The following is a 72089-nucleotide window of genomic DNA, read 5'->3' on the forward strand; positions in this document are numbered from 1 at the left end:
TAAGTCAGACAGAGAAAGACAAATACTCTATGTTAGCACTTATATGTGGAATCTGAAAAAATAACAAATTACTGAATATAACAACAAAAATAAGAAGTCTCACAGATATAGAGAACAAACTAGTGGTTACTAGTGGAGAGAAGGAAGAGGGAAGTGACAAGATAGGGGTAAGGGAATAAGAGGTACAAACTATTAGGTATAAAATAAGCTACAAGGGTATATTGTACAACACAGGGAATATAGCCAATATTTTATAAAACTGTAAATGGAGTATAACCTTTAAAAATGGTTAAAAACAAACAAACAAAAAGTAACCAGTAAAATAAATAAATAGATATTTGTTTTAGAAATTTGTTTTAGAAATTTGTTTTATCAAATCAGAAGAAAAGAGAACAAAAGTAGAAAGATGAACAAAAGACCTACAAAAACAAATCCAAAGCAATTAACAAAATGGTGATAAGAACACACATATCAATAGTTAAATGTAAATGGACTAAATGCTTCAACCAAAAGACATACACAGGTTGACTGGATACAAAAACAAGACCTGTATATATGTTGCCTACAAGAGAATGACTTCAGATCTAGAGACACACACAGAATGAAAGTGAGGGGTTGGAAAAAGTTATTCGTGCAAATGGAAATCAAAAGAAGGCCAGAGTAGCAATATTTATATCAAACAAAATAGACTTTAAAATACAGACTGTTACAAGACACAAAGAAGGACACTACATAATGAGTAAAGGATCAACCCAAGAAAAAAATATAACAATTGTAAATATGCATGCAACATAGGAGCACCCCCATATATAAGGCAAATGTTAACAGACATAAAGGAGAAATCGACAGTAACACAATAATAGTTGGGTATTTCATCACTCCACTTACATCAATGGACAGGTCATCCAGACAGAAAATCAATAAGGAAACACAGGCCTGAATTCAAACTTTAAACCAGATGGACTTAATTGATATTTATAGAGCATTCCATCTGGAAGCAGCAGAATACACATCCTTTTCAAGTGCACATGGAACATTCTCACAGATAGACCACATGCTGGACCACTAAGCAAGCCTCAGGAAATTTAAGAAAATTGAAGTCATATCAAACATCTTTTCCGACCTTAACACTATGAGGCTAGAAACCAACTACAAGAAAAAAAACTGCAAAAAACACAAACACGTGGAGGCTAAACAGTATGCTACTAAACAACCAATGGATCACTGAAGAAATCAAAGAAGAACTCAAAAAATACCTAGAGACAAATGAAACAAAAACAAGACAATCCAAAACCTATGGGATGCAGCAAAAGCAGTTCTGAGAGGGAAGTTTATAGAGATACAAGCTTACCTCAGGAAACTAGAAAAATCTCAAATAAACAACCTAAACTTACACCTAAAGCAACTAGAGAAAAAACAAACAAAACCCATAGTTAGCAGAAGAAAAGAAATCATAAAGATCAGAGATATAATAAATGAAATAGAGACTAAGACAACAATAGAAAAGATCAATGAAACTAAAACCTGGCTCTTTAAAAAGATAAACAAAATTGATAAACCATAGGGCAGACACATCAAGAAAAAAAGGGAGAGGGTCCAGATGAATAAAATCAGAAATGAAAAAGGAGAAGGGACAACCGACACCATGGAAATACAAGGGATTGTAAGACTACTATGAGCAACTATACACCAGTAAAAAGGACAACCAAGAAGAAATGGACAAATTCTTAGAAAGGTACAATCTCTTAAGGCTGAAACAGGAAGATAGAAAATATGAACAGACCAATTGCCAGTACTGAAATTGAATCAGTAATTTAGAAACTCCCAACAAACAAAAGTCCAGGACCAGACGGCTTCACAGGTGAATTCTACCAAACATTTAGAGAAGAGTTAAAACCTGTCCTTCTGAAAATATTCCAAAAAAAAAAAAAAAATACACATGAAGGAACACATCTGAACTCATTCCATGAGGCCCCCATCACCTCGATACCAAAACTAGACAAAGATAAAACACAAAATAGAAAATTCCAGGCCAACTGATACAAAAATCCTCAACAAATTACTAGCAAATCAAATCCAACAATACATTAAAAGGATCACCCACCATGATCCAGTGGGATTTATCCCAGGGGTGCAAGGATTTTTCAATATCTGAAAATTAATACACCACATTAACAAATTGAAAGATAAAAACAATTTGATCATCTAGATAGATGCAGAAAAAGGTTTTGATAAAATTCAACATCCATTTATGATATGAACTCCAGAAAATGGGCATAGAGGGAACATACCTCAACGTAATAAAGGTCATATATGACAAACCCACAGCTAACATCATACTCAGGGATGAAAAGCTGAAAGCATTCCCTCTAAGATAAGGAACAAGACAAAGATGTCCACCCTCGTCACTTTTATTCAACATAGATCTGGAAGTCCTAGCTACAGTAATCGGAGAGGAAGAACAAATAAAAGGAATTCATATTGGAAAGGAAGAAGTAAAACTATCATGGTTAGAGCAAAAAACTTTACAGTTTGCATGGAAACACAGAAGACCACAAATAGCCAAAGCGATCTTGAGAAAGGAAAACAGACATGGAGGAATCAGGCTCCCTGACTTCAGACTATAATACAAAGGTACAGTAATCAAAATGGTATGGTACTGGCACAAAACCAGGAATATAGATCAGTGGAACAGGATAGAAATCCTAGAGATAAATCCATGCACCAATGGACACCTAATCAATGACGAAGGAGGCAAGAATATACAATGGAGAAAAGACAGTCTCTTCAATAAGCAGTACTGGGAAAACTGGACAGCTAAATGTAAAAGAATGAAATTAGAACATTCTCTAATACCATATACAAAAACAAACTCAAAATGGATTAAAAACCTAACTGTAAGCCTGGGTACTATAAAACTCTTAAAGGAAAACATAGGCAGAACACTCTTTGACATAAATCGCAGCAAGATCTTTCATGATCCGTCCCCTGGGGAAATAAAAATCAAAACATAAATAAACAAAGGAGACCTAATTAAACCTAAAAGCCTTTATACAGCAAAGGAAACCACAAACAAAAGAAAACCACAGCCCACAGAATGGGAGAAAATATTTGCAAATGAAGCAACTGACAATGGATTAATTTTCAAAATATGCAAACAGCTCATGCAGCTCAATATCAAAAAAAACAACAACCCAATCAAAAAATGGATGGAAGATCTAAATAGACATTTTTCCAAAGAAGACAAACAGATGGCTTAAAAAGCACATGATAAGTTACTCAATATCGCTAATTACTAGAGAAATGCAAATAAAAACTACAATGCGGTATCACCTCACACTGTTTAAAACAGCTATCATCAAAATGTCTACAAATGGGGCTTCCCTGGTGGCGCAGTGGTTGAGAGTCCGCCTGCCAATGCAGGGGACATGGGTTCATGCCCCGGTCTGGTAAGATCCCACATGCCGTGAAGCGGCTGGGCCCGTGAGCCATGGCTGCTGAGCCTGCACGTCCGGAGCCTGTGCTCCGCAACGGGAGAGGCCACACAGTGAGGCTCGCATACCCGCCCCCCCAAAAAAAATGTCTACAAATGATAAATGCTGAGGAGGGTGTGGAGAAAAGGGAACCCTCCTAAACTGTTGTTTGGAATGTAAACTGGTACAGCCACTATGGAGGACAGTATGGAGGTTCTTTTAAAAACTGAAAACAGAGGTACCATATCATCCAGCAATCCCACTCCTGGGCATATATCTGGAGAAAACCATAATTCGAAAACGTACATGCACCCCAGTTTCATTGCAGCACTATTTGCAATAGCCACGATGTGGAAGCAACCTAAATGTCCATCGACATCGACGATGTGGAAGCAACCTAAATGTCCATTCTTTATCACAAATAATGTGATAAAGAAGATGTGGTACATATATACAATGGACTATTACTCAGCCATGAAAAAGAACGAAATAATGCCATTTGCAGCAACATGGGTGGACCTAGAGATTGTCATACTGAGTGAAGTAATTCAGACAGTGAAGGGCAAATATCATATGATATCACAATGGTACAAATGAACTATTTACAAATTAGAAACAGAGTCACAGATGTAGAGAACAAACTTATGGTTACCAGTGGGGGAAAGAAGGGGAGGGATAAATTGGGAGATTGGGATTGATATATACACACTACTATATATGAAATATTGAATAGATAACTAATAAGGACCTACTGTATAGCATAGGGAACTCTACTTAATACTCTATAATGGCCTATATGGGAAAAGAACCTAAAATTGAGTGGATATATGTATATATATAACAGATTTACTTTGCTGTACACCTGAAACTAACACAACATTGTAAATCAACTATACTCCAATAAAAATTCAAAAAAAACAAAGGAGGGTGGGGAGACAGGCAAATTAGTAGGTAGGTGTGTAGATAATCCTTAATTCCCCGTTCCCCCAGCCTTCATTGTTCATTCCATTTCATGTCTCCTCCAAGCTTTATGCTAAATGTTTAGTATTTTCGGAAGGCATTGTGAATGTGAGCAAATTGAGGATTCAGGGAGGGGAAGGGGAATAATTGGTTGTGAAGTGATACTGTAAGCAGAACTGTGAAGAAAATTTAAATGTATTTATTTCTTTAAAAAAAAAACTTTAAAGATATGAAGAAAAAAAGTGTCACTGTTTGTAGATGACATGATACTATGCATAGAAAATTCTGAAGATGCCACCAGAAAACTATTGCTATTAGAGCTCATCAATGAATTTGGTAAAGTTGCAGGATACAAAATTAATATACAGAAATCTGTGCATTTCTATATGCTAAAAACAAACTATCAGAAAGAGAAATTAAGGAAAGAATTCCATTTACCATTGCATCAAAAATATAAAATACCTAGGAATAAACCTACCTAATGAGGCAGAAGTTTCTGTATTCTGAAAACTATAAGATGCTGATGAACGAAATTGAGGATGACACAAACAAATGGAAAGATATACCATGTTCTTGGATTGAAAGAATCAATATTGTTAAATATACTACCCAAAGGCAATGTACAGATTCAATGCAATCCCTATCAAATTACCAATGGCGTTTCTTACAGAACTAGAACAAAAAAATTTTTAATCTGTATGGAGACACAAAAGACCCTGAATAGCCAAAACAATTTTGAGAAAGAAGAATGGAGCTGGAGGAATCACGTTTCCTGACTTCAGACTATACAACAAAGCTACAGTAATCAAGGCATTATGTTACTGGCAGAAAAACAGGTACATAGATCAATGGAACAGGATAGAAATCCCAGAAATAAACCCACACACCTATGCTCTATTAATCTATGACAAAGGAGGCAAGTATATACAATGGAGAAAAGACAGTGTCTTCAATAAATGAGCTGGGAAAACTGGACAGCTATGAGTAAAAGAATGAAATTGAAATATTCTCTAATACCATATAAAAAAATAAACTCAAAATGGATTCAAAAGCTAAGAAAGACCGGATACTATAAAACTTCTATAGGAAAACATAGGCAGAACAGTGTTTGATACAAATTGCAGCAATACCTTTTTGTATCTGTCTCCTAGAGTGATGGAAATAAAAACAAATATAAACAAATGGGACCTAATTAAATGTAAAATCTTTTGCCCAGCAAAGGAAACCATAAACAAAATGAAAAGACAACCTACAGAATGGGAGAAACTATTTGCAAATGATGTGACCAACAAGGCATTAATTTCCAAAATATACAAAGAGCTACACAGCTCAATATAAACTAAACTAGACTCTATGACTCATTTTCCCTAACTATAAACCCCTTTAAAGAGAGAATACATGTGAAGTACTTAATAGTGTCTAGTATTTAGTTAGTGTCCAGCAATTGTAGTAGTTGTTACATTTTATAGCTGGGAATTATGGAAATGGAAGGAATTCAGAAAGGACATAACATGGGTCTATTTTGTTTTATGTTTTTTGTCTTTGATTCTCAAATCATGAAGTTTTCGAGAAACCAAATAATTTGATATAGAAGAACATGCTATTTGAACAGGCAGAACATGACTCTGAAGTAGAACACAATAGAGTGGAAATAACCTAGAGGAGGAGCTGGCAGACTTCTGATGTGGTCTCAGATTAGCTACTGATTAGTTATTAGATAAGCCACAAATAACTCTGGACATGCTTTCTCTTTTGGAAAATGGAGATTAAAAGATAACATCTTGAGAACAGAAATAAAAGGATACACACTATAAATAAAAACATGATAATAAAATAGTCTTTTAATTGATCTTTTCATGAAGTTAAAAGTTATTTTGAAAAATGATTTATCACTAGGATCCCCCTATCTACCTTATTAACTATGGTTTAAATATGTATTTTCATATCTTGTACTTGCATATATATGTATGGTGTAATGTGTTAAATAGTATAAAGACAGTGTTGTATGCTTGTGAATGCGGGATAAGTTAAAATTTGAGGCACTGCTTATTTCTGGATCTTGTGAAATGCATTTTCCCCAAAAAGTCTTGTCAGGAACCACTACTCTTGTCTTTAAAAATTTAAATAAGTTGAGTAACCAAAGGCAAGTTCCAACTTAGGTTCCTATTTACATTTGTATTATTGTTACTGCATATTGATCACAGCCACTATTACTCCCAATAAACAATGTGAATAGGAAAAAGAACCGAGAACAAACTTTTCTCACAGACAATACAGGCTGTGGTGTTTAGCAGAAGGCATTCCATGGAAACTGGTGAAGAAGTGAAGTAAAAGCAATGGGAAATGTAGTATAGAAAAGCTTATATAAAATAGATAACTAATAAGGACCCACTGTGTAGCACAGCAAACTTTACCTAGTACTCTGTAATGGCCTATATGGGAAAAGAATCTAGAAAAGAGTGGATGTATGTATATGTATAACTGTCTCACTTTGCTGTACACCTGAAACTAATACAACATTGTATATCAACTATGCGCCAATAAAAAGTTTTAAAAAACCTTTCAGACAGCTGCTAACCAATGATAGATTCATTGACTAAGGCTACTGTTCAGAGGAATTATATGACCGTTGTCCATCCTACAACCTGAAATCTAAATTTGTTTGGGAATAAACTGTGAATTCAAGGTCTTTGCTAGGTGCTGGGGGCAAAAGAAAGACATGATCCCTGCCGTTGAGGAGCTTACAATAGAGCCCAACAAATGTTAGAAGAAAGACAGTGTTTTGTGGGGACACTTTTGTTATCCCTCTACTTCACTAAAATCTTTTCAAACGTTTTGGCATCTTTAAAACAATCTCCTTGCAAGTAGTGCAAGGAGACATTTTTTAAATGAGTTGAGGAAAGAGAACTGGCCAGTGATTTTTGGAGTTTGGAGCTCCCAACTCCAAAAATCTGTGAGATTCTTATAAAAGGAACTCAAGAATACACATCCATTTTGAGTGATGTTATAGCATGGGGTTTAAATGTAGGCTAACTGGGTTTAAATTCCAGCTCTGCCACTTACTAATTCTGCAAACTTGGAAAGATATTTAACATCATTTTGCCTCAGTTTCCTCATCTAAAAAATGTGAGGAATACCAGTAGACTTCCTACTTAGGGTTATCATAATAGTCCAATAGATTAATGTAAATGAAGCCCTTAGATCAGTGCTTAGCACAGAACAGTCTTCAAAACTTATTTTTTAAATGAGTTGAGGAAAGAGAACTGGCCAGTGATTCTTGGAGTTTGGAGCTCCCAACTACAAAAATCTCTGAAATTCTTATAAAAGGAAATAAAGAATGCACATACATAAGCACAACCAAGAGGTTATAAAAAGTCACAATAATTTCTCAAACTGAGAAAACAGTATGATCAATCTTTACTATTAAAATGAAATTTATGCATATGTTTTTCTGTTGATACATGATGTAAAAAAGGCTAGATCAATTTTCACTAAATATTAAGGGTGTATTTGGGATGGGTAGTTAAAATATAGGCTATTTGGCATAAATAAAACTCATTCTGCAGGGGACTCAAAGAAACAGGTGGTCATCCTACAAAAGTGCTAAAATTGTTATTCAACAAGAAGCCTCTGACTGTTAAACAGGAGAGATAAACCAAAAGTGATTTTTAAAAATGAGCTCCAAATAGATAGTCACCAGGGCACATATTCCAAATTATAAGAATAGATTTGCAACTGATCTGATTCTTTCATGGGCAACTCCATGTATAGGTGTACTGGAATGAAGAACAGAATGAGATATATACATATATGTGTGTGTGTGTATGTTTTAAATTCTACACTTTCTTCCTTTTCTTTTTTTAAAATTTATTTATTTTATTATTTATTTTATTTTTGGCTTTGTTGGGTCTTCGTTGCTGCATGCGGGCTTTTCTCTAGTTGCAGAGAGCAGGGGTTACTCTTCATTGCGGTGCGTAAGCCTCTCATTGCAGTGGCTTCTCTTGTTGTGCAGCATGGGCTCTAGGCACACGGGCTTCAGTAGTTGTGGCTCGCGGGCTCTAGAGTGCAGGCTCAGTAGTTGTGGTGCATGGGCTTAGTTGCTCCGCGGCATGTGGGAGCTTCCCGGACCAGGGCTCGAATCTGTGTCCCCTGCATTGGCAGGTGGATTCTTAACCACTGAGCCACCAGGGAAGCCCCAGAATGATATTTTAAAAAATATATTTTTTAATGATTCTTCTAATAACCATTGACCTATAGTATTTCATAGGCTATTCTAGTAGAAACCAAACCTCCCACCATAAATAAAAATGGCAACCTAACCACAGCTGATGCTGGTTGGAATGCCAGAAACCATTTGACTTCTCAAGATTTGACCAAACTGATCTTTGAAACTAAAATTTTCCATCCCTACCTCTTGCTATAATGATTACCATTTAAAAATAGCTTGTGTTCTAACACTTCCTATTTTTCCCAGTTATAACAAAATCAAAATCTAAAGGAAATTAATTGAAACAATTCTACAGGAAACAAATGGGCTTTCCATTCAATGTAAATTTTTTAGAAACATGAAATTTGCTGGTGAAAAGTTTTCAGTGTTATTTTACAAACCATTATAACTTACCTGATGGATGATGAAAATTGCAAGCAATATTATCACAGAGGAAAAAACAGAATGAGTTTTCTTTTGTCAGTTTTCAGGTCAATTCATCAAATATAATTTTGTCAGACTAAGTGCCAGGTAATGTGCTACGTGCTGAAGATAAAAAGGTAAAAGGTAATAGCAATACTGAATGATATCTAAATAGAACATGTATAGGTGTAAAACTCATACGAAAAAGGAAAAGATCTGTTCTAACATTGTCAAGGAAGAGTTGGTTTTAAAGGGGAATAAGAGTGTGTCGTAAGGACAAGGAGGAAGCAGTACCTGTGCAAAGGAAGAAGAAACAGCATGTGCAAAGGCAAAAATGGAGACTGAAAACAGCATTGATACAGTTAAGTGCAACTGTTGGTATATAATAAAGGTTATAACGTGTTCACTGGGTTATTTTTTTCTTAACTAAACTGTGTCTGGAAGAAAGAAAAAGTGATTTTTTTCTTTCCCTTTGGTTAAATAATAAGCAATGAAATAGAAAGATTTTTGTTAACAATTATATTCTTATTGTGGCCAGGCACAGTCTAGAACAGCATTGTCTAATAGAAATATAATGCCAACCACATATATGTTTAAATTTCCTATTAGTCTCATTTTAAAAAGTAAAAAATTCACAGGTAAAATTAATTTTAATAATATATTTTCCTTGATCCAATTATGCAAAATATTATAATTTCAACTTATCAATATAATCAATATGAAAATGATCAATGAGGCATTTTACATTTTTATATTAAATCTTTGAAATCCTGTATATACTTTACACTTACAGCACATCTCAATTCACATGTTAATTTTATCAGAAATATTCAATCTGTACTTAGATTTCAAAAAATTTATAGTTGAAAAAGTAGATTCACAAAGCTCAAGTTTCCCAAACATATATAGACATTATGTAGTAACTGAATTGAATATCAGTTTTTAAATTTAAAATTAAACACAACTAAAATTCAGTTATTCAGTTGTCGTAGCCACATTTCAAGGGCTCATCAGGCTTGTTCAAGTGGCTACTGCAGTTGAACAACCCAGTTCTAGAATAAATGTTAGGTCAAATCTCTAGTCTGAAATTACTATTACAAAAATCAAATCAGTAAGCAGACTATCAGGTTGGTAATGAGGTACTAATATTAGGCATTTTGGATTACCTTTCACCTCTCCCTTGTTGGTCCATGTCTACCCAGACAAAATACAGATGAGAAAAAATAGTGAGGGTATCTGGAAAAGATCTTGCAATCAACAAGGAGAATGAGGTTAATTGGAGGAAGCTTAAGAGTTCATGATATAAAAGCAGAACGTTCCTAATACTTACTGACTTACTAGGCCTTAACCCTGTTACTGAAGTAAATAAATAGATTCAAGTAGTAGACAGATTCTGAAAGGGTCAGAGAGAAAGAGTCTGGTCATAATAAGGATGGATAGTTCTCTTGCCTTCTCACTACACTCACCCAAAAAACATCCACTATAAACGAAACCCCAAAACATAAAATACAAGTTCTTATATTTTTCCAAAAGCAAAAAATTTTTTTTGTTCTACTTTGGCAAAGTTATAGACATGCTTCTTTCACAAAGTCATAGGTAAAAATATGAAAGACTAAACTAATTGTTACATTTCAAAGAGGATTATTTCATAAGTACTTCTATTTTATGGAAGAGAGTTCCTCCAGGAATATTGAGCAAGTATTCACGATTCACCTAGAATATTCCATTATTTATTTACCAAATCTTTTTTGAGCGACTATTATATTTTAGGCACTGCGCTAGGCAAAGAAATTTCAGCAGTGAACAAGAAACACCTGCCCGCACAGAATGTGTGGTAAGAGCTGTCAGAGGAAAGGTACTATGATAGGAGCATGCTGGAGTAGGTTGCCAGATTTAGCAAATGAAAATACAGGATGTCAGATATTAAATGGGACATAGTTATACTAAAAATTATTTGTTATTTATCTGAACTTCAAACTTAGTTGAGTATCCTGTCTTTTATCTGGCAAACCTACATTAGAGGGACAACTTGGAAGTGGAGGTAGTGTGAATGGAGAGAAAGGAAGGCTTCCTTCAGAAAGCAACTTTAAAAACAAATTCTGGGCATAGCAGGGAATAGGCAGGGAGAAATCATTCCAGGTGGAAACAATGCAATGCAAACTAAGTCCCAAGGCCACTGTCAAATCTAGGAACTGACAGAAGGGAAGTAATTGGAGTAAGGAAGAAGGAAAACGAAAGAGGAGGAATGTTGATGAAAGATATGCCTGAGAGAAAAACAGAAGAAACTCTTTTAAAGAGTTTATACTTTATCATAAGATGAGTGCGGTTCCACTAAAGAACTTTAAGCAGCCTGTCTTGGCTACAGTGTGAACAATGGACTACAGTCGTACTGGCAGGATAACTGACAGACCAGTAAGAATGCTACTGATGTAATTCAGGATTTCAATAGAGGCCTGAACAAAGGCAATGGAAAGACGGACCCATTAGTAACACCGTAACCTGAGATGGCAGCGAAAGAGGCAACTGCAAAGGGGATAGAGAAGAGGACTGAGAGGAAAACCAGGAGAAGCATTATGTAAATCAAATGAAGAAAGGTCAACAAATCAAATATTTTTTGAGGAGGTAAGATAAGGACAGAGATGTGATGCCTAGATTTAGCCGTAAGACAATCACCAGTGAGCTTTGCCAGGGGCAGTCTCAGAGGAATGATTTTGAGGCCAAACTAGGTCACAGTTGTCTGAGCAGAAGGTGATGCTGCACTAGGAACCAGCTGGGGCAACGCAAGGATCCCACTTCCTCTTTGCCCTTTTAACAGGTAAGGGTCAGGATAGGAGTAGAGTTTGGGGACGGAGCAACCTGTGTCCCAATCTTGCTGAACAGGCTGCGGGCTGATTGCTAGGGGCCAATCCTTTCCTAGAGCTCTTGATTGACAGAGCCGTGCGCCAAAGACTGAGCTTGAACGGGAGGCCATGACTCACAAGGGGGCGGAATTCCAGGGCACTAACCCGGAACGGTTTGGGACTCGCGTTCCTTTGTGAGGAACACCTAGGGCGGGCCCTCTGCCAGAATGGCAGTATCCTCCGGGCCAATGGACGAACCTCGTTAAACGAGCGGCAGCCGCGCCAGCCAATGGCTTAGCGGCAGGAGGCGGGCGAAGTCAGTGGGCGGGGAATTAATGAAGCGTCTTTTTGCCACCCCACCCCCACACACCCCAGAGGCGAGCGTGGGGAGGTTCCGCCAGCGTCGTAGGTGAGCTGTTGCGTTGTGGAGGAGGTTGCTAGGGAAGTGGAGGCTCCGCGGCCGGTGGTTGCTACCGAGGCAGCGTCAGGTAGCTGCGCCCCCGCTGCCGGCTCTGGACCTGGCCCTGCGGCGTAGCAGACTACGACGTTCAGGAGAAATACCAGTCGCAGCTGCCGCCTGACCTGGGAGGGTAGGGAGGGCCCAAGCCGCTGAAACAAGGCTGCGAAGGTTTTTCGGCCGCCCAGTCGCGACTCTAATTTAATATGTGGAGCGGGGACTCTTCCAGTTTGCCCCACATCCTACCAGGTGCAGCCATTGCTCTGTGGCAGAGTCATGGGCGCGCCCCCTACTACTGACTGACCTCCCAGGAATTCAGCCTTCCTGGATTCTCCCAAGGGGAGCTGCTCCAAAGGAAGAGGTGGGGAGTGAGAGGTATTTTATTAATATGATAACCGGCGACACTTAAGTAAACTTTAATCATTTACCTATCACAGCTTATAGAGAAGAGCGTCCTATTCGGCAGGAAGGTTAATTTCCTCTAAGAATATGGTGGCGACTGTGGGGTGCGGGGTTGGTGGGAGGTGGGGAGCACACTTCCAAGAGGATTGGGGTGGGGGTTGGGGGAAGTTTGTAGATTTTGTGATGTTTTTCTTCTTGAACAGCCTAATGAGTTTACCAAAAAAAAAATTTTGGACCCAGAATTTACTGCCTGATTTAACTCAGACCTCTTCTGTCTTATCATGCAATATTTAGGAACTTCATTCTTAAGTATTAGTCCTTGAAAAAAATTGCCCAGGTATAATATGCCATTGGTGGTACACCATCTTCACAAGGATTACCTAAGTGAACTACTTATACCTATTTCCAACCAGGAAAGAATTATTGTGAAATGGGATTTCAGGAAAATGGCTGTTCTCTGTGATTGGGCATGGAAGAACTAAGAATTTTTAGAGGTTGCAACTACTAAATTCCCTTTTGTAAAGATAGGGAAGAAAACCAATATGAAAGGGATAGTGTTTGACATCTAAAATGGCATCTTTTCATATTTTGTGAGGTGTTTAGCCCCAGCACCAAGAATATGTGCCTGCTACATAGTAGGAGTTTGATAAATATTTGAGTAAATTATTGGGTAATGGATGATGAAAATCTAAGCTGTTACATGAGTACCAAAATGTAAAGGAGAAGAGAGAAAAAAGAAATTCCTGGAAACATAGCTTAGTTTCTTTTCATGCAAGCATAGCTACCAAATTTCAACTGGTTTGCTTTGATTTGGGTACTGTCTTAACATTAATCAGATGTCAAAGATTTTCACACACTTAAGCCATGACTGACTGGAAATCTAAGATACATATTGTTGTCAATTTCAGTGAGCTAAAAAATGTGTGTTAAAGTGCATTTTGTTGAGTTCCCTGATAGTCTAGTGGTTAGGGTTCCGCGCTTTTACTGCTGTGACCCAAGATTCCCTGGTCAGGGAACTCCGCAAGCCGTGCCTCCCGGCCAAACATTTAAAAAAATTAAAAAATAAAGTGCACTTTGTCAATGAAATAGTTCATCAGTTTAGCATAGAACAGTCAGGGACAAAGGGATACCACTTTTGTAGGATAGAGATATGGAGTTACAAATTGTTGGGGGGTGGAAACAGGATATGCACATAAAAGCAACTGCTGCCAAAATTTTAAGAGTGTATTGACTCAAGCATAGTTTTAGAAGGATTGTTATTTTTATCATTACAAAATTGATCTCAGACTCTAAGAGCAGCAAAATCTGATTATGGGTTTCTGCCTAAATTAGGATTCTCTTGACAACTGCAGTCATTGTTTATTATTATACACTTGTATTTTGCATGTTATAGTTTGTATATTATTACAGTAACATTGCCTCCATATAAAAGGTATGTTGCTTGAATTTCAAAAATATGTGAATTTTCACTGATATATTTACCTCTTATAGTAAGTTTTTTAGCAAAGAATAAGTTCTTACAAGCCAACATTAAAGATTTGCTGACATTTGGCCCCAGCCTAGCTATCCAACTTTGATTCCTGATACTTCTGCCATTTATTACTGCCCCTCATTATTATATTTGTTTTTTAAGACCCAAATCAAGTGCTAATTCCTTTTCACAACCTCCCTTGATCCCACCAAAGATTTCTCCTTCTGAACACCCAGGGTATTTTGTTAATAACTTCTCTTGTTGCACTTTTCTTACATTCACATTATTTATTGAGTAAAGAAATATTCACTTACTATGTCTAGACTATACTAGGAAATGGATAATAGCTGGTATTTGTTAAGGGCTTATTATATCCTACATATTATAAGCTTCTTGACTGGATTATCTCATTTAATCCTCAAAACATCGTGAGTATTATTCTATTTTTCCCATTTATAAATTAGGAAATAAGTTTAAAAGGTTAAGTAATTTGCTTAAGATCACAGAGCTTCTAAGTGGTGGAATTAATATATAAGCCTAGGTAGTCCGTATTCAAACTTGACATTTACAGTCTCCATTAAAATTTTTTCATGTAAATTTTATGCGTATATGTTTTACTAAATTATAAATTATTTGATAGAAATAATATATTCATCTTTGATCCCTTATTGCGCCTAATGTAAAGTAAGTGATTATAATATAGCCTGATAGTGGAAGCATGTAGCAGGGACATTAGATTTAGATTAATGGAACAATGAAGGTGCTGAGGATGAATAGTCACTGGACAGATAAAAGAGCAAAGACCGTGGGAATTGGGAGCATGTGCCAAAGGAATACATGTATGATAGTCCTAAGGTAGGGGTCATGAAAGCTAGAACTGGGCTGTCCAATACAGTAGCCAATAGGCATATATTGCTATTGAGCACTTGAAGTATGGCTAGTCCAAAATACTCACTGGATTTTGAAGACTTAGTAGAAAAAAAGAATGTAAAATGTCTCGATTGTTTTTATATTGTTTAAATATTGAAGTAATAATATTTTGGTATATTAGTTTAAATAAAATATATCGTAATTAATTTTTACCTGTTTTTCTTTACTTTTTTTAATGTGGCTACTAGAGGATTTAAAATTGTATATGTGACTGTCATATTTGTATGGGACAGCACTGGTCTAGAATTTAGAGGAATTTCAGAATGACATACTGTGTGTGCCCATACTGACGTGTATTGGAGAGGGTGGGTTGGGAAAGTATGTTTGGGGTTAGTATTGGAGGTGATAAAATTGGCAAAGGTAGATACGAATATATATAGGTAGGACTCAGGGTTTGTAATAGGGAGAGAGAGAGAAAGACTAGGGAGAGTAAATTTACCTCCGAAATGTGTACAAAGCCTTTGAAAGGTTTTAAGCACTCAATACATATTTGTTGAATGAAGCATTGTGTCTTAATCGCTCAGTCTTAATGGATGTTTCCAATGTATACTCCTAGTTCAATGCTAATTCTAATAAAGATATGGGTAGCTGTCTAAAGACTTAAAAGAAAGTTTGGTTCTCTAACGAGAGCAGTCCATTTCTACTTAAGTCTAAATTGACTTAGCTTGTATTCCTTTGATGTATTCCCAACACATAGGAGTGTGAATTGGTTCTTACAATTAGACATATTTTTCTTCCACCTAACATGACTTTCTCCTGGGCATATTTTTCCAAAAAGAGTCCAGCTTTGTCTGTTGTTGCAAGTCTTGTGGCAGATGAAGCCTTAATGATCTCTGAAGGGAAATTTCTTAGCAGCTACAACATTTGCACTCCATCTAGCCTCTCAGTACACATTTGAGCAAGTCGACTTTTAACACTGATTCTCTAGCGGGGTGCTTCTCAATCCTGGCTGCAAATGAGAATCACCTGGAGATTTTTTTAACTTTATTGAAGAATAATTGGTAAATATAATTGTATATGTTTAAAATATACAGCATGATGATCGATATACATAATACATTATGGAATGATTACCAAGATAGAGATAATTAACACATCCATCATCTCACATAGTTAACTCTGTGTGTGTGTATGTGTTGAGAATGCTTAATATCTGCTAGAGCACTTTTTAAACTCCCAATGCCTAGCAGTATTTTAAGATTGTTTTAATTGCTCAGAGATAGGGACTGGTTATAAGTATTTTTTAAAAGCTCCCTAGGTGATTTTGATGTGCTGTAGATCTGTACTAATATATGCTATTGAGTTCTTAGAATGTGTTTAGTACAAAATGAGATGTGCTCTAATTGTAAAATATACACTGGATTCAAAGACTTAGTAGCACAACAAGAATGGAAACTCCCTCATTAATCATTTTTACATCGACCATATATTGGAAAGATAATATATTGAACTTACGGGGTTAAATATGTTAAAATTAATTCTACAATTTTTTTGGTTTTGTTTCATTTTTGCTTTTCTGAGGCCACTAGAAGATTTTAAATTACATGTGTGGATCCCTATTTCTGTTGGTGTAGTCCAAGGACCGGCAACGTCGGCATCATTTGGGAATCTGTCAGAAATGTAGAATCACTGGTCCCACTCCAGACCTACTGAATCAGAATCTCATTTTAATAAGCGCTCCAGATGATTCAAATACGTAAGGTTTGAGAGACAACATCTTTAGAATTTTTTCAATTTCATAATTTTTCTTCTTTTTTGTTGATTATTTTTCATTGTAGAGGGTGGTAAGTTTTTACATTCATGATTTCCTCTTTGTCTCTTCATTTGTCCTTTAGAATCATTCATATACATCTCATTTTTCTGTTTTCAATTTTCCTTTCATTTTCTTATAATTTAACATCTTCAACAGTCACTGCTTTTTTTTTTTTTTTTTTTTTTTTTTTTTGGTGGTACGCAGGCCTCTCACTGTTGTGGCCTCTCGCGTTGCGGAGCACGGGCTCCGGATGCTCAGGCTCAGTGGCCATGGCTCATGGGCCCAGCCGCTCTGCGGCATGTGGGATCTTCCTGGACCGGGGCATGAACCCGTGTCCCCTGCATCGGCAGGCAGACTCTCAACCACTGCGCCACCAGGGAAGCCCAGTCACTGCTTTTTAAATTAATGAATGGAATTAATATGCATTCATGTAATATGTGTAATATATAATGTTTCATAAATACATCTGTACTTTTATATTCATATGATTTTCTGGAAAACATCTCAAGAAATTATTAATATCAATTACACTGGTGGTGGAGAGAGATTTTCACTTAATTTTGTTGCTTTATTTAGGTTCTCTAACCATACCTATGTATTTTACTGTTTTTTTTTTTTTTTAAGTCAACAGAGATTTGTGGGTATTGGGTTTATGGAACTTTAAAAAGTGTATTTTTCTGTAATAAAAATTCCTCATAAATATATTTTTAATATAATGTTAATCACCTCAAAGTAAAATGAAACAGATGTGCTCTAGGCAAACAAACAGCTCTGTGATTGAGACAAACGACTGTATACATGATCCCTAGAACTGGTGGTTGGTGGTGGACAGAGTGAGTGAACCTGTTGTAGAGCATAGCATGTTCTGTCTATAAATGTTCCTAAGTTGAAAACTGAGCTTCTGTGAGTATGTACACACACATAGACATATGTACACATTCCTTTTCTGGTTTTGTTGGCTTGCATTAACATAGTAAAATGTTGTGCTAAGCCATATTCATACTTTAATTGGGCATGATATTCCATTATGTAGCTGTAGTATAGCTTATTCATCTAATCCCTTATTGATGAATATTTATATTTTTATCATGCTTCTACCTTTTAAATATGACAGTGCTTTTTAAATGGTTCAAGAAGCTATTTAAATGGTCTGAAACATTCTGTATCTTTTGGAAACAAAAAGTCTTCCTTAATGCATTGTAAGTAATTTGATATGGAATTTGATGTAACTTTAGCAATCTGTTCTATTTTTAAGGACATCTAACCTGCTGATTTCATTTTTTAAATATGTCTTTGATAACCTGCTCATCATTGGTTCATACTGCCTAAGTAGTAACATAGCCTATTTATTTAAAATTTCCTTTCAGAATTTTGTATAACTTGTTAACTGTTATATTCTTTGGCATAGTTATAGGGTAGGTAGTTTATCTAAAGTCTTCACTTAATCTCACAAACTGCTTCTTGCCTATATTGACTTGAGCTGCCTTTTCCTTTTAAACATAACGCTTTGCCCATAGCAGTTTCAGTTTTGCTAGCTGACCTTACTTGAGTTATTTTCCATTTCATTTTCTGCTCTCTTTCCCATCCCTCAATCACTGCCTTATTTTAAGTTGTATTTTTACCTCCTTCTGTTTGTTAGGCACAGTGTTATGTGTTCAGGATACTGCCTTTGGAGCAGGTGGGCTACCATCTTCCAGCTCCTCATAGGGGTGGAGCAAATGGTAGAGGAAGGAGAAAGTCAAGTTTGACTGCAGTAATTCCTTGAAATATGCCACAACCACAACATAGGTACTAAAGAGAAGTATATTTGGGCTGGTTTAATAATGTGTAAATCAGTTAGGTTCAATTCCTTTTTTGTGTTGCTTATAAATATAGTATTTCATGAGTATTCTTCAGTTGCCTCTAGAGAAAAGCAGAATACTTGCCCAGCCCAATTGATAACTTGAATTACATAAGGAATGTTAGGTCAGTGCTAATTAAATGTGATCCTCTAAAATTACAAGTCTTCTAGAATGTTCACTAAACTGTTGTGGGATCAGATGTTAAAACATTGCATTTTCTTAATTTTTATTAGGTAATATTTGAAATATGCAAAAATCATGTAGCTTTAAGTGTGCTAGTAAACTAACTCCCTGACCACTCAAAAGAAAAATGTTCTAGTTTGTAACATTTATCCAGTTCTATGTTATAAATACTGCCATCTTGGCCAGTTTCTATTTCCAAATATGACATTACTGAATGTGGAGTTGGGAAGAGATGTGCACAATGACCTTTGCCAGCTCACATCAGCAGGCTCCAATATACCACTAATGTTATAAAGCATAATGATAAAGACCCACAGACCTACCACTTGACCTACGAACTAGAACAATACCAATATTATTGTGGCCTTTCTGTTTCCTATGTCAAAATTATTTAAAGATTTGCCTTTCGTGCAATAGTAGTAAACCTAATTTGTTAACTGTGTTCCAGGAACTATTCCATATTTTACTAAAACCTTTAATCCTTACAGTATCTCTATGAAGTAATAATATTATTTTACAAGTGGAATTGCACATAGGGAATTTAAATTAGGCCACACAGCTAGGAAGTGGCAGAGTCAGGATTCTAACCCAGGCAGTCTGACTGCAGAACGTGTGCTCATAACCATTACACTACACTACCTCTTTTGATGATATATTTTTTTAATAGATCTTTATTGGAGTATAATTGCTTCACAATACTGTGTTAGTTTCTGTTGTACAACAAAGTGAATCAGCCATATGTGTACATATCTCCCCATATCCCCTCCCTCTTGAGCCTCCCTCCCATCCTCCCTATCCCACCCATCCCTCTAGGTCATTGCAAAGCACTGAGCTGATCTCCCTGTGCTATGCTGCTGCTTCCCACTAGCTAACTATTTTACATTCGGTAGTGTATATATGTCGATGCTACTCTCACTTCACCCCAGCTTCCCCCTCCTGCCCCATGTCCTCAAGTCCATTCTCTATGTCTGTGTCTTTATTCCCGCCCTGCCACTAGGTTCATCAGTACTATTTTTTTTTAGATTCCACAGATATGTGTTAGCATACGGTATTTGTTTTTCTCTTTCTGACTTACTTCACTCTGTATGACGGACTCTAGGCCCATCCACCTCACTACAAATAACTCAATTTTGTTTCTTTTTATGGCTGAGTAATATTCTATTGTATATATGTGCCACATCTTCTTTATCCATTTATCTGTTGATGGACACTTACGTTGCTTCCATGTCCTGGTTATTGTAAATAGTGCTGCAGTGAACATTGTGGTACATGTCTCTTTTTGAATTATGGTTTTTGTATGAATATGTTTCCTTATATTCTAGTGACAAGAGGCTTATATTTGACTATAAAGGCAGGATTTGCCTAGGGCAAGATCAAAAGTGCTGCCACTGATGATACATTCTTATTTAGTGGATTTCAATTTTATTATTAAATGTCTCAAGAAATTTTGGAAGTCTGCTTTAGGCATAGTTTGCTGCAATCTTTTTTTGTTTTTGCATGCTTTGCCCTTTTTGTGGATGTATGAAATTGACAATGATTTCTTGAGAGTTTATTTTCTACTCTTTTGAACTTTTAGTTCTCTCTAGTCTCCATTTCAGCAGCAAGTGGCAGTTCAGGAGATGGTTATTCTACATCAGAGGTTAGAAACAAAATGACATAGTGGTGGGTATGTTTTTGGTGATGTTATTAGATACACAGTTGAAAAAGATTACTGGAAACTTGAAAAGGAAAAAATGCATAGAAGTTTAGTGAAATCTTAATAAAAATTACCTTTTTATTAGAGTTTAGAAATAAGGGATTTGCATCCACTTTTAAGTCCTAAAGAGAAGAGGCTCAAACAGTGATAGAAAATATTAGTGCATTTTCTGATTAAATTTAGTTAGCCTTACTCAGTTGCTGTATTTTTGCTTCAGTAGAAAATACTATTTATATTTTTAATTACAAGGGAAAAATTTTTCACTCTAATAAAAATTTTAAACTGGCCGATATTAAAGTTTTTAAGAGAAGAAACCATGGTAGAGTGAAACATAACTGGTTGAAACTTCGGAGGGTTTTTCTGCCTATATACAGAACTTTATCCAAACCTTCCACATAGATAAGGATCTGTTCTTTTTGAAAATTTTCTACTAAAAGGCATCTCAAAACTTAGCAACACATTTCTAAGATTTAGCTATCACAAGCTGCTAATAAAGTGGAAGGAGATGTGGCCTAAGGGAGCCTGAATTTATATCCAAGTTCGGTCATTTAACTAGCCATGTAATGTGCAAATTATTCAATTTGCCTGAATCTTGTCGTATAAATACAAATGCAAATGATGGTATCTCGCATTCAGTGCTGTGGTGGGGATTAAATGACAGGACATGGAACTTAATGGATATTTGGTATTTTTTTCTTTGTATTGGCAGGAAACGTGGACCTTAACAGCCTCATCCCAACCCTCTCATTTTGTAAGCAAGGGAAAAAAATCGGCTCTGTAGCAGTGATCAGTATGTGAATTAGAAGTCATAAACCATGGTTTGTTTATATATCCCTTACTCTTTCTGAGCCCTTGTCCCCATTACATACTTTTAAAAATCTCTTTTCCAAGAAAAAGACCCATTCAACATCTTTTCCAGTTTGCTAGTGTGCCTTCCCATAATGCAAAGGCTAGATAGCAGAAAAACTACATTTCTCAGCTATTGTATTGAGGATTTGGATGTGCTTTAGATTCCACCAAACAGATGCACTATTTATAAGACTCGAAATCAGAGTCTGTAAGAGAATCAGGTGTGTGAAGCATTTGTTTCACTGGTGTGAGTCAGCCCCATGGTTTTCAAACTTTAGCATGTATTAGAATCATCTGGAAGACTTATTGAAACACACATTGCTGGATCTTGCCCCCAGAGTTCCTTATTCAAATGGTCTGGGGTGGGGCCTGAAAAGTTTACCTTTCTAGCAAGTTTCAGGTACACCCTCTTTCAGAGTCTAAATTTTTTTGCTTTTTGACATCCCAAACTAATGGTCATTTTGGCAGGTTGACTCATTTATTCATTCAAAAAGTATGCCTGCCATATGCCAGGATCTCTGCTAGACTCTGGGGACGTGATGGTGAGTAGAAATGTTGCTGTCCTCATGAAACTTCTGTTGAAATAGGAGAGACATTCTTAGTTGTATGTTAGCACAAGTGTAACATTTAGATGAAGACAAGGAGTAATTTGACTTGTCAGCAAAGGCATCACTGAGGAGCAGATGTCTAATCTGCAAGTTGAAGGATGAGGAGGAATTAAGTAGGCTAGGCAGGGAACAATCCATTTCCTAGGCAGAGGGAACAGCATGTGCAGAAGCCCTAAACTGGGAAAGGGACTGACAAGAATGGGTGACTGAAAGAGGCCTTTGTAGTTAGAGTAGAAAGGATGAATTTGGGGGAGTAGAGTAGAAGTAGGGAGCAAGTCAAGAGTGAATACTGTCAATTAGTTCGGAACCATTACAGCAGCCTAGGTGAGAGAAAACGGTATCTTGGACTGTGGTAATGCTGGCAGAGACACAAATATAGTCAGTTTTGAGCCATATTTAGAGGTCTTTTGTTTTTTTAATTATATAGCTTACTGGGTTGAAGTACATTGCAGAAGTTGCAGGTTGATTGATTTTTACTTTTTTCTCTTTAGGAATCATCCATCCTGCCTGTGCTATTGGATGAATGGAAAACTCTGATTTAAACAAAGTACTAACAAGGAATTGTCCTTGATTTCTGTACTTCGTAGCATTCCTCAGAATTCTTTTTACATCTTTTCTTACTGTAAAAACTGCATTTAAGTTAGAAAATGAAGCAATTGAAAAGGAAAAGGAAAAGCAATTTCAGTGTACAAGAAACTCAGACCCTTTTGAAAGAAATTACAAAAAGGAAAGAAGTCATTTTTTCCAAGCAGCTCAATACAACAATTAATGTGATGAAGCGAATGGCTTGGGAGGAGATTGCACAGTGTGTGAATGCTGTAGGAGAAGGAGAACAGAGAACAGGGACAGAAGTGAAAAGGAGGTACCTTGACTGGCGAGCACTTATGAAGAGAAAGAGGATGAAGGCGAACATTAAGCTAGTTGGTTCGGGGTTTCCCCTTCCCACATCCGATTTAGATGATTCTCTCACTGAAGAGATAGATGAAAAGATTGGATTCCGAAATGATACAAATTTTGATTGGCAAAATGTGGCAGATTTCAGGGATGCAGGTGGATCCTTAACTGAGGTCAAAGTGGAAGAGGAAGAAAGAGATCCACAGAGTCCTGAAGTAAGTATTAGCCTGTGTGAACCCTCTTTTTATTTCTCCATTTCTGATATGAAAGTTTATTATAGACCAGGAACAGTTAAGAAATTCCCAGATTTTCAAGCTAACTTAAAAATAGTACATAACAAAGTCATTCCATTTTTTTCCATCTTAATATCATCAATCTCTTTCTTTTCACCTAAATATACTTCTCTTAATTATATATATTAATGATGTCAGGTAATAGTAAATATTTTTCAAAATTCAAAGTAAATGGTTTTGTGTGCTCAAACAATACAGAAAGCTTTTAAGAAATTCTTAGACAAATTAACAACCATGAAGTATAAATAAATACTGAGAACTACTTTTCTCTTTTAGTTTGAGATTGAAGAGGAAGAAGAAATGTTGTCATCAGTCATACCGGATTCCAGGAGGGAAAGTGAACTTCCTGATTTCCCCCACATTGATGAGTTTTTTACTCTGAATTCAACACCATCTAGGTCTGCATATGATGAGCCCCATTTGCTTGTAAACATAGAGAAACAGAAACTAGAATTGGAAAAACGACGGCTTGATATTGAGGCTGAAAGACTGCAGGTAGAGAAGGAACGCCTACAGATTGAGAAGGAGAGGCTGCGACAGTTAGACATGGAGCATGAGCGGCTTCAGCTGGAGAAGGAGCGGCTGCAGATTGAAAGAGAGAGGTTGAGGTTACAGATAGTCACCTCAGAGAAACCATCTTTGGAAAATGAACTTGGTCAAGGAGAAAAGTCCGTATATCAACCACAGGATATAGAAACAGAGAAGTTAAAACTTGAGAGAGAACGCTTGCAACTAGAAAAAGATAGGCTGCAGTTTTTAAAATTTGAATCAGAGAAGCTGCAGATTGAAAAGGAGCGCTTACAAGTAGAGAAAGAGAGACTACGAATGCAGAAGGAAGGACACTTGCAGTGATCTATCTAGATCTCCATTTATCAATCGTTTGTAAACCATAGGCTTAGATAATATAAAAACGGTAGCAGGATTAGCTGTATTTTTTTTTTCCTGTTTAGTATTAGTATTTTCAGGGCTTCCCTGGTGGCGCAGTGGTTGAGAGTCCACCTGCCGATGCAGGGGACACGGGTTTGTGCCCCGGTCTGGGAAGATCCCACATGCCGCGGAGCGGCTGGGCCCGTGAGCCATGGCCGCTGATCCTGCGCGTCCGGAGCCTGTGCTCCACAACGGGAGAGGCCACAACAGTGAGAGGCCTGCGTACCGCAAAAAAAAAAAAAAATTGGTGTTTTCAATAGGAAAAAGATAGTTATTTGTGGGTAATTATATGCTTAAGTAGTATATTGTATAAAAACTATGTGCCCTTGCATAAACAGTATAGCAAAAACTATTGTGCTATACTCTTTAAATTAGTAAAATTACATAGTCTTGTCTAATCTGTGCACTCAGAGTTTACAATTATGTCTGTAAAATTCTAGCTCAGTAGTTCTCAACTGGGGGTGACTTTGGCTCCCAAAAGATACTTGGCAGTGTCTGGAGACATTTTTGGTTGTCAAAACTGGGCAGTGGGGCATGTTGCTACTGGCATGTAATAAGGAGAGACCAGGGATGCCTACATCCTGCAATGCACAGGACAGCCCCCCACAAAAAAGAATGATCCAACCCAAAATGTCAACATTGCTGAGGTTGAGAAACCCTGTCCTAGCCTGACTGAGCACCTCTTCAGCTTTGTTTCAGTTTCAGAATATTAAAACCTCAGATATTTATGTGGGAGTTACTTAAATGGCCCAGAACTTCAACTATGAAACATTACTGTGTAGTATATTGAATATAGAAAGTAATGAAGATTATAGGTATTTTATTCATATGTTTCCATCTGTAAATAACGTGAGTCAGAAAACAATGTAGGGAACATCAGAGATTGTCTAAAGTGGGTCACTTTGAAAAGCAGTTCATTCGTCTAGCTATTGATGCTTTAGATACCACGCACACTTTTTAAGCTTTAGTTAGTTACCCTTTCTTCTTTGACTTCATTGTCTTAGTTTAGACAAAAATTTTCATTTCAGACATGTACTGAAATCTTAATGTAAGTGGTTGAAGCTAGTAAAAATGTTACCAATTTAAAAATGGTCCCCGTAGTCAATGAGCTTGAACTCGGTAAGTGGTAATTTGATTTTTAAAATAGATAATAGCTATTTGGAACTGGGAGTGGGGGTGGGGGGAGAATGTCCTTGTATCCAATAGTAATGATGATGGTGATGAAATAATGATAGTAGCTGTGTGTTTTGAATTAGGGAATCACTGCACACTACCTGACCTAATCTGTAGAAAACTGAGAGTAGTATCTATTATTATTCCTGAATCTGAGGCTTAGAAGTCATACAGTGTGTAAATGGCTAATTTCATATATCATGATGTATTTTGTCTTTGCTCCTCCCTGTGCAACAAAGTATGTATCTTTAGTCCCTTTGGTATTTATTCTGAGACCAAGGGCTTGCTTAATTTGGTGATGTGCCTTCAGTCCCCAGAAGGTACTTCTTCCACAATCCAGGTGATTCTAATGCACACTAAAGTTGAGAATCACTGCACGAGATCACTTTGTATTTTCCCATTTCCAGAGCTGATATGTAGCCTTAGTATATCTCTTCTATTGACAGGTACTACCTTGATTCTGCATTTGGTCCTTGTTAATTTAAGAATGTCTTGAAACCATATGTGACATTTGAGTATGGGTATATAGGGAAAAAATATACTTCTTCTTAGTTACCTTGACTTTGAAATAGTGTTATTTTTCTATAACTGAAATAAATGCTTCTACCATAAAAATAAAATTTGCCTGTACTAATTATGTGAACGTTTATCATTTCAAGTGATGCTCAGTGATGAGGGTTGAGGTTGTGAAGCCTGGAAAAGAGCTTTATCATGGTGAGTGGGGGAAAGGGGCCTAAACATTTGTGTTAGACATTGTGCTATGTGCTTTTTTATACATTATTTTATTTGTTTCTCAAAACAATCCTGAGCTAAGTCATGTTAGCCCTACTTTTATAAGAAAGGAAATAGTGCCTCAGAATACTTGAAAAATGATATGCCAATACTGACCCAAGATTTTAGCATAAGAGCTCTAAGGAGAAGGAGTATTGAAAGTTTGTAGGTGTAATTATAAGTATTGTAGCTTGGTCACTTGCTACTTGTGAAAGTCATTTAATTTACTCTGTGATTTGATTTCCTCATGTGTAAAATGAGCGTAATGATATCTGCTCTGCCTATGCTTCATAGTTCTTTTTTTGTTAATAAAATGGTATTGAAACTATAGGCTATTTTAAAATAGGCTATTTTAAAGGCAAGTTGATATTAGTGTTACATTTAAGATCAATAGATGTTAATTTCCTAGAAGTAAGCATTGAAGATAGCCAATATTATTTATGGATGGAGCATTCTTGGTTACTATAAGTAAGAGACTTAAAAAAAAAAGCATCAGCTTAATATCTTCCAGGGCTTTGGTTGAGGAGCCTTGGGTTTCTTAACCCTGCCCCAGGTATAGATGGATTGGGTTGGGTCACTATAGTAGGAAACTTCATTGCTGCATTTCTGAAGTGGTAGGCACACTGGGAGTGAGTCATTTTGGTTATTTCTGTGTAACAAACCACTCCAAAACAGTGGCTCATGTTGCTTATGATTTTAGAGGCAATTAGGCTGAGCTCAGTTGGGTGGTTCTGATCTTGGCTGGGTTCTCATGGTCAGCTGCAGGTTAGCTAGGCTGTTCAGCTTCTGGGGGTGTTAACTGGATATTGGTTTGGGGTGGAGGGTTGTCTTAGCTCTCCTGATGGTGTTTAATCCTTTAACAGGATTTGTTTTAATGGCGATGGCAGGAGTTCAAGAGCGAAAGAAGTGATTCTCAAAGTGTCTTGAGGTCAAGGCTCAGGACTGGCACTTCACTTCTGCTGCACGATACTGGCCAAAAACAAATCATCGGGTCAGACCAGAGTTGACAGGTGGGGAATCGAGTCCACCTCTTGATATGAGGAGCTGTAAAGTCTTTGCAAAAAATGGGGATACAGAGAGGGGTGAGGAATTGTGTTCATTCTCATAATCTACTACACAGTCATTTTGGTTTGCCTGGGATACTCCTGATTATACCAGTGGTATTGGTAGCTTATCTGGTTTAGCATTTGTCCTAGGTAGAAATACCCCAATATGGGCATTAAATTATATTGTCATCCTGATCATGAGGAACACCTTCATCCCTTTTGTAAGGATGCTGATTTAGAAGAAGAAAGGGGCCATAAATTTGTTTATAAACACTATAGTCTTTGTGATTGAAGAGAATTTTTGCTTAACTTCTTTTTTCTACCTAATTTGTCCATTTTTTATTACTTTGCTTCCTCTTTTTTCTACCTCTTCATGCTTTGTCACTTATATCCTGAAAATAAAAACAGATCATAGTGCTTCCAGAATATTTTGTTTTAAATTGGTAGCTACCTTTCCTACCTCTCCTTAACTTTTTTTTTGTTTTGAAATCAAAATTGTTTTCACTGGGTTGCTCTACATTTGTTTTAACATTATACTTCCCCCCAAATAAATTAATTTTTTAAATACAGGTGACCCATTGAACAATGTGGGGGTTAGGGGCACTGACCCCCCTATGCAGTTGAAAATCTGCATGTAACTTTTGACTCCCTGAAAACTTAACTACTAATAACCTATTCTTGACTGGAAGCCTTACTGATAACATAAACAGTTAGTTAACACATATTTTGCATATGTATTACATTCTGTATTCTTACAATGGAGTAAGCTAGAGAAAAGAAAATGTTATTAAGAAAATCATGAGAAAGAGAAAACACATTTACAGTGCCATAAACAGTGTCTGTTTACAAGATGAATTGTCTGTCTTGGCAGTATCTACATCAATATTGTGTTATATGATACAAAACACAGTAGATGTTATATGTATTACACCAGACATCAAAAATGAATAAAATATGAAAAATTCATTTATTTACAGGTATGATGCTTCATGCATTGATAATAAAGGAGCAGCAGTATGATTGCTTTATGGTAGCCTAGTGTAATCAATATAATTAATTTATGGTAGCCTAGCCTATACACTAATGAATGAATCGTTATAAAATTTTTATGAAATATAGTATACAGTCATATTCATTATAGAGTATTGGAAACATTGTTACATTTAAAAAAATCATTGTGATGATAGGCTGATACTGTTTCTCCAATTATGAGAGAGACATACTGTACAGTAATGTAATACTTTGAAAACAAGTTATAAAATAGCAAGAAAACTAACACATTACTAATCTTATATTAAATATCACTCACCTTATTCCTATATAAGGATAGGCTTTCCACTTATATACAAGTCTTGCACATGATGTTCTACACAGTGAATACTTAGGTGATAATGACTGTGACACAAAAACGTCTCATACAGTTCTTGCTGTACAGTTATTATATTTTCACATGCAGACACACAAACACAACAGATAAGTTTATTAACAGTACAGCATAGTGATTATTTACTATTCATTAAGTGGAAGTGGATCATCATAAAGACCTTCATCCTCATAGTCTTCACCTCGAGTAGGCTGAGGAGGAGGAGGAAGAGAAGGAGTTGATCTTGTGGTGGCAGAGGCAGAAGAGGTGGAGGAGGTAGAAGGAGAGACAGGAGAGGCAGGCACACTCAGTGTAACTTTATGGAAATACATTGTAATTTCTGTCTTTTTTGCTTTTTCATTTCTCTAGAAATGTTTTAACATGGTACCAAACCTTCCACTATCTGCTTTAGTTTTGGTGCCCGTATCAGAATGGTCCATGTTGTAAAAGAAGTCAAATGCAGTCTTGCATAATTGGAACACTTCTACCAGATTATCTAATGTCAATTTGTTTTCTGGCACTGCTTCTGTTATATCTCTTCCTCATCATCTGGTTTGAAAGCACTCATCTTCATCAAGTGGTCTTCTGTTAATTCCTCTGGTTGTGGTGTCTATCAGCTCTTGAGTCTCTCCAAGATCCATATCTTGAAACCCTTCCCTCACCCCCCACCTTTTTTGGTCATGTCCACAATCTCTTTTATGATTTCCTTGATTGGCTCTATCATAAGTCCTGTGATGTCATGTAACACAACTGGACACAGTTTTCTCCAACAGGAATTTACAGTTCCAGGCTTAATGGCTTTCACGGCTTTTTCTAAAATAACCATGACATCTTCAATGGTGTAATCCTTCCAAACTTTCATGATGTTCTGTCAGGGTTCTCTTCCATTGTGTTGATAGTCCTTTCCATAAAGTACCATGTGTAATGAGCCTTAAAGGTCCTTATGACCCCCTGATCTAGAGGCTGAATTAGAGATGTTGTGTTTTGGGGGAAGTAGATCACTTTGATGCCTTTGATGTTGAACTTATGGGGTTCTGGGTGGCCAGGGGCATTGTCCAATAGCAAAATAACTTTAAAAGACAGTCCCTTCCTGACAAGATATTTTCTAATTTCAGGGACAAAGCATCTATGGAACCAGTCCAGAAAAAGGGTTCTCATCGTTCAGACCTTCTTGTTGTACAACTAAAAGCCTGGCAGCTGGTGTTCATCTTTCCTTTTCAAGGCTCAGGTGTTAGCAGCTTTATAGATAAGAGCAGTCCTGATTATAAACCCAATTGTATTTGCATAAAAAGTAGAGTTAGCCTGTCCCTCCCTGCCTTAAATCCTGGTGCTCACTTCTCTTCCTTACTAATAAATATCCTGCATGGAATTTTTTTCCAGAATAGGGCACTTTTGTCTTCATAAAAAACCTGTTCAGGCAGATATCCATTCTCCTCAATGATTTTCTTAATGGTGTCTGGGAACTTGTCTGCTGCCTCTGGTCAGCAGAAGCTGCTTCTCCTATTATATTGGCATTTTTAAAAAGCCAAACCTCTTTCTAAAATTATCAAACTGTGCTGGCATTAAATTCTCCAGCTTTAGATCTTTCACCTTCCTTTTGTTTTAAATTATCATATAATGACTTTGCTTTTTCTTGAATCAAATTAGAGCCTATAGGTATGCCTTTCTTATAGCCACCCTGAACCCATATAAAAGCTGCATTTTCAATATGAGATAAAAAGGTATTTTGCAAAAGTGCAAGGTTTTCACACCTGCTGCTGGAGCTGCAGTGACAGCTTCATGAATCTCCTTTTCCTTTTTTACAATGGTCCTTATGCGGAATTCATTTATCTTGAAATGGTGGGCAATCGCAGCTGCAGACCTTAATCTACTCTTCACATCAAGCAATTCAACTTTTCCTTATAAAGTTATGACTTTTCTCTGCTTCTTGGGAGCATTTCCAGCATCACTAGTGGCATTTTGTATGGGTTCCATGGTGTTATTCAAAGTTGATGGTATTGCACTAAACACGATAAAAAATACACAGGAACTGTGAGAGATCACTTTTAACTGTGGTATGCAATTTACTGGAGAGGTAAACTGCTCATACAGAGATGATTAGCATCACATGGCATTTTAAGCTGATACAACACGAGCTCACCACAATAGCAACAAAAGGTGGCTATGAAATTATTATAGTGTTACAATAAACACTACAGTTAATTTATGCAGTTATTTAATACTGGATTTTTACATTTGTTTACATTTCTTTGGACTATGAATGGTGCCATATATGGTCTATGTGTGTGTAAGTTTTGATAAATTGTAATTTTTTATAATAGATTTTTGTATATTTTGATAGTAAATAATGAAATAGACTAGTACCTACGTATATTTTATGCATGCATGACATATCTTTTTCTTATGTTTTTGATATTTCTAGGCTATGCAGTTCATCTGTGAGTTTTTTCAAATTGTCACAAATCTCCAAAAAGTTTTCCAGTATATTTATTGAAAAAATTTGCACATAAGTGGACAGCTCAAACCTATGCAGTTCGAAGGTTCAACTGTATATAACTTTTGTCAAGGCTTTCTAGTTGCTATCCTTAGACCTGAAGTTGTAACTTCTAAAGCTCCCAGAATATTAAACACCTGTTTCATTTTTTGACCTCTAACTTCTTTTTGACACATGCTGAGCCTTTAGAACATACATATCAGGTGGCATTTTGTGCAGTGCCTTAATTAAAACCCAGATGAGAATTGTCAAAGGTATCACTTTGAAATTTCTCCCCAATGCATATCAAAAAGGATTTAGCTTAAACATAGTGGGAAGAAAACCAAAGAACATATCTTCTTGGGGGAAAAAAAAGAGTTGTTGATTAAATCTCAGGAGATTAATTTACCACTGTAGATAGAAGCATTGAGACCATGCTGAATTGAACTGAGACCAGAAGAAATGAGAAATTGACAATGATTATAAAATTTGAATTTTGATAAATATATTCTGAGAAGAACTTTCTTGATATGAATTTTATCAGGGAAAACCCTTTATTATTTACCATTTATTTTCTGATGTGACCCATTCATCTTTAAAAAATTTTAATAAGTTGAAATATAAAATCCATCTACTCTGGTGTCAATTCCTTTCAAATCTAAATTTCCAGTTCCAACATTTGAATTGAACTATAAACCTGTATTTTCAATTGTTATATGGCATTTCACCATGTATAGTTTGCTGTTTTCTGAAATACATGGTATATGCCAGAATCAAATTCATTAACTCCCTTCTCTCATATCTGTAAATTATCTTCCCTATGCAGTTGGTATTATTTGTACCAGATTGTTTGGTTGGAAATTTTAGTGGTGTCTTCTAATCCTTTGCCTTTTTCAATCTGCTCATGTTGTTAAGTCCTGTATTTTCTTCTTTTGATGGCTCATTCCAACCTCCTTCAATCTCACATGTAGTCTTTGGCATCGTGGCATTTGCAGTCTGTATCTCAGGAGTCTCCTGATTCTCAGTTTGCTTCTATTTAATCCTCCCTGTATGATACTTCCAGAATAGATTTCATAAAGTACTGTGTTCATTATGCCCTGAGAATTAACAGGACGTGAACTAGTGGAAGAAGAGCAGAGCTCTGGAAAGACCATAGGTCCAGTCTCAGCTCCACTTTATCAACTGAGTGATGTGGGGCAGTTGGTGTTTCTTAGTCATGGTTCTTCATCTCTATTACATTGAATATCATGCCCTAACTCTCACTGTGTTTATATTAATAAAATTAATATATGAGAATGCAGTTAGAATTTAGAAATCAGCTTAAAGACATTACACATTTTTCTTCCTTGTAACAAGGATTCCTTCTGAATCAAGTGTAATATCCTCAGATGTTCTTTGCCTACCCTAAGATTGTCTCATACCAACATAAATAGGTTTGTCAATGTTCTTTCCAAATACTCCATGAAGTTTTCTTCCCTTTTCCTTTGATCATGTTGCTTTTACACTTGAACTTTTCAGTTTTTATCCTAGAGTGACAATCAGAAGAGAAAAGCTTTTTCCTATATGGGGACTTAGTCATTTCTACCATTCTCTACCATAATTAAAAATATAAAAATGAATTTCCCTGAATAAAATTGAAATATTTTATCATATAAATTTGGTATCATTTTAACAAGTTGATGTATAGTTGACTTACAGTATTATCTTAGTTTTGGGTATACAACATAGTAATAGTATATAATAGTAATTTGATGTTTTTATAGGCTATACTCCATACAGAGTTATTATAACATATTGACTATATTCCTTGCTCTGTATATTACATCCTTGTAACTTATTTATTTTATACCTAGTAGTTTGCACCTCTTAAAGCCCCTCACCTATTTTGCCCCTCCACCCATCCCTCTCCCCTCTGGTAACCACTGTTCGTTTTCTATATCTGTTTCTGTTTATTTGTTTTATTTTTTTCTCTTTTTAATTGGGGTATAGTTGCTTTACAATGTTGTGTTAGTTTCTGTTGTACAACGAAGTGAAGCAACTATATGTATACGTATATCCCCACCCTCCTGGGAACTCTCTCCCAACCCCACCCCATCCCATCCATCTAGGTCACCACAGAGCACCGAGCTGAGCTCCCTGCGCTATACGGCAGGTCCCCACTAGCTATATGTTTTATACATGGCAGTGCACATACATCAATCCCAATCTCCCAATTCATCCTCCCCTCCCCCCATGTCCACACATCCATTCCCTATATCTGCCCTGCAAATAGGTTCATCTGTACCATTTTTCTAGATTCCACATACATGCGTTAAAATACGACATTTGTTTTTTTCTTCCTGACTTACTTCATTCTGTATGACAGACTCTAGGTCCATCCACCTCATTACAAATAACTCAGTTTTGATCCTTTTTATGGCTAATATTCCATTGTATATATGGGCCACATCTTCTTTATCCATACATCTGTCGATGGACATTTAAGTTGGTTCCATGTCCTGGCTATTGTAAACATTGCAGCAGTGAACGTTGTGGTACATGTCTCTTTTGGAATTATGGTTTTCTCAGGGTATATGCCCAGTAGTGGGATTGCTGGGTCATATGGAAGTTCTATTTTTAGTTTTTTAAGGAAACTCCATACTGTTCTCCATAATGACTGTATAAATTTACATTCCCACCAACAGTGCAAGAGGGTTCCCTTTTCTCCACACCCTCTCCAGCGCTTATTGTTTGTAGATTTTTTGATGATGGCCATTCTGACTGGTGTGAAGTGATACCTCATTGTAGTTTTGATCTGCATTTCTCTAATAATTAGTGATGTTCATCATCTTTTCATGTACCTTTGGCCATCTGTGTGTCTTCATTGGAGAAATGTCTGTTTAGGTCTTCCACCCACTTTTTTATTGTGTTTGCTTTTTTGATTATTGAGCTTCATGAGCTGTTTGTATATTTTGGAGATTAATCCTTTGTCACTTGCTTCGTTTACAAATATTTTCTCCCATTCTGAGGGTTGTCTTTTTATTTCATTTATGCTTTTCTTTGCTGTGCAAAAGCTTTTAAGTTTAATAGATCCCATTTGTTTATTTTTATTTTCATTACTCTAGGTGGTGGGTCAAAAAAGAACTTGCTGTGATTTATGTCAAAGAGTGTTCTTCCTATATTTTCCTCTGAGAGTTTTATAGTGTCCAGTCTTACATTTAGGTCTTTAATCCATTTTGAGTTTATTTTTGTGTATGATGTTAGGGAATGTTCTAATTTCATTCTTTTACATGTAGCGTCCAGTCTTCCCAGCACCGCTTATTAAAGAGACTGACTTTTCTTCATTGTATATCCTTGCCTCCTTTGTCATAGATTAGGTGACCATCGGTGCATGGGTTTATCTCTGGGCTTTCTATCCTGTTCCATTGATTTATATTTCTGTTTCTGTGTCAGTACCATACTCTTGATTACTGTAGCTTTGTAGTATAGTCTGAAGTCAGGGAACCTGATTCCTCCAGCTCTGTTTTTCTTTCTCAAGATTGCTTTGGCTATTCAGGGTCTTTTGTGTTTCCATACATGTTGTAGAATTTTTTGTTCTACTTCTGTGAAAAATGTCATTAGTAATTTGATAAGGATTGCATTGAATCTGCAGATTGCTTTGGGTAATATAGTCATTTTCACAATATTGATTCTTCCAGTCCAAGAACATGGTATATCTCTCCATCTGTTTCTGTCATCTTTGATTTCTTTCATCAGTGTCTTATAGTTTTCTGAGTACAGATCTTTTACTTCCTTAGGTGGGTTTATTCCTAGGTATTTTATTCTTTATGTTGCAATGGAAATGGAATTGTTTCCTTAATTTCTCTTTCTGATATTTCACTGTAAGTGTATAGGAATGCAATCGACTTCTTTGCGTTAATTTTGTATCCTTCAACTTTACCAAACTCATTGATTAGCTCTTGTAGTTTTCGATGGCATCTTTAGAATTCTCTATGTATGTACCATGTCATCTGCAAAGAAAAGAAGTTTTACTTCTTTGGATCTTCTTTGGATTCCTTTTCTTTTTCTTCTTTGTTTGCCATAGCAGGACTTCCAAAATTATGTTGAATAATAGTTGCAAGAGTGGACATCCTTGTCTTATTCCTCATTTTAGAGGAAATGCTTTCAGTTTTTCAACACTGAGAATGATGTTTGCTGTGGGTTTGTCGTATATGGCCTTTATTATGTTGAGGTAGGTTCCCTCTATCCCTATTTTCTGGAGAGTTCTTTTTATCATAAATGGGTGTTGACTTTTGTCAAAAGCTTTTTCTGCATCTATCGAAATGATCATACAGTTTTTATTCTTTAATTTGTTAATATGGTATATCACATTGATTGATTTGTATATATTGAAGAATGCTTGCATCCCTGGGCTAAATCCCACTTGATCATGGCGTATGATCCTTTTAATGTGTTATTGGATTCTGTTTCCTAGTATTTTGTTGAGGAATTTTTTGTTGAGGAATTGCAGAGGAAGGAACACTCCCAAGCTCATTTTCCTCAGCAGTGTTTTGGAAGGGTATGAGGAGGATAGGTGTTAGCTCTTCTCTAAATGTTTGATAGAATTCACCTGTGAAGCCATCTGGTCCAGGACTTTTGTTTGTTGGAAGATTTTTAATTGTAGTTTCAATTTCATTACTTGTGATTGTTCTATTTATATTTTCTATTTCTTCCTGGTTCAGTCTTGGAAGGTTGTCCTTTTCTAAGAATTTGTCCATTTCTTCCAGGTTGTCAATTTTATTGGCATATAGTTGCTTGTAGTAGTCTCTTATCACCTTTTGTATTTCTGTAGTGTCAGTTGTAACTTCTTTTTCATTTCTAATTTTATTGATTTGAGTGCTCTCCCTTTTTTTCTTGATGAGTCTGACTAAAGGTTTATCAATTATGTTTATTTTCCCAAAGAACCAGCTTTTAGTTTCATTGATGTTTGCTATTGTTTTCTTTGTCTCTGTTTCATTTATTTCTGCTCTGATATTTATGATTTCTTTTCTTCTACTAACTTTGGGTTTTGTTTGTTCTTCTTTCTCTAGTTGCTTTAGGTGTAAGGTTAGTTTGTTTATTTGAGATTTTTCTTATTTCTTCAGGTAGGATTTAATTGCTATAAACTTCCCTCTTAGGACTGCTTTTGCTGCATCCCATAGATTTTGGGTTGTCGTGTTTTCATTGTCATTTGTTTCTATGAACTTTTTCATTTCCTCTTTGATTTCTTCAGTGACCTCTTGTTTATTTAGTAGCGTATTGTTTAGCCTCCATGTGTTTGTGTTTTTCACAGTTTTTTTTTTTTTCCTATAATTGATTTCTAATCTTAGTGTTTTGGTTGGAAAAGATGCTTGATACGATTTCAATTTTCTTAAATTTACTGAGGCTTGAATTGTTACCCAAGATGTGATCTATCCTGGAGAATGATCTGTGTGTACTTAAGAAGAAAGTGTATTCTGCTGCTTTCTGATGGAATGTCCTATAAATATCTATTAAGTCTATCTGGTCTATTTCATTTAAAGCTTGTGTTTCCTTACTTATTTTCTGTCTAGATGATCTGTCCATTGGTGTAATTGGGGTGTTAAAGTCCCCCACTATTTTTGCATTACTGTCAATTTCCCCTTTTATGGCTGTTAACATTTGCCTTATGTATTGAAGTGCTTGTATGCTGGGTGCATAAATATTTATAATTATTATGTCTTCTTGGATTGATGCCTTGATTATTATATAGTGTCCTTCCTTATCTCTTGTAATAGTCTTTATTTTAAAGTCTAGTTTATCTGATATGAATACTGCTACTCCAGCTTTCTTTTGATTGCCATTTGCATGGAATATCTTTTTCCATCTCCTCACTTTCAGTTTGTATGTTTCTCTGGGTCTGAAGGTGGGCCTCTCACTGTTGGGGCCTCTCCCGTTGTGGAGCACAGGCTCCGGACGTGCAGGCTCAGCAGCCTTGGCTCACGGGCCCAGCCGCTTCGCGGCATGTGGCATCTTCCCGGACCGGGGCACAAACCCATGTCCTCTGCATCGGCAGGCGGACTCTCAACCACTGCGCCACCAGGGAAGCCCCGGGTCTTTTTTTGTATCCATTCAGCCAGTCTGTGTGTTTTGGTTGGAGCATTTAATCCATTTTCATTCAAGGTAATTATCAATATGTATGCTCCTATTGCCATTTTCTTTATTGTTTGGGGTCTGTTTTGTAGGTCCTTTTCTTCTTCTTGTCTTGTGTTTCCTGCCTAGAGAAGTTCTTTTAGCATTTGTTGTAAAGCTGATTTGGTGGTGCTGAATTCTCTTAGCTTTTGCTTGTCTGTAAAGCTTTTGATTTCTCCATCAAATCCAAATGAGATCCTTGATGGGTAGAGTAGTCTTTGTTGTAGGTTCTTCCCTTTTATTACTTTAAATATATCCTGCCCCTCCCTTCTGGCTTGAAGACTTTCTGCTGAAAAAATAGCTGATAACTTACTGGGATTCCCTTGTATGTTATTTTTTGGTTTTCCCTTGCTGCTTTTAAGGTTTTTTCTTTGAATTTAATTTTTGTTAGTTTGATAAGTATGTGTCTTCGTGTTTTTCTCCTTGGGTTTATCCTGTATGGGACTCTCTGCACTTCCTGGACTTGGGTGACTATTTCCTTTCCCATGTTAGGGAAGATTTCAGTTATAAACTCTTCAAATATTTTCTCAGACCCTTTCTCTTTCTCCTCTTCTTCTCGGACCCCTATAATTCAAATGTTGCTGTATTTAATGTTGTCACAGAGGTCTCCAAGACTGTCCTCATATCTTTTCATTCTTTTTTCATTATTCTGCTTTTTACAGTTATTTCCATCATTCTGTCTGCTGGCTCATTATTTGTTTTTCTGTCTCAGTTATTCCTTTATTGATTTCTTCTAGTGTATTTTTCATTTCATTTATTGTGTTGTTCCTCACTGTTTGTTCTTTAGTTTTTCTACATCCTTGTTAAACATTTCTTGTATTTTCTCAATCTGTGCCTCCATTCTATTTCCCATATCCTGGATCATCTTTAGTATCATTACTCTGAATTCTTTTTCATGTATGTTGCCTATTTCCTCTTCATTTATTTTGTATGTAGGTTTGTACTTTGCTGCTTTGTCTGTAACATGTTTTTCTTTGGTCTCATTTTTTTTTTTTTTTGATGAGTGGGGATGTGTTCCTGTCTTGCAGGATGTTTGGCCTGAGGCATCCAGCATTGGAGTTTGCAGGCAGTTGGGTGGAGCTGGGTCTTGGTATTGAGATGAGGACTTTTGGGAGTCTGCATACTGATTAATATTCCCTGGGACCTGAAGTTCTCTGTTAGTCCAGAGACTTGGACTTTTGATTGTGTTGTTTGCTTTTTTGATTATTGAGCTGCATGAGCTGCTTGTATATTTTGGAAATTAATCCTTTGTCAGTTGCTTCATTTGCAAATATTTTCTCCCATTCTAAGGGTTGTCTTTTCATCTTGTTTATGGTTTCCTTTGCTGTGCAAAAAGCTTTTAAATTTCATTAGGTCTCATTTGTTTATTCTTATCTTATTATTAATATTTCCTTTCTTCTGCTGACTTTGGGCTTTCTTTCTTCCTTTTCTAATTCCATTAGATGGAAAGGATTTGAGATATTTCTTGTTTGTTGAAGTGAGCCTGTATTTGTATAAACTTCCCTCTTAGAACTGCTTCTGCTGTATCCCATAGATTTTGTAAAGTTTTGTTTCTATTTTCATTTTTCTCAAGGTATTTTTTTTAAGTTTTATTTTGTTTTTTTTTTGTTGCCCCATTGGTCTTTTAGTAGCATGTTGCTTAGTCTCCATGTGTTTGTGTCTTTTCCCCAGGTTTCTTCCTGTTATTGATTTTTAGTTTCTAATTATTGTAGTTGGAAAAAAGGCTTGGTATAAATTTCAATCATCTTAAATTTATTGACAACTGCTTTGTAGCCTAGCATATTATCTATTCTGGAGAAAGTTCCATGTGCGTTTGAAAAGAATGTGTATTCTGCTGTTTTCAGATGGAATGTTCAATGGATATGTATTAAGTCCATCTAGTCTAAAATATCATTTAAAGCCACTCTTTCCATATTGATTTTGTTTGGATGATCTATCCATTGATGTAGGTGGATATTTGTATTACTGTCAGTTTCTCCATTTACGTCTGTTAATATTTTCTTTATATTTAGGTGCTCCTAAATTAGGTGCATATATGTTTATGAATGTTATATCCTCTTCTTGAATTGACCCCTGTATCATTATATAATGCCCTTCTTTGTCTTTTGTTTTAAGACTTAAAAAAGTCTGTTTTGTCCAATATGAGTATTACTACCCAGATTTCTTTTCATTTCCTTTTGCATGAAACATTTTTTTTCTGTCCTTTCGCTTTCAGTCTGTATGTGTCTTTAGTTTGAAGTGACTCTCTTGTAGCCAGCATATAGATGGGTCTTGTTTTTTTATCCATTCAGTCACCCTGTGTCTTTTGAATTGAGCATTTAGTCCATTGACATTTAAAGTGATTATTGATAGGTATGTACTTATTGCTATTTTGTTACTTGTGTTCTTGTTGTTTTTGTAGTTCTCTTTTCTTCTTCTTTTAGTGTTTTCCCTGTGGTTTGATGATTTTTTTTTGTTGTATGTTTGGATTCCTTTCTCTTTGTTTTTGTGTATCTATTGTAGGTTTTTGATTTGTGGTTACCATGGGTTCATATATTTTGACCTATAAATATAACTACTTGTTTTAAATAGATAGTCATTTAAGTTCAAACACATTCTAAAAGCTCTATATTTTTTATTTACCCCTCCATGTTTTAGGTTTTGGTGTAATATTTTACATTTTATGTGTATCCTTTAGCTGCTGATTGCAGTTATAGTTGATTTTACAATTTTTGTCTTTTAACCTTGATACTAACTTAAGTGGTTTATCCATTGAATTTCGTATATATTGACATTTATCAGTGAGATTTTTCTTCATATATTTTCTTATTTTTTTGTTTCATAGCCTTTTCTTTTTCACTTAAAGAAGACCCTTTAACATTCTTGTAGGGCTGACTTAGTAATAATAAACTCTTTTTTTTTTTTTTTTGCTTTTCTGGGAACTCTTTCTCTCTCCTTCAATTCTGAATGATAACCTTGCCTGGTAGAGTATCCTTGGTTGTAGGTTTTTTTCCTTTCAGCACTTTAAATATGTCATGCCTCTCCCTCCTGGCCTGCAAAGTTTCTGCTGAAAAATCAACTGATACCCTTATGGGAATTCCCTTGTATGTGACTCTTTGTTTTTCTCTTGCTGCCATTAAATTCTGTCTTTATTTTTAACTTTTGCCTTTTTAATTATGATATGTCTTTTTGTGGATCTCTTTGAATTCATGTTGTTTGGGACTCTCTGTGCTTTGTGGCCTTGGATATCTGTTTTCTTCTTCAGGTTAGAAAAGTTTTTAGCCATAATGTCATCAAATACCTTTTCTGCCCCTTTCTCTCTCTCTTCTCCTTCTGCGTACCCTATAATGCAAATATTTGTAACTTGATTCTGTCCTAGAGGTTCCTTAAACTATCCTAATTAATTTGTCTTCTCTATGCCATTCTGATTGGATGATTTCCACTATTCTGTCTCCCAGGTTTCTTACGTGTTCTTCTGTTTCACCTAATCTGCTGTTAATTCCTTCTAGTGTACTTTTACTTTCAGTTTTTGTATTTTTCAGTTATGATTGGTTCTTTTTTATATTTTCTAGTTCTTTGATGAAGTTCTCACTGTGTTCTTCTATTGTTTTCCCAAATTCAGTAAGCATTTTTGTTACTACTGCTATGAAGTCTTTATCAGGTAAATTACCTATCTCCATTTCATTATGTTCCCTCCCACCCCCAGGGTTTTATCTTGTTCTTTCCTTTGGAACATATTCCTCTGTCTCTCATTTTGTTTGACGTTCTCTATTTTTATCCATGAAATTAGGCAAAACAGTTACCTATCCTGGTCCAGAAGGTATGTCCTTGTGTGAGAGCATCCTCATGTGGTTTGTAGCTGCCCAGTGGTTTTGGTTAGAGACTTGGATCTGAAGCATGGATTGTCTTTCCCAGGGTGTACTGGCAACCAGTGGTTTGGTGGAGGGTAGGTCTGCAGTTTGAGGGGCTAGAGCTCAAGTCTGGTGCAAACAGGGGCTTCTCTCAGGGTCAGTGGTGGTCTCTGACTTGGCTGGGGGCAGGCCAGGGCCCAAGAGGCTGGAGCCATAGTTCTGATCTAGTTCCACTTCTCCTCAGGGTGATGGTGGTCTACACCTTGGCAGGAAGCAGTGCCACAGCAGGACAGCCTGTAGTAGGTTGGTGTGGGCTGAGGGCATGCTGGGGTGGTCCTGGCAGGCTGGCTAGAGCACCAATCTGCTGCCTTTGTGCTGGGACTCAGAGCAAGCAAGTCTGTATGCATGTTCTTCAAGAGCAGAGTCTTGGTTTCCTACAACCATCTGGTAAGCCCCACTGGTTTTCAAACCAGCCAAGGAGGTTCATCCTACCTAGGGAGGATCCCTGAGCCCATTATATCCCCCTCTTCTTCTGGGTCACCAAACATGAGTGTGGGTCCTGACTAGATTTCTTCTCCTCCCTTCCTTCCATACTCTGTCTGGTTCTTTCTTTATAACATTGGTTGTAGAAGAGCCATTCTGCTAGTCCTCTGGTCGTTCTCAAAGAGAATTACTCTATATGTAATTGTAATTTAGATGAGTTTGTAGAGGAAGGTGAGCTCAGGGTCTTCCTACTCTGCCATCTTGATTGATATTGAAAATCAGTATCTTTATGTCTTCCAAAGTCTTCCTGGGTACCTTTTGAATAAAAATGTTAATATAAAATGAACATCAATCTGCCCAGCTTATAATTCATTCCCCACTAATTTGAGCACTGTTTCCAAACCATAGGTGTGGGCCCTGGTAGCCAAGTGTCTGTTCTGTGATTCTTTTCCTTTGGCTGCACAATACACACTGCAGTAGGAGTGGACTTGGCTTGGCCTTGCATTCGCTGAGGTAACCATACCATTTGGATGATTCTCTTTCCCATTAAAGATGATTTGGTTTTCAAACCAGCCAAGGAGGTTCATCCTACCTAGGGAGGATCCCAGATCTAATGTTTCTTTTAATGATTCTGCAAATGACAGAATGACAAATGTTTCAATTCATACATATTTGCTATGTATTCTGGTGCCCTCCTATGGGATTTGGGATCAGTTGTTTCGTTTAGAGTCCTCTTTGCTCCCCATGCTTTTTCCAGATCGTTGCTTCTTCATTCTTTTATTAAAAAAAAAAATGCATCTTTGAAACTAATCCACTGACCAAAACCCAGTGTCGTTCTCTTTTCATTACTCTTCTCTGTCACATTCACTGACTCATTTTCTCTCTACACTTGATTGTTCTAGGAACTTTCCAGGTAACTTTGGTGTCTAGGTGGAGAATCCCTGAAAGCTTTGACCACTGAGTTCTGTGTCCTCATAACCAGTTCCACCTCTTCCACTTCACCTCAAGCACCCATTCTGTCCCACAATATTCTTCTGGGCTAAGCCACCCTGTTCCTCCATGATAATGAATTCAAACACCAGCTCAGTGAGTACAATTCCAAAACCTCCCAGCTTGCTGCAAGTTCTTTTTCATTCTCAGGACTTGTAGTCCAGTGCCCTTTCCAATTTCTCCTCTCTCATCTGTTCTTTCCCAGCTCATATTCTATGACCACCATTTCATTCTTGTTCCCAGGCAGATTGGTGTTACTTTAAATTCACAGCCCCATCTTGGCTCTCAACAGCACTTGACAATATTGCTTTGGTTCTTTAGAATGCATGCTCTTCCATTCTTCAAAACCATGTGCTGTGGGTTGAACTGTGTCTCTCAAAGATATGTTGAAGTCCTGACAGGTACTTGCGAATGTAACATTTTTGGGAAGTAGAGTGTTTGCAGATATAATCAAGTTAAGATGAGGTTATATTGGATTAAGGTGGACCCTAAATCCAATGACTGATGTCTTTATGAGAGTGCAAGATTTGGAGATGAGAATACACATAGGGAAAGACATGTGACGATGGAGGCAGAGAGTGGAGTGATGCAGCTATAAACCAAGGAACACCCTTGTTGGTAACTATCAGAAGCTAGGAGAAAGGCATGGAACAGATTCTCTTTCAACCTCCAGAAAGAAGTAGTCCTGTTGACACCCTGATGTCAGACTTCTGGATTCCTGAATTGTGAGAGAATAAATTTTTGTTGTATGAAGTCACCAGCTTGTGATTACTTGTTAAAGCAGCCCTAGAAAACTAATACACATGATTTCAAGAGGTTTCTCACAGGAAAGCTTGGACCTTCCTTTGCCTCTCCCTTTATGTTCAGTGGATAACCTTAACTTTAAGGAATTAGAAGCCACCAGACAGTAACTTATTGAACTTCTGGACACCAGAGTTACATATCTACACTTATTCTTTTCCTAATTTTCTTCCTTTTAGAACAAGGACAGTATGATCATATATCAAGCAGTGATTAAGGGTCCAGGGTCTGTAATAAGAATATTTGATTTTAAATTTAGATTCTCCAATTGCCAACTCTATAATTTTGGATAAAATATCTAATTTCTCAGTGACTCATATTCTTTTTATGTAGAATGGTTAATACTTCACAGGGTTGTTGTAAAGATTAAATCCTAAATATCAGAATTAACTGTCATATAGTACTCAGTAAAGGCCAGTTATTATATTTAATTATTGAACCTATGAAATTGTTATAAGTAAAAAGTGCTTAAATATTGGCAATTCTGTATAGTTCAGCATATCATTTCAATAAACAGTCCAGAGGTAGTCTGAACTTTTATTAAAAGAGAATATTTTCTTGTATCCTCTTGGTGTTGATCTCATTCCTTCCGCTTTTTCAGACACACACAAGCTATCTCTTTTCCTGTATTTTCAACCTCAGTCTTTATATATGCTACTTTGCATCATTACATAAATGTGCTCTACTCTCTACCATTTAAAATTAATACATGGGCTTCCCTGGTGGCGCAGAGGTTGAGAGTCTGCTTGCTGATGCAGGGGATGCGGGTTCGTGCCCTGGTTCAGGAAGATCCCACATGCCATGGAGCGGCTGGGCCCGTGAGCCATGGCCGCTGAGCCTGCGCGTCCGGAGCCTGTGCTCCGCAATGCGAGAGGCCACAACAGTGAGAGGCCACAACAGTGAGAGGCCCGTGTACCACAATAAATAAATAAATAAATAAATACAATTAATACATAAAAGTGACTGAATAAATGAATAATTTCTAGATGTCCATCTCCCCTCAATGCCTTTCACAGCCAAAGCTTTCTGACTTTTTCCTTTCTGACTCTGCCTGACTCAACTCCCCATTCTTTATCTCACTTGAGCTTTCAATATTATCCAAACCAGGTGACCACTCCTTTCTTACATTCTTTTTTTTAAATATAAACTTATATATTTACTTATTTATTTTTGGCTGCACTTGGTCTTTGTTGCTGTGCGCAGGCTTTCTCTAGTTGCAGTGCATGGGCTTGTCATTGTGGTGGCTTCTCTTGTTGTGGAGCATGGCCTCTAAGCACATGCACCTCAGTAGTTGTGGCTCGTGGGCTCTAGAGAACAGACTCAGTAGTTGTGGAGCATGGGCTTAGTTGCTCTGTGGCATGTGGGATCTTCCCAGACCAGAGATAGAACCCACGTCCCCTGCATTGGCAGGCAGATGCTTAACCACTGTGCCACCAGGGAAGTCCCCTTTCTTCCATTCTTCATTTGGCTTCTCTGGTCACACTCTTGATTCACTGTTCTATATCTGACCATTGCTTTTCTCTGTCTTTTGCCAGTTCCTGGCATCTTTTCCCATCTTTTAAATGTCAAATTTTTTAAGACTCAGCACTATGATCTTTTTATTCTACATCAGTGGTTCTCAAAGTGTAGCCCCTGAGCCAGCAGCATCAATATTACTTGTGAAACTGTTAGAAATATTTACAAATTTTGGGGCCCTGCACTCAGACCTACTATACTTACCAGGGTTCTCCAGGAAACCAAGACCAACAGGGTATGTATTTTTTTAAAGAATTCGCTCATGCAATTGTGGAGACTGGCAAGTCCAGAATTTCTAGTGCAGGGGCAGGTGAGAAACTCAGGCAGGAATTGATGCGTCAGTCTTGAGATAGAATTTCTTCTCTGGGGAATCTCAGTTTTTGCCCTTAAGGCCTTTCAACTGATTGGATGAGGCCCACTCATTTTATTGAGGGTTATTTCCCTTACTTAAAGTCAACTGATTATAGATGTTGACAACATCCAGAAAATACCTTCACAGAAACCCCCACATTAGTGTTTGATTAAATAACAGGTACTAGAGCCTAGCCAAGTTGACATATAAAACTAATCATCACACCCACTGAATCAGGACCTCTGGGGTGGGGTCCAGCAATCTGTGTTTTAAATAAGTTCTTCAGGTGATTCTCATGTGCAGTAAAGTTTGGAAGCTACAGGTCTATATTTTCTACCCAGATGCTCAGACATTTCAATGTCTTCAATTACTATCTATTGAATATATACTGACTCTCAAAGTTCAATCTCTTGCCCAGATTTCTCCTCTGTTCTGTTCAGATGTTTCACAGACACCTCAAATTCAGTGCATCTAAAATTGAACTCTTGATCTACTGCAAACCTGGTCTTCCTCAACTGTTCAAGAGGTCAACAAATAATAACACCCTCCTCCTAGGAGTTCAAGCTAGAAACTTGGCATTTTTCTTTGAGTAAACCCTGTTTTTCACACAGAAGTCCAATCAATCACAGTTGTCTTATAGATTTTACCTCTAAATAATTTTTCATTCTGTTCCCTTCTTTCCATTTCTGCTGTCACCATACTATCCCAAACCCATCACTGTTTCACTTGGATTAATGCACTACTCCTTCCAATCATTCATTCTCCTTGTAGATGTTTTGATTTGTTTTGATGCAGATCTGGGCATTACTTAATAATAGGTGATATACATCTGTTACACCTATGCTTGTACTATTTAGGATACCTTTGGGTACAGTTAAAGAAAAGACCAACTCTAAATGGCTCAAACTATAAGGGAATTTATGATTTCACAAAACAAAGTCCAAGGTTAGATGATTCCAGAGCTGTTTAGTTTGGCAGTTCATCAGCATTATGAAGGACCAACTTCTGTCTGTCTCTCGGGGGACTACTGTAGTCTCATTGTAGGATGTAGTGTTTATTGTAGCCTCACTAATGTGTATTTCACAGACTGCATGACTGTTAGTGGCTGCCTCATGTGTTGGAAACAGGACCATGGAGGCAATGTGTGCAAGGACCAGTGAGGCCAAGGTTTAGATTAATTCTCTATGTGCATACTGAAATCACCAAAAATAGTGATACGAATGTAGGTAAAGAGATGGGCAGAAAGTCAGGGACTAAAATCTCTAATGAATGAGAAATGACCAGGAATATGGTAGATGACTGCAATAAATGGAAATAATAGATGTAAGGCAAGTCCTTCAACGGAGCTGGATTTTTAGAAAGAAGAGAGGAATAATGATCTGGCAGCAGCAATAAGGAGCAAGGATAGCATGTATCACCTTCAGATCCAATAGGAGAAAAGAAAGAGACTTCTTTTGAGAGGGCTTCAGAGGAAACTATGTCCTTAGGAGGCATCCAGTTTTTTAAGTGAAAGTTAAGGGACAAAATCATAGCCACAGAGGGAAGTTGGAAAATGAGTTTTGTGCCCAGATAAAAATCAAGAATTCAGGTTCAGTTATTCTTGAAGGAGAAAATAGATGATGTGGAAGAACAGCAATCTTTGCTGTAAGTATCATCTCCCCCAGTGTTACTATTTTATTTGTTAGCAGGATTTAGGAAGATATAATGTAGGTTGTTCTTAGCATTTGGCATTGTAATTGTACTTTTAGGGCAAAGGTCCCTAATAGGTATTCATGAATGGATTCCAGGTGTACCTCAGCCCTGAGGATGGTGGTGAATGGCCTCAAACTAGGGGTTGTCTTGTCAGGGACACTTCTGAGAGCAAGTCCCATAGTTCCCTCTGATTTACCTGGTACCTGTTGCTCTGCCCCTAGTGCAGGGCCAAGGGGCCAAGGATTGTCCTCTGGATATCCATTTTAGTAGCCAACTGAAGAATGTGCCACTGCCCATTATGAACAAGGGACACCTAAATCTGCAGGAGGCATGCTCAAGGGTCACTGTACCTCACCCAAGGTTTTGCCGTGGTATCTGTGGGTGGGAAGTGGAGAAGGGAGAGAGACTTTACAAAGCAGAGCTCTTGGCTGTAGCAGCAAAGAATCTCTGTCCTTATATATATTTGGCAGATTCTTCCATCCCTTTGTGTCACATATACTCTTTAATGGCATCCAAGTGAGCTTCAGGGTGACTGCTCCAATAAAGCATGTGCATTCATCAAAATTTCATCATTTTAAAATAATTCATACAAAAAGTTTTATTGGATTCAAATCTATTCACATTTATCAAGAACTTTCAACATTATATTTGTTGACAAAGGGAAGATTTGTTGTATCCTTTAAATATAATTTTATTTGTTGTAAATTTTTGAATGGTTGTAAAAATGGTTTAAACTTTTTAAAAAAATCACTAGTACAAATAGCGTTTCTTGTTGATGTCAACCATTAAGGATTTAAAGAGGTTGTCTCTCCTTTGTTGAGAATTGTGGGTAGGCATTTAAGTATACAACCTGATTTAAAACAAAAGGTATGGCTACAGAACTAAGCTCATGTTTCACAGTAAATTTATTTGGAAAATATCTGATTTGAAAGCATGGACAGATTTATTCACTAATGCTTTGTATTCTTATTTCTTATCAATTATGTAATATAGAAAAAAATAGAGTTAAGGTTTTTCACCAAGTCCCACATAAATGCCTCTAAATAGCTTCCAGTTTACTCCAAGTGGGCTGCTAAAATGTTAGTGCTTAAAAAAATTTTTATTGAAATATCATTGATTTACAATGTTGTGTTAGTTTCAGGTGTACAGCAAAGTGATTCAATTATACATATATATATATATATATTCCCTTTTTATAGTTCCTTTCATTATAAGTTATTATAAGATACTAAGTATAGTTCCCTGTGTATACAATTGGTCCTTGTTGGTTATCTATTTCATATATAGTAGTGTTTATATTTTAATCACAGACTCCTAATTTATCCTTCCCTCCCTTTCCCCTTTGGTAACTATCAGTTTGTTTTCTATATCTGTGAGTCTATTTCTGTTTTGTAAATAAGTTCATTTGTATCATATTTTTTAGATTCCACATATAAACAATATAATATGATATTTATCTTTGGCTTACTTAGTATGATAATTTCTTAGTCCATCCATGTCAATGCATATAGCATTATTTCACTTTTTTATGGCTGAGTAATATTCCATTGTATATATACAACATCTTCTTTATACATTCATCTGTTGATAGACACTTACGTTGCTTCCATGTCTTGGCTATTGTAAATAGTGCTGCTATGAACATTGGGTGCACAAAAACGCAACAGGGTAGAAAGCCCAGAAATAAACCTACACACCTATGGTCAACTAATCTATGACAAAGGAGGCAAGAATATACAATGGAGAAAAGACAGTCTCTTCAATAAGTAGTGTTGGGAAAACTGGACAGCTACATATAAAAGAATAAAATTAGAACATTCTCTAGCATCATGAACAAAACTTAACTCAAAATGGATTAACGACCTGAATGTAAAGCCAGATACTATAAAGCTCCTAGAGGAAAATGTAGGCAGAATACTCTTTGACATAAATCACAGCAATATTCTTTTGGATTTGTTTCCTAGAGTAATGGAAATAAAAACAAAAATAAACAAATGGGACCTAATTAAACTTAAAAGCTTTTGCACAGCAAAGGTAACCATAAACAAAATGAAAAGACAAGCTACAGAATGGGAGAAAATATTTAAAACAATGTGACCGACAAGGGATTAATCTCCAAAATATACAAACATCTTATACAGCTCAATATTGAAAAAACAACTCAATCAAAAAATGGGCAGAAGATCTAAATAGACATTTATTCAGAGAAGACATACAGATGGCCAAAAAGCACATGAAAACATGCTCAGCATCACTAATTATTAGAGAAATACAAATCGAAACTACAGTGAGGTATCACCTCACACTGGTCAGAATGGCCATCATCAAAAAGTCTACAAATAAATGCTGGAGAGGGTGTGGAGAAAAAGGAAACATTCCCATTGTTGGTACAGCTATTATGGAGAGCAGTATGGAGGTCCCTTAAAAAAAAAGAATAGAGCTACCATATGTTCCTGCAATCCCATTCCTGGGCATATATGTCTGGAGAAAACCATAATTCGATAAAATTTTAGCACTTTTGATGTGGGCCAAGATGTGAAAGACTGCTTTAGTAAGAGTAACGCTTCAGTTTAACCAAACTGGTATTGGTAATATCTGTCTTCTCTACTTGTTAAAATACACATTAATAAATTGTGTGTGTGTTTTCTAAACATTCCCAGATAGTTTGAGTTACTACCAGGTAAAGTCATGCTTTTCTGTCCTGAAAGAAAGAGGAATCTGGCATCTTTTGCTACTGTGATATACGTACTGGTACCAGAAATATGAAAAATTCTGACTAACAGGCATTTTTGTTTTGTATGTCAGAATTCATGTCCTCTTCCTGGGTTTATAGATTTTCTTCTAGAAATCACTACGTTTCCCATCTTCACAGTCCAAGGAAGGTTGACTTGACCACAAGCTCTAGGAGTGGGGTATGATGTGTGCAAGCCTATCCCTATATTCCATTCTCTTGCTACAAGGTTGGTTCAGAGACAGGCAGATAACTCATTCAGAGCCAATGAAACAGAAGAAGGTATTTGTTGAAACTTCTAAGAAAGAAACGTTCACTCTTCCCCTTGACATCTTAGCTTCCCATGGAGATGAGATATCTGGAAATGTATAAAACCATTTTGCTATATTGAGTGGCACAGTTGGCAAGTCTCTGTATAGAGCTTATCAGGGAAGATGTAAATGAGACGGTAAAGTTGAGCCCTTGATGAGATCACTTGAACTGTTGAATCAAACCTCTCCTGATGTTGAGGCTAATTCTGAATTTTCAATTTTATGAATCAGCAAATTTCTCCCTGTTCTGTGCTTTCCTAGATTCTGCATTTGTCTATTTGGCATACATTCATCGCAGGGTCAATTTGTGGCCTCTCTGACTAGGTAGAGACTGCTCCTCTCAGGACTAGCCAATTCTTAGAGATAGCCTGCAGCATGCATTTCATATGCAAACCAACCAATCTTGAGTCTATATGCCCCAGCCACTCCCTTTATCAAACTATAACAAACCAATATTTCCTCAGCCTTAAATCAACCCAGGACCAAGTATGCAATATTTTTTTTCACATCTTTATTGGAGTATAAATGCTTTACAATGTTGTGTTAGTTTCTACTGTACAACAAAGTGAATCAGCTGTATGTATACATATATCCCCATATTTATTAGACAACTTTCTTCTCTTACACCCTTCTCTCCCTCATTTCCTCCCCCTTTTTCTTTCCCTCCATTCAATATTTATGAAGTGTTCCTGAGCACCTGTGCTGGCACAAATGTTACAAAATTGTATGAGACAGTTCCTACCCTTGAATGTGTAGCAATGAATACATTTGGAGTAGACAGATGATAAGTAATCTGATAGAAGCATGTACAAGATTTAGTGGGGCCTGAGGAAGGGAGTGATCAGTTTTTCTTAAGAGTGGTATTCAGGAAGTTTCCTAAAAGGAGTGGGTACTAGGTAGATTTTGTTACCAAAGGCAAAAACAGAGCAGAGTAGAGCTTTCAGTCAGAGGGTACTGCATGGACAAAGACTCAGAAGATTAACTCTTGTCATGCTTAGGTGTGGACAAGTGATTTTCTATGGCTGGAGCACGGGATGTGGCACTTGGTATGGTGCAAAATTTAATGGCACACCAAAAAACTAAGTAATAGATAAATTTATTTTAATGCAGTATTTTTTTTTTTTAATTCATGCAGGGCTTCCCTGGTGGCACAGTGGTTAAGAATCCGCCTGCCAATGCAGGGGACACAGGTTTGAGCTCTGGTCCGGGAAGATCCCACATGCCGTGAAGCAACTAAGCCCATGTGCCCCAACTACTGAGCCTGTGCTCTAGAACCTGAGAGCCACAACTACTGAGCCCGTATGCTGCACCTACTGAAGCCCGTGTGCCTAGAACCTGTGCTCCACAACAAGAGAAGCTACCACAATGAGAAGCCCACGCACCGCAACGAAGAGTAGCCCCCGCTCACCACAACTAGAGAAAGCCTGCGCACAGCGATGAAGACCCAACACAGCCAAAAATAAAATAAATTAATTTTAAAAATAATTTTTAAAAATTCATGCAAAACTCTTGATAAACAAAATATGAAATTTTGAAAACTTAAAAATTGACATAGTAAAACAAATGGTACCTTGCTACCTTGCAAAAGAAGTTTCAGTAAGCTGAAGTTAATTAAAAATTATTGAAGATGTTTACTTATTTTAAAAAAGTGTCAAAAATGTCAATTCTCTCAATTGAAAAGAAGATAAAGAAGTTAATTTTGAAAGTACTATGAGTTTGTTTGATTAAAGCCAAGAAAGTAAAAACGTAATACAGGGGCTTCCCTGGTGGCGCAGTGGTTGGGAGTCCGCCTGCTGATGCAGGGGACACAGGTTTGTGCCCTGGTCTGGGAAGATCCCACATGCCGCGGAGCGGCTGGGCCCGTGAGCCAAGGCTGCTGAGCCTGCGCATCCGGAGCCTGTGCTTCACAACAGGAGAGGCCACAACAGTGAGAGGCCCACGTACAGCAAAAAAAAAAAAAAAAAAAAAAGGTAATACATTTTGTTTTGATATAAATAAAATATTTAAACCTAAAATAATATTGTTGGTTTAATACATCTATTTTTTAAATTTTCAATATTTTTTCAACTACCTTAATATTCTATAATAAAAGCTAACCATTACAAACAAAAAACTTACATAGGGACATTTTTTCTTTTACTTCACAGTCTCATATGGCTTGATATGGAGCTCTCTGAATATTATCTTTGTTTAAAATTTTGATGTTTTATCAAAATGTTTTGTAGCAATTTTGATTTTTAAAAGAATATTGCAATAAAATATTATTTAACTTGATTACTGAGTTATTTGATTTCCCCTTAATTTTTGCTCTTAAAGCAGTTGTCTCACTGGTCTCACCCTAATATTGGCCTTGGAAAAGGAGTTAGATTCATTTAAAGACGTAACATATTCTTACTGTTTATACCCACTACAAATTGCTTTCTGATGAGTGAACTTAAACTGGTAATACTTAACTGAAGCTTACAACCATTGCATTAGAAAAACTTAGCAGTCTTCCTTCTATGTGTCCCTCTTACTCCTCACACAGAACACTTCACTTCTGACACTTCTGGTCGCCAACTATGTGGGGATTTTTTTCCCCAACACCAAGCAATCCTACACAACACCAGCTGGTGTCCTATAATTTAATTCAAAATTGTAATTTAATGTCTCTGTCCCGTAAGACTGTTCCCACCCCACTTCAGATGCCAGTGGCAAATAGTAGGTTCCCAAGTTATTCACAACTTCTTTTTTTTTTGGCTCCATTGGGTCTTCATTGCTGCACGTGGGCTTTCTCTAGTTGCAGTGAGTGGGGGCTACTGTTTGTTGCAGTGTACAGGCTTCTCATTGGGGTGGCTTCTCTTGTTGCAGAGCATGGGCTCTAGGTATGCAGGCTTCAGTAGTTGTGCCACATGGGCTCAGTAGTTGTGGCTCACAGGCTCTAGAGCGTAAGCTCAGTAGTTGTGGTGCATGGGCTTAGTTACTCTGTGGCATGTGAGATCTTCCCAGACCAGGGCTCGAACCCATGTCCCCTGCATTGGCAGGTGGATTCTTAACTACTGTGTCACCAGGGAAGTCCCAAGTTACCCACAACTTCTGTCAGACTTGGCTACAAATGAGAGCTTCCCATTACCTGCTCCTCATTGGATTTAATAATTTGCTGAGCAGCTCACAGACCTCAGGGAAACACTTAACCAGCTTATTAAAGGATATGATAAAGAATACAGATGAACAACCCGATAAAGAGATACAAAGGACAAGGTCTGGGAGGGTCCTGAGTACAAAAGCTTCTGCCCTTGTGGAAGGTGCATCACCCTCTCAGTAAATGGATGTTCACAGAACTGGAAGCTTTCCAAACACCATACTTTTGGGATTTTTATGGAGGAGTTATCACACAGACACGATGGACTATTAACTCCATTTTCAGCTCTTCTCCCTTCTCAAGAGAATAAGGGGTGGGGCTGAAAATTCTAAGCTTCAAATAATGGTTTGGTCTTTCTGGTGAATGGCCATCCAGGAGCCCACACAGAGTCTCCTCATTAAAATAAAAGCCACCCCTATCACTCAGCAAATTACAAGGGTTTCAGGAGCCCCATGCTAGAAATGGGGATGATGACAAAATATATATTTATTATAAACCACAATATCATACCATTATGTAAAAATCAGGCTTATATACATAGCCCTGCCCTCCAGAGAGCCTGCACTAGCTTCTAGACAAGCCTCACCTACCAGGGGGCAGACACCAGTTGTGAGAAAACAACAGCTCCACAGTCTCTGGACCTGTCCTCCCTTCAACCAGCAGGCCAGATCCTGTACTGAGATGGGTTGGGCCCTGGCCCTACACACTAGCAGGCCACCACAAGCTTCAGGACACACCAGAACCCACACCCAACTGTGTCAGAAACATGCCCTACTCACCAGTGATCTAACATCAACTCAGGGATCCCTGGGTGCTGCAATCAGACTCCAGGACCCAGCTCTGCCTGCCACTAGGCCAGCACTAGCCCCAGGAAATGGCTTTCCCATTAGTGGGTGAGCAACAGCCCTAGAGTCTCTAGCTTCTAGACAAGCCTCAACTACCAGGGGGAAGATACCAGTCATAAGAAAACAACAGCTCCACAGTCTGTGGACCTGTTCCCCACCACAACCAGCAGAAGGATACATGCAGCTCTCATAGGAGGAATCCCTGGAGCATATAGCTCAAGTGATGAGAGTGGACGGATGCATAAGGATGCATAGGACGTCTCCTACAAAAAGTCACTTTTCCAAGGTTGGGAAATGTAAACAACCTACCAGATACATAAAAAGAAAAACAGCAACTTAGGCAAAATGAGGTGACAGAGGAACATGTTCCAAATAAAGGAAAAAGATAAAACCCCAGAAGAACTAAGTGAAATGGAGATAAGCAATCTACCAAAGAAAGAGTTCAGAGTAGTGATTATAAAAGATGATCAGATAACTTGGGAGGAGAATGGATGCACAGAGTGAGAATTTGGAAGTTTTTAACAAAGAGAAAATATAAATAACAATAAAACAGAGATGAAGAATACAATAACTGAAATGAAAAATACACTAAAATACACTAAAAGGACAGTAGACTAAATGGTACAGAGGAGCAGATCAGCAAGACAGAAGACAGAGTAGTGGAAACCACTGATGCTAGACAGAAACAATAAAAAAGAATGAAAAGAAATGAGGACAGTTTAAGACACCTCTAGGACAACATCAAACACACTAATATTTGAATTATAGGGGTCCCAGTAGGAGAAGAGAAAGAGAAAGTGGCTGAGAACATATTTAATAGCTGAAAACTTCCCTAAACTGGGAAAGGAAACAGTCATACAAGTCCAGGAAGCACAGAGAGTTCCATATAGGATTAACCAAACGAGAACTACACCAAGACACATTGTAATCAAAATGACAAAAATTAAAGATAAACAGAATATTAAAAGCAGCAAGGGAAAAGAAACAAATAGCATACAAGGGAACTCCCATAAGGCTATCAGCTGATTTTTCAGCAGAAACTGCAGGCCTGAAGAGAATGGCATGAAATATTTAAAGTGATGAAAGGGAAAAACGTATAATCAAGAATACTCTACCCAGCAAGGCTCTCCTTCAGATTTCATGGAGAAATCAAAAGCTTTATAGACAAGCAAAAGCTAAAAGAGTTCAGCACTACAACCACTTTACAAGAAAAGTTAAAGGAACTTGTCTAAGTGAAAAAGAAAAGACCACAACTAGAAACGTGAAAATTATGAAAGGAAAAATCACATCAGTAAAAGCAAATATACAGTAAAGGTAAGAAAACATCCATGCACAAATCTAGTGGGAAGGTTAAAAGTAGTAAAATCATCTGTATTCACAATAAGCAGTTAAGTGATATACAAAACAATTAGATGTAAATCACACTATCAAAAACAGTAAATGTTAGGGGAGAAGAGTACAAAGACAGGGTTGTTAAAAATGCTTTTGAAATTAAGAGATAAGCAACTTAAAACAATCATATATATATATATATATATATATAGTTATATAGTTATATAGTTATATATATAGTTATATATAACCTCATGGTAACCACAAACCAAAAATCTATAATAGATACTACACAGAAAAGAAAAAGGAATCCAGACATAACACTAAGGATAGTCATGAAATCACAAGAGAAGAGAATACAAGAAGAAGAAACAAAAAGGACCTATAAAACCCCCAAAACAATTAAAAAAATGGCAATAAGAACATACATATCAATAATTACTTTGAATGTAAATGGACTTAATGCTACAATCAAAAGACAGAGTGATTGAATGGATATAAAAACAAGACTCATATCTGTGTTGCCTACAAGAGACTCACTTCAGATCTAAAGACACACACAGACTGAAAGTAAGGAAGTGGAAAAAGATATTCCATGCAAATGGAAATCAAAAGAATGCTGGAGTAGCAATACTTGTCTCAGACAAAATAGATGTTAAAATAAGACTGTTGTAAGAGACAAAGAAGAACATTACATAATGATCATGGGATCGATACAAGAAGAAGATATAACAATTGTAAATATATATGGACCGAACATATGAGCACTTCAATACATAAAGCAAATATTAATGGACATAAAGCAAGAAATTGACAGTAACACAATAATTATAGGGGACTTTAACACCCCACTTACATTAATGGACGAATCATTCAGAGAGAAAATCAATAAGGAAACACTGGCTTTAAATGACACATTAGACAAATGGACTTAGTAGATACATATAGAACATTCCATCCAAAAGGAGCAGAATACATGTTCTTCTCAAGTGCATATGGAACATTCTCCAGTATAGATCACATGCTAGATCACAAAACAAGCCTTGGTAAATTTAAGAAAATTGAAATCATATCAAACTAGAAATCAACTACAAGAAAAAAACTGCAAAAAAACCCCACAAGACTCTTGGAAGCTAAATAATATTCTACAAAACAACCAACAGATCACTGAAGACATCAAAGAGGAAATTTTAAAAAACTAGATATAAATGAAAACAAAAACATGATCCAAAATCCATGGGATGCAGCAAAAGCAGTTCTAAGAGGGAAGTTTATAGAGATACAAGCTTACCCCAGGAAACAAGAAAAACTCAAATAAACAACTTAACCTTACACCTAAAGGAACTAGAAAAAAATAAGGCCCAAAGTTGGTAAAAGGAAAGGAATCATAAAGATCAGAGGGCTTCCCTGGTGGCGCAGTGGTTGAGAGTCTGCCTGCCGATTCAGGGGACACGGGTTCGTGCCCCAGTTCGGGAGGATCCCACATGCCAGACCCGTGAGTCATGGCCGCTGAGCCTGCACATCTGGAGCCTGTGCTCTGCAACGGGAGAGGCCACAACAGTGAGAGGCCTGCGTACCACAAAAAAAAAAAAAAAAAAAAAAAAAAGATCAGAGCAATAGTAAATGAAATAGAGACTAAAAAAAAAAGAAAAGATCAATGAAACTAAGAATTGGTTCTTTGAAAAGATAAACAAAATTGATAAACCTTAAGCCAGACTCATCAAGAAAAAAGAGAGAGGGCCCAAATCAATAAAATTAGAAATGAGAAAGGTGTAGTTACAGCAGATACCAAAGAAATACAACAGATCATAAGAGATTACAATGAACAACTATATATCAATAAGATGAATAATGCTAGAAGAAATGGAAAAATTCCTAGAAATGTACAAACTCCAAAGACCAATTACTAGTAATGAAATTCAGTCAGCAATTAAAAAAAAAAAAAAAAAAAAAAAAAAAAAAACCTCCTAACGAACAAAAGTCCAGGACCAGATAACTTCAGAGGTGAATTCTACCAAACATTTAGAGAAGTGATAACACATATTCTTCTCAAACTCTTACCCCAAAATGCTTCCCAACTCATTCTGAGGCCAGCATCACCTTGATACCAAAACCAAAGATATCACACACACAAAAAGAAAATTTCAGACTAATTTACTGATGAACATAGATGCAAAAATCCTCAACAAAATATAGCAAACAGAATCCAACAATACATTTAAAGGATCATACACCATGCTTAAGGGAGATTTAACCTAGAGATGCAAGAATGACTTAATATCTGCAAATCAATGTGACACACCACATTAAGAAATTGAAGAATAAAAACCATATGATCATATCAAGAGATTCAGAAAAAGCTTTTGACAAAATTCAACATCCATTTATAAAAACTCTCCAGAAAGTGGGCATAGAGGGAACATACCTCAACATAATAAAGGTCATATATGACAAGCTCACAACTAATATCATACTCAATGGGGAAAACCTGAAAGCATTTCCTCTAAGATCAGGAACAAGACAAAGATGCTCACTCTTGACACTTTTACTGAATATAGATTTGGGAGTCTTAGCCATAGCAACCAGACAAGAAAAAGATATAAAAATATACAAATTAAAAAGAAAGATGTAAAACTGTCACTCTTTGCAGATGACATGATTCTATACATAGAAAATCCTGAAGACACCATCAGAAAACTATTAGAGCTCATCAATTAATTCAGTAAAGTTGCAGGACACAAAATTAATATACAGAAATCTGTTGCATTTCTATATGCTAATAACAAACTCTCAGAAAGAGAAATTAAGGAAACAATCCCATTTACAATCACATCAAACAGAAGAAAATTCCTAGAAATAAACTTGCCTCAGTAGGTAGAAGACCTGTATTCTGAAAACTATAAGACACTGATGGAAGAAATTGGAGATATGTTCATGGGTTGAAAGAATAAATATTGTTAAAATAGCCATACTACCCAACGCAATCTACAGATTCAATGCAATCCCAATCAAGTTACCAATGGCATTTTTCACAGAACTAGAACAAATAATTTTGAAATTTGTGTGGAAACACAAAAGACCCCAGATAGCCAAAACAATCTTGAGAAAGAACAACAGAGATGAAGGAATCATGCTCCTAACTTCAGATTAAACTACAAAGCTACAGTAATCAAGATAGTATGGTACTGGCACAAAGAAAGACACAAAGATCAATGGAACAGGATAGAAAGCCCAGAAATAAACCCACACAGTTATGGTCAATTAATCTATGACAATGGAGGCAAGAATATACAATGGAGAGACAGTCTCTTCAATAAGTGGTGCTGGGAAAACTGGACAGCTACGTGTAACATAATGAAATTAGAACATTCTCTAGCACCATACACAAAAATAAACTGAAAATGGATTAATGACCTAAATGTAAGATCAGAAAACATAAAATTCCTAGAAGAAATCACAGGCAGAACTGTCTTTGACATAAATTGTAGCAATATTATTTTTGGATCTGTCCCCTAAAGCAACGAAATAAAAGCAAAAATAAACAAATGGGACCTAATGAAACTTAAAAGCTGTTGCACAGCAAAGGAAACCATTGAGAAAACAAAAAGACATACTGAATGGGAGGAAATATTTGCAAATGAAATGACCAATAAGAGGTTAATATCCAAAATATATAAAAGGCTTTAAACTCCACATCAAAAAAAACCCAAACAACCTGATTACAGGATGGGTAGAAGACCTGAGTAGACATTTTTCCAAAGAAGACACACAGATGGCCAAAAGACACATGAAAAGATCCTCAACATCATCAATCATCAGAGAAATGCAAATAAAAACCATGATAAGATATCACCTCATATCTGTTAGAATGGCTGTAATCAAAAAGAACAGAAGGATATATTGTATATCACAGGAATATAGCCAACAGTTTATATGAACTATGGAATACAATTTTTAAAAATTGTGAATCACTTTGTTGTACATTTGAAACTTATGCAATATTGTGCATTAACTATACCTCAATTTTTAAAAAAAGTTAAAAAATAAAAAATTAGGCTTAAATAATTTTTCTACTATTTATTGTATAACAGAATTTTAGAATTTTTGATCCATAGCACAAGTACAGAGAATAAACTATATGAATGAATTGAGAGCCTTTGTTCTTTATCTCATTTATTGTAACTAAGAAGTAGACTTTGAAATTACTGTTGAGCTTGTAAATCCATGGAGAGCTAGGGGCTTATGTAGATAGATTTCAAGGGATGTTTGTGAACCACCTTAAATTTTAGGCAAACTTTTTTTAGATATGTACATGTCCATGATGTTGATCTGATTCTGTACTCACTCACCATTTTATTTTTCATATGCTATATTTTTCTGGCAATTATAAATTCCATTCTTTCACTCAGTAATTTGAATCAGCATTTTTAATGTGTCAATTATTATATTTGTGGTTATGGTTATATTTTAAGTGGTTTTCTTGTATATAGCTGTGTATAGATAGTATAATGCTGAGTATTGCTTTTTCCTCTGATCCTCAATCTCTCTCTATCTTTAATGGATATATTTAGACCATTCACATTGGCTATAAATATTAGCATGGTCATATTTAAATTTATCATCTTGCTAGCTGTTTTCTATTTGTTGATTGGTTCTTTGTTCCTTTTTATTTTCCTTTCCTGCCTTCTGTTGTATTATATTTTATAATTCAATTTCAGCTCCAGTAATGGCTTATTAGTTATACATTTTTTTAAAAAGTAAATTTTTTTCATAGTGCTTCACCTAGGATTTACAATATATGCCTTCAATTTATCAAATCTACATTCAAATACTATTATAGTATTTCATGTGCAGTGTAAGAAACTTCACATAGTGTACTTTCAATTTTGCCCTCCCTTCCTTTGTCATTATTGTTATTAATTTTACATTTTCATGTATTTTAAGCCCCTTCATTTCCTTGCCACATGGCTATTCACAAATGGCATTCTTTCAGGCCAGCAGCAGTGCATCTCTCTTCTTTTTTTACCTCTAGGCCTCCTTTTAAGAACTCACTTTATTAGGTCAGGCCCACCCATAATAAACTCCCTTTTGATGAAATCAACTGGTTAGGGACCTTAATGACATCTGAAAAAAATCCATTTTCCCATATAATGTATCATATTCAAAGACCTGCACTTGTGATTATACAAGAGCTTGCCTCATTAGGGGCCATCTTAGAATTTTGCCTAATGCATTTATTTAAAGACCCTGTGTTATAGTTCCAGCAGCTGGGTATGTTCTGTTTATTAGTTTATTTCTTGATGATGGGCTTTATTTGTGTGTGTGCCTTGTAATTTTTGATTAAATACTGGAAGTTGTAGGCAGAAGAACAGGAGAGACTGAAGTAAGTAATATTTACATGTGTAAATGGCACTTCTTTTTTTTTGGTCAGGACTTTGTTTTGGGGGTGTTGAGTAAATCTAATTAGGAGTTGTGCTGGATTTTGTTGTCATTAGCATTACCTTCAGTATACCATAGGTTTCGAAGTCGTCTAGTTATGGGCTGCTGTTACCCTGTGCTTAATGTGGAGACTGAGGTGCAAGAGAGTTTTTCTCAGTGTTCCTGTTCCTCCCATAAGCTTTCAGCCATTCCTTCACACTTTTACCACTGTAGAGACCTCTCTCCACACTCTTATCCCTCTGCTCAGTAGCAGACAGCTGTTGCTTGTTAATCAGTACTAGGCTTGTCATGGGAGCAAACTAGGATTTTCTGTTATGCTTGTCTAGCATCAGTCATAGGCAGGCATTACTTTGGCATTGAGAGTGAGACTTTCTCAGTATTCCTATCCTTCCATCTCTTAGAATCAAAGCTGTAGTCTATTTTGGGTGAGAAATTCCTGCCTCTTGCCAGTAGCAGTAGATGTCTGCAGAGTGTTGGTGTAGAATCTTGGGCCCATGACAGTTTCCTATGCCTCCTCAGGGGGGCTTCAGTTAGTTCAGTTATTCAATTATTTTTCCAAAAGCAATAATTCTTTGTTTGATGGAGAGAAAAGGATTTGCTAATCCTCCTCCAGTAGCTTGAGACTTTTGATTTGTAGAACAAAAGGGTCTGGGAAGTCATGCGGGACATGTTAAGTGTCCCGCAGTAGGTGATATTCGCCTCATGCATACCTGCTTCACCAAAGGAGTCTTCCACCCTGGCCTCAATCTTTCTTCTGAGCACTCAGTGAAGGGTCATGAGAAAGAGATTGCAAGTAAGTTTGAATTCTCGTGGTTCAGGGTCCTCAGCTATTTCAAACTGACCTACTAGCCAATACTTGGCCTTTAAGAATGTCTTGACATTTAAGCTGAATTCTTCTTACCCACTTGTGTTGGTAAGAACAGTGTCACCTCCTCTCTGCTGTACTAAGTGTGTGAAACTGTTTCTGTATCCCATCACTCCCTGAAGGGATTTGTCCTTTTTCCAAATTCAGTTTACTTGGATGCCATGAGAAGTTCCCTGACTTGCACAAAAAAAAGTTATGATTTTATTTTTTTGATTATTTGGCTTTTTCTTGTTAGGGTGAAAGTGACATTTTTGCAGCTTTCTATCCTAGGTAGAAGCAGAAGTCGAAGGATATAGAGATAAAATAAATATAGTTTTTTTTATTGAGCTCCTGTTACCAGATGCTGTGATAAGCAATTTATGAACATTCATTCTCCACAGCAACATCAAATGCTAGGTATTCTTGTTTCTATCTTACAGATGAAACAACCGGCTTTTTTCCAGAGGTTAGAGGGTAAATGCCCCCCAAAAGGATTTATACTTAGTTCTGTCTGACTCTAAAGCTAATTCTGGTACTCATTGTTGCCTCTGGAACCAAAGAGTCTAGAAAGATAAACTGAAGAAGTTTATAAAACTAACCATGTAACAGTGGTATAAATGCTGTTATAGAGGCACAGACAGTACTTAGGGAAACAAAAAATAGGGATCTCCAAACTGAGAGAATCAGGAATGTCTACCCAAAGATATGATTTCCAGAATGCTTCTTGTTGGATGAGTAGGAATTAGGCACAAAGGGACAGATGATATATGCCACACTTTGTGCCCACTCAGCTTCTTTTGAATATCTTCTTACATATATTTTCCACAGTATGCTTCCCTAAAGTGGAAGCCAGTATTTGGTTTCCCTGTCTCCCTTGTGCAAAAGGAAGGAGAGAACTGAGTTATCATCTAAAACCACCAGTTAGAATTCATGCCTGCAGTTTTGATTGGAAAGAGGCCATGCATGGAGCCCATTTCCTGAGAAGGTGACAGAGTATGCTGGGAGGCACCCCACCTTCAGAGGCAGTAGAAACAGAAGTCCTAACAGCAGTGTCCCTTGTTCAGTGTCCTTGCTCTGATATATGTGTCCACTGATAGTTAGGGGCAGATCAGTGATATAACTTAGGCATTGTTCTTGGCTGCTTTGGCTTCATGTCTGACTCTCTGTGTTTTCCAGAGATTCTGTGAATTCTCTAGTATTCATTAATAAATTCACTTTTTGCTTAACTGGACTAAAGTAGTTCTGTTGGTTATAGTTAGGAATAATTTTTGAAACAGACACATTTCAGGTAGAGGTAATATTTGGCAAGACTTAGAAGGGAAAGAACATGAAACATTCTGAAAACTAGAGCTGTGATAGTAATTTGGCATTAATGGAATGAAAAGTGGGTGAGGGAACATACTAGAGATGTTGATAGGCCTCATATAATGGATGTTGAATTATTTTAATCAGGAAGGTGACAGGATCATATTTGTGTTTTAGAAAAATCTCTCTGGCAGCCATGTAGAAATGGACTAGAGGGGGATATAAGTGAGAAAAGAAGCAAGGAAACCTATTAGGATACAACTGTAGTACTTACAGTGAGAGATTGAGTCCTTCATTAAGTCAGTCATTGTATGGATGAAGAGCATGGGACAGAATAAGGAGATATTCAGGACATACAAGAAATTTAAGGGGCTTCGCTGGTGGCGCAGTGGTTGAGAGTCCGCCTGCCGATGCAGGGGACATGGGTTCATGCCCCGGTCCGGGAAGATCCCACATGCTGCGGAGTGGCTGGGCACGTGAGCCATGGCCGCTTAGCCTGCGCGTATGGAGCCTGTGCTCCGCAACGGGAAATGCCACAACAGTGAGAGGCCTGCGTACCGCAAAAAAAAAAAAAAAAAAGAAATTTAAGATGTTGATTAATTATATGTGAGAATGATGAAGAAAAGTGGTTCTGGAATGATTCTCATGTTTCTAATTTGGGAGATTAGGTAAATGTTAGTGCCACTCACTGAGGGAATATAAAAGGAGGTAGGAATGTATAGTGAAAGTTTGACAAGTTGCAATTAAGTCAAAAAGAGATAACCACTAGATAACTGGATATGTGAGACTAGAATGGAAGATAAAGATTTCTGAGCTAATAATGTATAGATGATTGTAGACATCTTAATGATGGTGAGATCAACCAGGTGGTTTATGTCCTGAGAAGAGAAAGAGGAAGAGGATACAACCCTGGGTATATCAACATGTAAGGTTTGGTTGGAGGAAATAATGAATATAAAATAGACTGAGAAGGAATAAACAGGAGATTAGGGGGAAAACTGAAAAGTAAAGAGATTAATTGGTTTAGATCCACATTAAAAATTTTTAGTTAATACAGCTATAGGATGTTTACTTGTGACCTTGGGATGGACATTTTGGTAAAGTGATGGAGCCAAATAGAGGGGTTAAACAAGGGATAAAAGGCCACTCTTTTTAGTGACTAGGGTATGAAAGGAAGGTGAGAATTGAGTTATCATCTGGAGAAAGATAAGAAGGTAAATAATCATAAGGTCTGCTACATGTCTATTGGTATGGGTGACTTAAATAACATAGGGTAAAAGAACTGCAGGGCTAGGGCTTACATGAAGCACCTACATTGACCTTGAAGTTGTTCAATACGATAAGAGAACTTGGAAAGAATGAATAAGCCAAATGCCATAGTCCTTGATGAATGTGAGGCAATGACAGAGAAGTCAGCAGACAAAATGGACAAGTAGGCAGTCCATTTTGACAGTGTGCTTACATGACATACATTTCAAAGAGGAGAGGTTTTTTAATGCATGGAAGAAGATGTATAATTGTAAGGATTGCCATTCCTTTTCCTTCTAAATTCCACTACTGTATGTGGAGTGATATTGTTAGGAGATTGGACAGTGCTCTGGGGAGAGACTGAGGCTATCAGGAGTTTCCTAACTTTATAATGAAGACACTAGGAAGAATGGTGGCAAAGTCAGGGAGAGAGGGAAGCAGTGAGAAGATGAATGGGGAGAAAGATGAGAAGTGCAGAAGAATGTTGGGAGGAGAATGTGGGATGAGAGAGAGAGATTATTGGGATAATTTCGAAGTGTGGCTGTGACCAAAGTTGACATGGAGGTAGGCCTAATGGGTTGAAAGTTTCAAGTGAAACTCAAGTCAAAGTATCAGAATTTCCTGTACAGGTCTGAGGCCCAAAGATCTGGAAGCTCTGACCTGCTCTGATGGTGGTCTTAGAAGATTCATGATGCTAATAGACTTTGATTGTGTTTAGAGTTATAAACAAAATATTGTTGTAAAGTATGGCTCTGAGAAAGTCTCAGGCAGGTAGAATTAATCAACCCCCACATTTTAGAAGTTTGGAATTGCACCAGTTTTCAGTGACTAAGGTCATTCTCTAGATGTATACAGATATGGCCTAAATTGTTTCAGATACCTTCTTTGTTAGAAAATGTTAAAAGCATTCACATTTATGCAGAAAATTAGCTCAGGGAGCTGACAGAAATTTCTATACAGGCAATGATCACGAACGTCTTTAGTTGGTTTTCACTCATTAGTTCCTTTATTCATTTAGTCAATCAGCTCATTCAATCATATATTGAAATACTGATTGCCAATGACACAGTTTTCAGCCATTACTAAATGTTTAGGAACTTTAGAAGTGTTGGCCAAGTGTATGAACTCTGAGGGGGAAGTTATAATAATCTTCTACTTAAGCAGATTCTCGTTGTGTTTGGGATTACAGGATTACAAATCTCATAAATAACTTCATTCAAGCCATGAATTAGACATTATAATTTAACAGATTATTTACTTAATGATCTTATTATATAATTAAATAATGATCTATGTTTTATGATTTATTTTGTTGTTCATGACACTTTGCAGTCAGCACAAGTGGCTAAAAAACAGTTTATGTATTCTGGAGGTCTTCCTAACCTGCCATCTTCTTCAAATCCAGAAAAAAGTAAAATGAACCTTCATTCTTTGTCATGTGGAAGGACAAGTTTCAATCTAGATTTCTGCACATTTTTGTGGGAAGCAGACATATTATTAGGGCTATTTCTGGCATCAACCCAAACATGGGATTTAGAATTTTCTCCTTGACTCCCTCCTTTAATCCAACCATAAATACCAGTCTGTGGCATGTAGGAAATTTTAATCTGCAGGTCATGGGAAAAGGAATACATCAAACATTGCATACCTACAATGGAAAAATCATATGCCAAACATTCCTGTTCCTGTAAGCTCTTTTGGCCACCCAATCCTATCGGCCTTTTACCCAATTTCTGCTCCCTTAATGTCTCTTTTTTCCCTAATCTTTTTTTTTTTTTTTTAACATCTTTATTGGGGTATAATTGCTTTACAATGGTGTGTTAGTTTCTGCTTTATAACAAAGTGAATCAGTCATACATAAACATATGTTCCCATATGTCTTCCCTGTTGCGTCTCCCTCCCTCCCACCCTCCCCATCCCACCCCTCCAGGCTGTCACAAAGCACCGAGCCAATATCCCTGTGCCATGCGGCTACTTCCCACTAGCTATCTACCTTACTGCGTTTGTTAGTGTGTATATGCCCATGACTCTCTCTCGCCCTGTCACAGCTCACCCTTCCCCCTCCCCATAACCTCAAGTCCGTTCTCTAAGAGGTCTGCGTCTTTATTCCTGCTTTACCCCTAGGTTCTTCATGACATTTTTTTCTTAAATTCCATATATATGTGTTAGCATACGGTATTTGTCTTTTTCTTTCTGACTTACTTCACTCTGTATGACAGACTCTAGGTCTATCCACCTCATTACAAATAGCTCAATTTCGTTTCTTTTTATGGCTGAGTAATATTCCATTGTATATATGTGCCACATCTTCTTTATCCATTCATCCGATGATGGGCACTTAGGTTGTTTCCATCTCCGGGCTATTGTAAATAGAGCTGCAATGAACATTTTGGTACATGACTCTTTTTGAATTTTGGTTTCCTCAGGGTATATGCCCAGTAGTGGGATTGCTGGGTCATATGGTAGTTCTATTTGTAGTTTTTTAAGGAACCTCCATACTGTTCTCCATAGTGGCTGAACCAATTCACATTCCCACCAGCAGTGCAAGAGGGTTCCCTTTTCTCCACACCCTCTCCAGCATTTATTGTTTCTAGATTTTTTGATGATGGCCATTCTGACTGGTGTGAGATGATATCTCATTGTAGTTTTGATTTGCATTTCTCTAATGATTAATGATGTTGAGCATTCTTTCATGTGTTTGTTGGCAGTCTGTATATCTTCTTTGGAGAAATGTCTATTTAGGTCTTCTGCCCATTTTTGGATTGGGTTGTTTGTTTTCTTGTTATTGAGCTGCATGAGCTGCTTGTAAATTTTGGAGATTAATCCTTTGTCGGTTGCTTCATTTGCAAATATTTTCTCCCATTCTGAGGGTTGTCTTTTGGTCTTGTTTATGGTTTCCTTTGCTGTGCAAAAGCTTTGAAGTTTCATTAGGTCCCATTTGTTTATTTTTGTTTTTATTTCCATTACTCTAGGAGGTGGGTCAGAAAAGATCTTGCTTTGATTTATGTCATAGAGTGTTCTGCCTATGTTTTCCTCTAAGAGTTTGATAGTTTCTGGCCTTACATTTAGGTCTTTAATCCATTTTGAGCTTATTTTTGTGTATGGTGTTAGGGAGTGATCTAATCTCATACTTTTACATGTACCTGTCCAGTTTTCCCAGCACCACTTATTGAAGAGGCTGTCCTTTCTCCATTGTACATTACTGCCACCTTTATCAAAGATAAGGTGTCCATATGTGCATGGGTTTATCTCTGGGCTTTCTATCCTGTTCCATTGATCTATCTTTCTGTTTTTGTGCCAGTACCATACCGTCTTGATGACAGTAGCTTTGTAGTATAGTCTGAAGTCAGGGAGCCTGATTCCTCCAGTTCCTTCTTTCGTTCTCAAGATTGCTTTGGCTATTCGGGGTCTTTTGTGTTTCCATACAAATTGTGAAATTTTTTGTTCTAGTTCTGTGAAAAATGCCAGTGGTAGTTTGATAGGGATTGCATTGAATCTATAGATCGCTTTGGGTAGTAGAGTCATTTTCACAATGTTGATTCTTCCAATCCAAGAACATGGTATATCTCTCCATCTATTTGTATCATCTTTAATTTCTTTCATCAGTGTCTTATAATTTTCTGCATACAGGTCTTTTGTCTCCTTAGGTAGGTTTATTCCTAGATATTTTATTCTTTTTGTTGCAATGGTAAATGGGAGTGTTTTCTTGATTTCACTTTCAGATTTTTCATCATTAGTATATAGGAATGCCAGAGATTTCTGTGCATTAATTTTGTATCCTGCCACTTTACCAAATTCATTGATTAGCTCTAGTAGTTTTCTGGTAGCACCTTTAGGGTTCTCTATGTATAGGATCATGTCATCTGCAAACAGTGACAGCTTTACTTCTTCTTTTCCAATTTGGATTCCTTTTATTTCCTTTTCTTCTCTGATTGCTGTGGCTAAAACTTCCAAAACAATGTTGAATAATAGTGGTGAGAGTGGGCAACCTTGTCTTGTTCCTGATCTTAGTGGAAATGCTTTCAGTTTTTCACCATTGAGGATGATGTTTGCTGTGGGCTTGTCATATATGGCCTTTATTATGTTGAGGAAAGTTCCCTCTATGCCTACTTTCTGCAGGGTTTTTATCATAAATGGGTGTTGAATTTTGTCAAAAGCTTTCTCTGCATCTATTGAGATGATCATATGGTTTTTCTCCTTCAATTTGTTAATATGGTTTATCACATTGATAGATTTGCATATATTGAAGAATCCTTGCATTCCTGGAATAAACCCCACTTGATCATGGTGTATGATCCTTTTAATGTGCTGTTGGATTCTGTTTGCTAGTATTTTGTTGAGGATTTTTGCATCTATGTTCATCAGTGATATTGGCCTGTAGTTTTCTTTCTTTGTGACATCCTTGTCTGGTTTTGGTATCAAGGTGATGGTGGCCTCGTAGAAGGAGTTAGGGAGTGGTCCTCCCTCTGCTATATTTTGGAAGAGTTTGAGAAGGATAGGTGTTAGCTCTTCTCTAAATGTTTGATAGAATTCGCCTGTGAAGCCATCTGGTCCTGGGCTTTTCTTTGTTGGAAGATTTTTAATCACAGTTTCAATTTCAGTGCTTGTGATTGGTCTGTTCATATTTTCTATCTCTTCCTGATTCAGTCTTGGCAGGTTGTGCATTTCTAAGAATTTGTCCATTTCTTCCAGATTGTCCATTTTATTGGCATAGAGGTGCTTGTAGTAATCTCTCATGATCTCTTTTATCTCTGCAGTGTCAGTTGTTACCTCTCCTTTTTCATTTCTAATTCTATTGATTTGAGTCTTCTCCCTTTTTTTCTTGATGAGTCTGGCTAGTGGTTTATCTATTTTGTTTATCTTCTCAAAGAACCAGCTTTTAGTTTTATTGATCTTTGCTATTGTTTCCTTCATTTCTTTTTCATTTATTTCTGATCTGATTTTTATGATTTCTTTCCTTCTGCTAGCTTTGGGGTTTTTTTGTTCTTCTTTCTCTAATTGCTTGAGGTGCAAGGTTAGGTTGTTTATTCGAGATGTTTCCTGCTTCTTAAGGTGGGCTTGTATTGCTATAAACTTCCCCCTTAGAACTGCTTTTGCTGCATCCCATAGGTTTTGGGTCGTTGTGTCTCCATTGTCATTTGTTTCTAGGTATTTTTTGATTTCCTCCTTGATTTCTTCAGTGATCTCTTCATTATTAAGTAGTGTATTGTTTAGCCTCCATGTGTTTGTATTTTTTACAGATCTTTTCCTGTAATTGATATCTAGTCTCATGGCGTTGTGGTCAGAAAAGATACTTGATACAATTTCAATTTTCTTAAATTTACCAAGGCTTGATTTGTGACCTAAGATATGATCTATCCTGGAGAATGTTCCATGAGCACTTGAGAAAAATGTGTATTCTGTTGTTTTTGGATGGAGTGTCCTATAAATATCAATTAAGTCCATCTTGTTTAATGTATCATTTAAAGCTTGTGTTTCCTTATTTATTTTCATTTTGGATGATCTGTCCATGGGTGAAAGTGGGGTGTTTAAGTCCCCTACTATGAATGTGTTACTGTCGATTTCCCCTTTTATGGCTGTTAGTATTTGCCTTATGTATTGAGGTGCTCCTATGTTGGGTGCATAAATATTTACAATTGTTATATCTTCTTCTTGGATCGATCCCTTGATCATTATGTAGTGTCCTTCTTTGTCTCTTTTAATAGTCCTTATTTTAAAGTCTATTTTGTCTGATATGAGAATTGCTACTCCAGCTTTCTTTTGGCTTCCATTTGCATGGAATATCTTTTTCCATCCCCTTACTTTCAGTCTGTATGTGTCTCTAGGTCTGAAGTGGGTCTCTTGTAGACAGCATATATAAGGGTCTTGTTTTTGTATCCATTCAGCTAATCTGTGTCTTTTGGTGGGAGCATTTAGTCCATTTACATTTAAGGTAATTATAGATATGTATGTTCCTATTCCCATTTTCTAAATTGTTTTGGGTTCGTTATTATAGGTCTTTTCCTTCTCTTGTGTTTCTTGCCTAGAGAAGATCCTTTAGCATTTGTTGTAAAGCTGGTTTGGTGGTGCTGAACTCTCTCAGCTTTTGCTTGTCTGTAAAGGTTTTAATTTCTCCATCAAATCTGAATGAGATCCTTGCTGGGTAGAGTAGTCTTGGCTGCATGTTTTTCTCCTTCATCACTTTCAGTATGTCCTGCCACTCCCTTCTGGCTTGTAGGGTTTCTGCTGAGAGATCAGCTGTTAACCTTATGGGGATTCCCTTATGTGTTATTTGTTGTTTTTCCCTTGCTGCTTTTAATATGCTTTCTTTGTATTTAATTTTTGACAGTTTGATTAATATGTGTCTTGGCGTATTTCTCCTTGTATTTATCTTGTATGGGACTCTCTGTGCTTCCTGGACTTGATTAACTATTTCCTTTCCCATATTAGGGAAGTTTTCAACTATAATCTCTTCAAATATTTTCTCAGTCCCTTTCTTTTTCTCTTCTTCTTCTGGAACCCCTATAATTCGAATGTTGGTGCATTTAATGTTGTCCCAGAGGTCTCTGAGACTGTCCTCAGTTCTTTTCATTCTTTTTTCTTTATTCTGCTCTGCAGTAGTTATTTCCACTATTTTATCTTCCAGGTCACTTATCCGTTCTTCTGCCTCAGTTATTCTGCTATTGATCCCATCTAGAGTATTTTTAATTTCATTTATTGTGTTGTTCATCGTTGCTTGTTTCATCTTTAGTTCTTCTAGGTCCTTGTTAACTGATTCTTGCATTTTGTCCAATCTATTGTCCATTCTATCTCCAAGATTTCGGATCAACCTTACTATCATTATTCTGAATTCTCTTTCAGGTAGACTGCCTATTTCCTCTTCATTTGTTAGGTCTGGTGCATTTTTATCTTGCTCCTTTATCTGCTGTGTGTTTTTCTGTCTTCTCATTTTGCTTATCTTACTGTGTTTGGGGTCTCCTTTTGCAGGCTGCAGGTTTGTAGTTCCTCCTGTTTTTGATGTCTGTCTCCAGTGGCTAAGGTTGGTTCAGTGGGTTGTGTAGGCTTCCTGGTGGAGGGGGCTAGTGCCTGTGTTGTGGTGGATGAGGCTGGATCTTGTCTCTCTAGTGGGCAGGTTCACGTCTGGTGGTGTGTTTGGGGGTGTCTGTGGCCTTATTATGATTTCAGGCAGCCTCTCTGCTAATGGGTGGGGTTGTGTTCCTGTTTTGCTAGTTGTTTGGCATAGGTTTTCCAGCACTGTGGCTTGCTGGTCGTTGAGTGAAGCTGGGTGCTGGTGTTAAGATGGAGGTCTCTGGGAGATTTTCGCCGTTTGATATTATGTGGAGCTGGGAGGTCTCTTGTTGATCAGTGTCCTGAAGTTGGCTGTCCTACCTCAGAGGCAGAGCCCTGCCTCCTGGCTGGAGCACCAAAAGCTTTTCATCCACAGGCTCAGGATAAAAGGGAAAAAAAGTAGAGGGAATTAGTAGAAGTATGAGGAAAGAAAGAAGGAAAGGAGGGTCGGAAGGAAGGAAGAAAGAAAGAAAGAAGCAAAGAAGGAAAGAAGGCAAGAAGGAAAGAAAGGAGGGAGGGAGGGAGGAAGGAAGGAAGGAGGGAAAGAAGGAAAAAAGACAGAAAGAAAGAAGATACAGTAAAAATAAAATAAAGTATAATAAAGTTATTGAATTAAAAAATTCTTATTTAGAAGAAAAAAAAAGGGACGGAAAGAACCTTAGGACAAATGTTGGAAGCAAAGCTATACCGACAAAATCTTACACAGAAGCATACACATACACCCTCACTAAAAGAGGTAAATGGGGAAAAATCCTAAATCTTGCTGTCAGAGACCACCTCCTCAATTTGGGATGATTCGTTGTCTAAAGGAGGGAAGGAAGGACAGAAAGAAAGAAAGAAAGAACGAAGGTAAAGTATAATAAGGTTTTTAAAATTAATTATTAAGAAAAAAAAATTTAAAAAAAAAAACATGGACGGATAGAACCCTAGGACAAATGGTGGAAGCAAGACTATACAGACAAGATCTCACACAGAAGCATACACATACACATTCACAAAAAGAGGAAAGGGGAAAAAATCATA

The 72089-nt window shown here is 36.9% G+C and overlaps 1 protein-coding gene and 1 long non-coding RNA gene across 7 annotated transcripts; both read left to right on the forward strand.

Annotated features, from left to right (window-relative positions):
- The first annotated feature begins 12201 nt into the window (after positions 1 to 12201).
- MSANTD4 (Myb/SANT DNA binding domain containing 4 with coiled-coils) lies at positions 12202 to 24304 on the forward strand. 5 transcript variants are annotated; one of them, XM_027095665.1, is made up of 5 exons: positions 12333 to 12721; positions 21346 to 21454; positions 21954 to 22027; positions 22585 to 23202; positions 23557 to 24304. In XM_027095665.1, the coding sequence occupies exons 4-5, from the start codon at positions 22741 to 22743 to the stop codon at positions 24130 to 24132; spliced, it is 1038 nt and encodes a 345-aa protein (XP_026951466.1). In that variant the 5' UTR covers positions 12333 to 12721; positions 21346 to 21454; positions 21954 to 22027; positions 22585 to 22740; the 3' UTR covers positions 24133 to 24304. The 5 variants fall into 5 exon arrangements, with proteins under 5 accessions (XP_026951469.1, XP_026951466.1, XP_026951468.1 ...); XM_027095664.1 differs by lacking the exon at positions 12333 to 12721 and having other exon boundaries at positions 20160 to 21454; XM_027095668.1 differs by lacking the exons at positions 12333 to 12721; positions 21346 to 21454; positions 21954 to 22027 and adding an exon at positions 12202 to 12312.
- A 96-nt stretch (positions 24305 to 24400) lies between these two features.
- Positions 24401 to 51071, forward strand: LOC113614277 (uncharacterized). Of its 2 annotated transcripts, none has more exons than XR_003430564.1 (3): positions 24401 to 26094; positions 27015 to 27233; positions 51021 to 51035. It is a non-coding gene; the product is annotated as an uncharacterized LOC113614277 (long non-coding RNA). The 2 variants fall into 2 exon arrangements; XR_003430563.1 differs by having other exon boundaries at positions 24404 to 26094; positions 27015 to 27161; positions 51021 to 51071.
- Positions 51072 to 72089: the final 21018 nt, after the last annotated feature.

The sequence above is a fragment of the Aethalodelphis obliquidens genome, unplaced genomic scaffold (assembly GCF_003676395.1).
Source record: "Aethalodelphis obliquidens isolate GAN/ISIS:26980383/991018 unplaced genomic scaffold, ASM367639v1 scaffold93, whole genome shotgun sequence".
Taxonomy (NCBI): Eukaryota; Metazoa; Chordata; class Mammalia; order Artiodactyla; family Delphinidae; genus Aethalodelphis; species Aethalodelphis obliquidens.

Excerpts from the sequence above, each read along its gene's own strand:
- MSANTD4 (XM_027095668.1), top strand. The coding sequence starts at position 22,741 with ATGAAGCAATTGAAAAGGAAAAGGAAAAGCAATTTCAGTGTACAAGAA. Across the intron at positions 23,203-23,556 it reads GAGATCCACAGAGTCCTGAA|TTTGAGATTGAAGAGGAAGA; the intron begins GTAAGTATTAGC and ends TTTCTCTTTTAG.